This window comes from Primulina tabacum, chromosome 9 (assembly GCF_025594145.1).
Source record: "Primulina tabacum isolate GXHZ01 chromosome 9, ASM2559414v2, whole genome shotgun sequence".
Lineage (NCBI taxonomy): Eukaryota > Viridiplantae > Streptophyta > Magnoliopsida > Lamiales > Gesneriaceae > Primulina > Primulina tabacum.
Genome location: NC_134558.1, coordinates 30,714,030 through 30,786,118, shown reverse-complemented (window position 1 = coordinate 30,786,118; position 72,089 = coordinate 30,714,030). Strand labels below are relative to the sequence as shown.

The following is a 72,089-nucleotide window of genomic DNA, read 5'->3' as shown; positions in this document are numbered from 1 at the left end:
CACGTATTCACAGAAACACATAAGGCACGCCACAACTCATTACAAAGTACTTAACGTCATTTCACATCATATAGACGTCATAATAAAACAGTTCATGCGTACCTCAACTGACTTTAATTTACCACAAAATATCTTAAATCCTCAAGAAAGTCCGGTAAATGCCAACTCAGACAAATCACCTGAATATTAATTTAAATGGTCTTATCATCATATAAAAATTTCAGAACCATTTAAATTCACTAAAAATCCAATTTCAACAATTTAGGCATTTTAAATTTCTAAATTCTCAATATTCGACTAAAATACCTAAAATCAATTATTTCTATTTTATCGTCGCAAAATATTCTTTTTAGCTTTAAATGACGCTAAACTAATATTTAAGCGACTGCGATAAATTCTAGGTTCACCACACTATACCTCCAACTTGCACAATTCTGGAACCAACAACAATAACCCAATAATTAATCAATAATGATACATTATTTGAGTCGAAATTGAATTAAATTCACGTTGGCAACAATTCGCACCGAGGTAGCTTGTAATCCGAACAACAGTGGCTAATATCAAGCCTACGGGTTGTTCTCGAAAATTTGCAAAAGTGGTATTAAAAGGAAGTTTACGACATAAGGAACAAAACCCCTCAATCAATTTTTAGTTTTGAGCGGCGGAATACGACGATTTTAACGGCGAAGCCGGCGGCGTTTTTCGTCGGGTTTTCGGAAATCACGATTTCACCTAGCAAGAGTGGTATCAATGGATAGCTCTCGTCGAGAGGATTTCAAATATATATTTACTTTAACTTTTTGATCGCCGGTGTGGCCACAATCGACGGAAGAAGATTTGAAATTGAAAAAGAAGAAGTATACAGTGTTCGGTCGATGGAGAGAGAAGAAGATTCAGGATTTTCATTTCATTTTTTTTTAATTTAAAATATTCCTAAATGGGCTGGGCTTTGGGGTTTCGTTTGGGCTGGACTCTCACATGATTGGCTTATGTGGAAAACCAGAAATAAGTCCTGCTTCAAGCTTTCAAACATGTATAGTATATATTTCGTCTGGTCCTCATTAAAACTTACAAAAATTAACATTGTATCATAATCTGTTCAAGGGTTGGAACATGGTACTCAATTTGAGGTCCAGATTGATGCCCAATGTAGAAAACAGCCGGAAAAATACCTAAATATATGAATGGAGGCACCGTGCAAGTCTACAATCTAAGCCATACAAAATATTATAGGACACACGGTACGTATATATATTTGATACGTTAATGATTTTTTGGCCGAAAAAATTGTATATTTTGACAACTCTACATCGTTTTGAGGTTCAACCCGAAAGTTTTTAGACGGTCTTATGTCCTCTTTGATCGTCTCAAAGAAGTAAATACAGTTTGTTGGGAAATGTTTGGTGCGATGACTTGTCTTGTTAAGCTCTTAAATCATTTTCTTGAAAGATATGTAGAGTTTCAACGTTCTATTGAGCTTGTAATATTCCATGAATACAGTACAGATTCTGAGTGGTTAGCTATGGGTAAAAGATGATTTATAACTCGAATCTTGGCTTGAAATCGATGTATACTATGATTCTTTTGACGATATATGGTCAGATTGATGGGCTATTCTTAGTAAAATTCAAGAAAAAAAATTTCACTTCACAACGTGAAAAGTAATGTCAAGTGGCATATCTAAATCAACCTTTTTAACCTTTATGTGTGAATCTCTATGGGTAAAAAGATCATCATCCAAATAAAATTGTAGAAATTGTTGTATAAATAAAAATTCTATAGTTATATAATGACAGATTTGGGTGCATACTGGATAAGTTTGTGGGTAATTAATTAACAAATATCCCATCCAAAGTTACAAAACCCTAGTTTAGACATCTCATGACAAGTCAAAAAATTTAATTGATTTTTTTATTTTATGTTTAATATTTTCCAAAACTCTTGAAGGCAAATTGCCTCCGAAACCTGCATTAATTATCTCTTTGACAGGATCTTATATATAGTGATTCACCTCTGGTGGTTAATGGTTAGGGTTATAAATATCGATGTTTGATGATTTCATATAGTAATAAATTGAATTTTCGTTTAAACCGGAACATGTAATTTTTGATTGCACGAAAATTAGACATAAAATTTTAAACAGCAGAAAAGACAACTGTCTTGCTTCAAAATTTTAGTTTCACACGAAAGTTCAAGCTATTGCAGCCCCTGCTTTTCTTGAAATCTCTGGCATCTGCATGTGTCACAAAAACTGCCCATTTTAATGTTTGAATTCTCTCTCTCTTTCTCTCTCTCCATGTATATATATAATCCCACGCATGAGTACACAATATTTCATGCAAACCTGGTTACATTTTTATGCATGCAACAATGGAAATGGAACCAGGAAACACGAAAAATCCAAGCTTTTTCCAGATTGGATGCCCATGGATCAAGGGTTTTTCAGGGAAACCATCGGTACAAATTGAAAAGTTTTTGGCGAAAGCGAAAGAGATAGCCAACGAAGATCCAAGAAAAGTGATCCATTCAATGAAAGTTGGCTTGACAATCACTTTGGTTTCTTTGTTTTGCTATTTTCAGCCTTTTTATAGCAAAGATTTTGAAGTACTTTCTTCAATGTGGACTTTGATGACTGTTGTTGCCGTTTTTGAATTCTCTGTTGGTAAGTTGGCTATTTGCTAATATGGCATATTCAAGATTAGTGATTCATTACATGTACCTCATATTGATTTTTATTTTTATTTTTGGAAATCTTAACAATTGAGCTTTTGACATTCAGACTTGAGCTTGACTGATACTTCCAGACCATGCAAGTCTATCCATTTTCTCGACTTCTTCCTTCCTTGATTTTTTTTCAGTTCCCTAAACCAAATTAGAACTACGTAAGTACCGCCGAAGCTACGAGTTGCCTTGGTGATTGAAGATTTTGGTGAAGTTCGAGTTGCTGGGTCTTGCGAGGGAATTACTGGCCTTTATTTACCTTTATGGATGAAGTTTTTTCTTCCTCCATTGGTTGCTCTGACACCACCACCCCAAGCTAAAACGTCGAAACCTTGGATATCCACTGGTGGTGGCCGAGATACGGCCCTTAGCCAACTCTTTCCGGTTAAGCTAGTTATATAACTCATTAAATTCAGTAAATTTGATAATGAGATGAGCTGAACATGAGGCACTACATCTTGATTAATATTCTGCTTGTGTTAATCTCCCGACGTTCTTGAAGTTGATTTGCATTGTATTGATGAGCTTGACTTCGATTTTTTTTAAAAACATTCGGAATTTACAGACAATTTGCAAACACTAAACCTTTTTAGGTACTAGTAAAATAAAAATAGTTAACTATTAATGGAAAAATTCAAAGATATGATAGCAATTTATGTAACACAAGAAAGTAAAAATAAATGTAACCTTAGCTTTTCTTAAGAGCTCGACGAGATCATGACTTTGAAGCATATTCCTCAAGTTCAACTCCGAAAATTAGAGATAAGATAGCTTGAAAACAGCTCAAACTTGATCTTAATCAAGCTCGTGAAGCCAAGCTTTTTATCTACCTATAAGTACAGCTCACTTCCTTAACTTTGCACCGTGAAAAAGGATATATTAACCATTGTGTATTCATATATGTGTGTGTGTGTGTAACTGAATCACCCTAATAATTTCAGGGGCAACACTTGGAAAAATTTTAAACAGAGGTTTAGGTACACTAATAGCATGTGGGCTAGGTGTTGCAGCACATCACTTGGCTGACTTTACTGGAAAAACATATGAGCCCATAACTATTGGAACCCTAGTCTTCATACAAGGTACATTTTTGCATCAAGCAAGTGTCATTACCGATACATTTTCACGTTCGATTAACAGAATTAGCTCTAGGTTTCATGTATATCTTTCCTAAATTTTACACTATTTTATAATAGAACCAACAGTAATCAGCATAAAATTTTAGCTACTCCTACATTCTTCAATCTCATACAGTATACTCATAGATATATACGTTTTGTACATAACATGACAGCTGTAGCAACTACGTATGTACGGTTTTTTCCAGAAGTGAAGGCTAGATACGATTATGGGGCGACGATATTTATGGCGACGTTTTGTCTAGTATCTGTATCTGGTTTCGAGAAGGATGAGATGGTTAAATGGGTTCAAGATAGGCTATTTAGTGTGGTCATAGGTGCAACCATTTGTGTGTCGGTGTCTATAATTGTGTTTCCTGTCTGGGCTGGTGAAGATCTTCACAGACTTGTTGCTCGAGATATGGAAAATCTTGGAAATTTCATGGAAGGTATATATATATTCATTTTCCTTAATGTTTGTGTACACCTTCTGTATAGCTCATGAATATTAGTATATTATACTTCGGTATTTTAATTGTATTCTTGATAAATCTTTAATAAAAATATCAACACGTACTGATTTATATTCCTCATAATTTCGTTATATACATTTTTTTTCTATAAATTCTATCGGTCGGTCTTTTTTGACTTTTGATCATGTTAGTTATCAAAGTTTGGTCTTATTGCAAAAATCGTCTTCTTTTGCGCTTCAACATAACCCCATTGTGGGAGTGCGTGTATATATGATGCCGGATATTATATGTCGATCACTAGATCAGTGATGACATCGTGTCAAAACAGTGATAATCGTATGAAAGAAGCCAACTTATTGTAATCAAGAGAATTAAATTTTGATAGTGTTATCAAGCTCCCCTAGAAATCTTTATTGTTATGGGAAAAAGCTACACTATATAAGAAAGAAATGCTTTTGAGCTGGTTTAAATGACTTCGTATGCAGTCAGACACTCAAAAATGTTTTAGTGGGGGCTAAAATGACTTACAAGTACTGCAGAACTGGGTAAAAGCTCATTTGTATAGAAGCACTCCTGTACTCAAGAAGAAAAGCCTTTATATATCAGGCGCTATGTATGCATATAACACGCCGAGTTCATAATTAACGACCTCGTGCCAGATCTAATGGGCGACATCGACTAGCTATATTTGGTCCACATGAAATGGTGAAGGCGCCAACAAGATCAAAACTATGTATAAGTATATAAGTTACTGAATGTAACCTAAAAGTAATGTCCTCACGATTCTCATTAACCATCACGCATCAAAGCTGCGGTAGATAGCATTAAAAGCGGTTCATGACAGCTTCAAAAGTTGAAACAAGTTCTCCAGTGACACTGTCAAATTATTATTCTTAATTGCTTGCATTGCATTACATTGCATTCGAGTGAATCCTAATGATAAAAGGTAAGTGTAGTCGGGTCACAATCATCGGTAGCAACAGATTCTGTTCTACTTGTGATGCTGATCAGTTCCAGTTTTTCACAGATTTTGAAGCCAAGTGTTTCACAATATCAAAGGAGGGAGATACAACAAAAGAAGAATCACTTTATGCTGGCCTGAGCAATGTTCTTGATTCGAAAACCAATTTAGAAACCCTGGTAGCTCAAAATCCTTTGTGCTTTCTTTTTTTTCAATGAACTACGAATAAATTCGATATTTAATTAGTAGTAGTATATTAATCCTCATTTCATATATTTTGCTATAATTTGCATTTTTTCTAGTTTTAGTCCTACTAACGATGAATCTGCAATATATATATATATATATATATATATATATATATATATATTCATTTTGATCTGTTTTTGGAGGGAAATGCACGATAGTCTCGGGTCAAAAGAGGATCAAAAATGAAAAAATACAAGTTACATGACTGAAAAAGTAAAATCATCTTAATACGACCAAAAATAAAATAAAAAACAAGTTACATGACTAAAAATGCAAATTTTTTATTAACATAATCAAAATTGAAAAAATACAGATTACTTGGCCAAAAATATAATTTTCTACTTTTTCTATTGTAAGGAAAATTTTGCTAGGTGGGAGCCAAGTCATGGTAAATTCAGGTATTTTCATCCATGGAAACAATACCTGAAGATTGGAAAGTTGACGAGCCAATGTGCCTGCAAAGTTGAAGTACTCGTCCTCAATGCCTACCTAAACCCCAAAACTCACGTAAGTTATTAACCATATATATATTCCATTCCACACAAATTATAGATATGATAAATAATTTTTTAATTAATTTTATATATTACTCTAAATAGGCATGCTTATCTCTTCCATTGAACCAGTTTCCTACCGGTTCTGGGTCCGATGAGTTCGAAACCGATTACGAACCGGTTCCGGTTCCAAGTTGAAATACTTGGAACCAATCCAAACTCAAGACCGGTTTCCGACTGTTAATAAACCGGTTCTGATTCGGATTGAACCGGTTCCGAACTCTAATTTATTAAATTTTAATATATAATTAAAATTAGTAATATTCCCACCACTTTCGTTGGGAAGTTCCGCAACATGTTCTTCCTCGTGACTTGGTTCAAAGTCTTCAAAATGGGGAATGTAGGCAAAATCTTCACCAAAATCTAAATTGCGGTTTGAAAACCACGCCATTGAAAATAGATTTTGTAAATATGTATAATGAATAATATCAAATAACAATTGTGTTGAAAATATTAACATTCGAGATTGAGTGCAAAGAAATAAAATGAGATTGTTGAGTGAATTAGGGATGAAAAACAAGCACATATATATAGGGATGGAAAAAAATTACAATTTTACCCCAAAAATAATTGCTATTTGGGCCAAATTGCAATTATTTTAAAAAAATCTGTTGGGCAAACGTTGCCCAACGGATATGTCAATATTTTATTTTTTTCATTTTTTTTATTTTTTTAGCCAACAGATATAACATTTTTCATTTTTTTTCTTTTTTTTATTGTTTTTTTAAAAAATTCGAACCAAAACCGGATCCGAATCCGGTTGGTCCACTCCATTTATATGCGGTTTTGGATCGGTTCTGGAACCGGTTCGTACAAACTGAATCCGGTTCCTTTTTTTTTCGGATTGGTTCCCGGTCGAACCGATCCAATAAGCATGCCTAACTCTAGACATACAAAATCATAATTAAACCAAATAATTGAGAAAATCCTTTTTCTTTTCTTTTTTTATAAAGCATAACTAAACTAATTATTGAAAAATAAAAATTTATTATTTATATAGAGCATATAATAATAATAATAATAATAATAATAATAATAATAATAAAATAATAATAATAATAATAATAATAATAATATTATTATTATTATTATTATTATTATTTTATACACACGTATCGTATGTGTGCGCACTTACGCTAGTATATATATTTGTGTGTATGTCACCCTTTAATTAAATTTTTGGTAATATTTTCTGATTTTAAGCTCAAATTTCTATTTTTTTCATCGAGAAGCAATAATTTTAAATATTTATTTCACTTAATTATCTACTAAAAAAATGAATTTATCATCACTAGTCAAATATAGATTTCCAATCTAAAAGTTCTTTAGATTGCCAAATCAGAATTATTAATCTTGTTTCCCTGGCCATAAGAATGTCAAGTTGTTGTCAATAGTGTCAAGTGGTTGTCAATAGTGTTCAATTTTCAAATAAAGTTAGTTAATTAAATTTACTACATCAAGAGTTGAATTTGGTTAATGGTTCCCATGTGTTTCTTTTTTTTTAAATAGTGACATAAATATATGGTTAGAAACCATGTGTTTATAAAACTTTTTTAGTTTTAAATATTTTACTACGCTTAAAACTATACGTTTTTGGTTAAGTTTTTTGTTAACGAAAAATGTTACAAATGTCGACAAGGCGAACTCGAAAAAATCGACATTGAGTTTCAATTAATATACTTTTAGCTTAATATTACTACAGGATACACAAGAAGTACGAGCTACCTTTCAAGAGGCATTTTCATTTCTATATTTAGAATGTGGAAAGGCTCTAAAAGAACTAGCATGGAGCATTGATGCAATGACCAAATCACCCTCTCCCAACCACCATGTCGCAAACCTAATAATCGCGTCCGAGAACATGAAATACTTACTAAAATCCGATTCTTGGGAGGGATGGGCGAATTCGCCGCAAATGATACTGATTGTCGGAGTGGCATCGTTGCTGACAGATATCGTTTCAAGCGTGAAAACTATCGACGAGGCTGTCAGCAAGCTTGGCTCGCTAGCAACAATCGAGGGGAAGGGCATAAATGGAAATTCAAATATGAAAGATTGCGAATGTCTGAAGCATGGTCATGAAATCCCACATTATGTAGTTTCAATTAATTCGAAGCAAGAAGGCTGATTTCTTTAATAAAGTGGAAACATTTTATGTTATACATGTGGTCATCGGTCACAAAGAACTATACTTACCCTAAACAAAATTTATTTTACACACTTAATTAAGATCCAAGAACTCTAGCAAATGTTCTTCCATTTTATTCATAACTCCATATAATTCCATAACATGAATATTGTTTTTGGGAAAACGGCTTTTTTTATATATGTATATATGTTTTTTTTTAGATTTTGGTCATTTATATTATCAAATTTCAGTTGTAGTATGAAATCTTCATTTATTTGGTAATTTTAGTTCTTTTTCAGATTTAGTGCCGATGTTGCACCGATTCAACGCTGATGTAGCACAGATATGTGTAGTGTCATATCAACATTCTCGACTAAAAGACTAAAATGGCCAAAAATCAGAAGATGGATGACTAATTGATATTTGATAATATAGATGATCAAAATTACATAGTAACAAAATCATATTATAAGAACAAAAATGCAGTTTTCACTAATCTTTTTCTTCCATTAACTTTTTTTTTCTATTTAAATGCATTAAAAATTACATAGTAACAAAATTGTTTCTATTAGCTCTTTGAGCCAAACTTTCTCTAGTTAAATTCGAATATTTGCAAATACACACAAACATATATTTAGATTTTAGAGATATCATATATATGTATGTATACAAACACAAACACTATAAATTTTAGAGTTAGCTTGAAATTTTAGAGTTAGTACCAAGCTATATATATATATATATATATATATATATATATATATATATATACATGCTATTGTTAGGGTTAAATTTAAACCACAAAAATTAAGTCTTACTTTAAAGTCGCATTAGTACTGGCCAAAGTCTTACCTACACTGAAATTAAGTAAGTTAAAAAGTGCATAGCCTATATATTAGAAGTGGAAATCTCTTTCTTTTAAAACGCACAACATAGAATCTAAGAGGCATTTAAGCATGGCAACACTCTTTCTCATATAAAAAGTATCAATAAATATTAAATAAAATACACATACTTGATGAATATTATAATTAATAAATATTTTTTCGAAATTTTAAAATTTTATTATAACGTGCATAAAATAACTAAGTGTACTTTTTGCACAAAACAAAAATTATGGTACATCAAAGATTTTTTCTACATGTATTCTTATTGATAACATATGGTATTTGAGGATATTTTTTCTATATGTATGTTGTGACATGGCATCTGACATATTCGACGTCATCTCAACGCTAAGAAGAAAAAAATGTTTAATGTAAAAAAGAAACAAATTACTTAATTTGTTTTAATAATGTTTTCAAGCCCTTGAATTAGTCAAACTTAATCTGACCTTAGTAAAAAAAATTTTAAAGAAAATTATGGTTAATAAACCCGCTGGGTGTTTTGTTTTTTTTTTGAAAAAATAGTTCTCCCTGTTGAACTGAAATACATACATAGGAGGAGAACGATGGACTACAAAAAAAAAAAAAAAAAATACACACACGAAGCGACCTTTTAAAATTAACTGCCTCAATCTTTTTTATTTCTTGTAAATTTGGTCCAATTTTTTTTAGAAGGGGGGAGAGGATTTTTGTTTGACTGATTTCGATCTCTAAAAAACATGATTAAGACAACTAAGAAGATAAACTTTTGTTTCCTTTATACATTTACCTTTTTTCTTCTTAATATTGAAATTACGTGAAATATGTCAGAAGTCATGTCAGCACTATGGAGAAAAAAGAACTAAAAAGACGCCGTGATGGAAATATTTACCGATGTATCGGTACTATGGCGAAAAATGTATCAGAAGAGCAATTTCAGACATTATATTAGTATTTTCAATGAAAATATATTAAATAATAAAAATTTTAAGATAAAATTGGACTTAAATTTTGGTGATATAAATTGATCTGATTTAACTGAATTGATAAACGTAGATCCCTCAAGGAACTTATGTGATATGAAGTATTATAACAGGGTATTCTAAACTACACTGATCCATATCAATAAATAATATGATAAACTTATAACACAATGGTACCGATACGATCTTATTCGGTTGTCAAGTATATATTAAGACTAAATCGGATAAATAAGAAAAGAGCAATCACGTTGATCCGAAAGAACTGATATGATGAGCTTACAACAGAACGATACTAATCTGAACTGTGCTGCATTTCTCCGAGATGGTCGTCAATTGATTTGAAGACTTTCTCTGAGTACAACAGACATTTATTTATTCAATCAGCAAGGACAGGTATTATCTCTATGTAACAGAATAAAAGACATGTTGATTGCTTTATTCCGCTAGTGTCCAAAAGAATTTAATTACCCCGTACTATATTTGAAAAGACAAAAAGAACACATGGAATTCTCTGCAAGGTTAATTGGCATCTGGTACGATTGTGAGTACCATCCATATTTATAAACGTTGGATCATCATATATAAAAGAGGAATGCATCAGAAACATTTACAACAACTGCTATGAATCTCGACCATTCTAAATCATTTCTAAATTCTCAGCATCGCTTAAAGTCTTATTTTATTCTGAATTGAACACATTGAAAAGTTATTTCAGATCTTTTAAAGATCATTCAGTAATTTTTTTTATTCTAACTTATTATTTATTTACACGAGCTATATTGTACAAACAGTTAAAAATCAAATCTTCTAGTGGAATCATTCTGAAAACAGAAAAAAAGGAGATGTAGAAGCTTTCCTTCAAACTTTCATAAAAAACTCTCGTCTCTATTTGCTTTCAGCAATTTAGTTACCCTATCTTGTCAATTTTGCGTATAACTTATTCACTTTGTATATTGAGCTATTTCCACACATATATGTTAGTTGCTCTACTTACTTAGTTTGATTGAAAAATTCATTTGAGCTGCTCACACGGATTAAGTTTGCAAAATCTGTCTGTTTATATTTAAAAATTTTTCACCCCCTCTAAACTACTTTTCAATCCTAACAAGTGGTATTATAGCAGGTTTTTATGATATTTGAGTATATAAAATTATGGTTTCTTTCTATAATATTTTCATATTTTTCAAAGAAGAATATGATGACTGAAAAATTCGAATGGAGGTACACTTATTGTGTGAGGCCCGGGGCCGAAGAGGGCCGGGGGTGATCGTCGGTGCCCTGAGGTTGCACGGACAATGAGCGGCTCCTGGCAGGCTTCTAGGTGGAGAAAACATGAATGAACCGATCCCACACCGGAATGAGAGGGATTCCGAGACTGTTCAATGTAATGGACTGTACAGTTGAAGAGGACTTAAAAGATTTGATTTGTACTACTCATATCACGAAAGTGCATTTTCTTTTTGGTAGCTCATCACATAAGAACTCCAAAGTTAAGCGTGCTTGAGTTGGGGCAATTTTGGGATGGGTGACCTCCTGGGAAGTTTCCCAGGGTGCGTGTGAGTGAGGACATAAGCACGCTGGAAAGACTCGTCTTGATACAGTGAGGACAGTCGTCGAATCTGGGGCGTTTCATATCGGCTAAATACGATGACATGTGTTTTGTCATAATTGATGGACCCATGCAGATCTTAAAAGTCAACACTCTTGTAGCCATATCATACGAAGCTCAGAAACGAAGAATGGAGTGGACTATAGAGGATAAGAAGAAAGACAATGTGGCCATAGATATCTTTTATAAAACTTTAGATAAAATATTTTTCAATAAAATTAAATTATGTTCTATAGCGAACGAGATCTAGAGAAACTAACTCAACTTTGCGAAGGAATGAGCAGAACAAAGAAAACAAGTTGATGTTGGCTATTCAGAAGTTGAAAATATCAAAACGATAGATGAAGAAATCATGAATGAGTTTGATGAAAAATTCAGTGGCATTGTAATCGAGTTGGATACTCATAGGAAGGAATACATCAAGCGAGAAGTTGCATTGAAAGTTATGTAAGCCCATCCAAGATAATGAGATGTGAAGACCATATTCATGTGAGGATCAAAATATCTAATATTGGAAAGTGCATAAGTCTATATGGGACTATCTACACCACTTCATGTTCAGAAAGTGCTCAATGAAAAGTTCATTGTCGCATACAAGGCCAATAACATTATTTCGTGAGAAGATTTGGTGCAAGTGAAAAAGTAAATCTTGGAAAAGAATATATATATAAAGTCCCCATGCGAAGGACCAGTTAAGAGGAATTTAGTCATGGAAGATTCTGAGTTAGAAGAGACTGACATAGTTCAAGAGAAGCTTCCCCTGACTCAAGTGTTCTCTCCTGCTCAACAATCAATGGCTGATCTTGCTCGAGCACAATAAGAAGAACTCTCTTTAGAACAACAAAATTGTTAGACTTAATTTAATTGTGGTGATGAGAGTCAAAACCAGTAGACCGTGATAGTAAAATCAGAACTTGAACAATCTACTGCTCCAGTAGAAACTTCTGCAGAACCAGCAACATCTCCCCCTTCTGCTCAACCAAAAGCTGTTCCTTCTACTGCACTGATTGTCCCTCCATCTGGGTCTGCTGCTCACATTGCTCATATTGCAGATATCAGGCAGCGTCTTCAAGAAAAATTCCCCTCCCCAGAAGAAGAGTTTGACCTTGAATTTGAGATAGATGTTCTGAAAAGAAATCTTGACAATCTATCGGAGTTAGTGCTACCAAATTCTTCCGTGACCGCTTCTCTAAAGAAATCACTCGCACGACAGAATCTTTGGCTAAGCTGAATGTTGAAACCAGTATCTTCAGACAGTTTGTTTTCGCAAGTCAAAGCAACATCTTGCTCGGTCAAGCTGAGATAACTAAAGCAGGCTCTGATCATGATTCATCTATTCTCTCAGTCTCCAACAACGTTGCAGCTATAGATTCGAAGCTCGAACTTATTGATGCCGAGATTGAGTCTCAATCTCAATCTCTTCATGCTCTTAATGAACGAGTTTCCAATCAAGCACCATATCTGAAGATGCTGAATAATGGAATTCATACTCTTACTGGTCGGGTGGATGACTTGCTCTCTCGAATTCTGGCTAGTGATGCCAAAAAAAGGGAATCAGAAGACAGAATTGGAGATGACAGACCTTCAGAAGGCAGAACAGGAGATGACAGACATCATGCAGAGTCATCTTTCAGAAATGAAGATCCTCAAAACGAGGAAACTGTTTTCAGAGATTGGCACTGGCGATTAAACTCTTTTGTTTAAATTGCTTATCAATTATCTTGTTATATACTCTATCTGCTTTCGTTAAAATTGTTTTACTAACATCTAGGTTTTGGCATCACCACAAAAGAGAAAATTGTTAGACTTAATTTAATTGTGGTGATGAGAGTCAAAACCAGCAGGCCGTTATAGTAAAAATAGAAGACAACATAAATAGCAGAAGCATCCGTATCGCTAAAATAAAAGCAGTACTTATCGAATACTGAACGGCTTGTAAAAGCAGAAGCAGAACTTAACATCTTTCGTTTTATCGTTACAAGTCTTAAATGTTACCGTTACTTTACCTAGTACTAGTATTAATTACACCATTTAATGTTGTACGAAGTCATTTAACACGCCTTACTAGTTTTGGTATAAAACAAAGACTGATTATTCTGAAGCTTTCCGCAGGACCCTTTTTCGGTGATCAAGCTGATTCACTCAGAGTCAAAGAAGTCATTTTGTTTATAGACGTTGGATTCAAGGTTTCTATATATAAAAAGGATCGATCCAATATAGATAGTAACGATCATTATTATCAAGGAACACGTTTTTCTATCCAACGTTGTTTTGAGCAATGAAGAACTACTCTTTATCTTCAAGCTCAAATATACAGAAAAGCAGCACACTCTTTATAACAAATATATGATCTTCTGAGATCATCTTGTGTTGCTGTTCCGTTATCTCTTCACAAGATATTCGCTTCATTATATCTTATTGAGAAGAGTTTGTAATCTGGAAAAGAGTCTTTTCCAGAACCTTGTTGTGTTCATTATTTTGTGTTGTGAAACTAAGAGTTTCAGTAGGCGAGGGGTAAGTCCTACTGAAGTGGGTGTGTACAAGAGTTGTACTGTAAAAACCAAACTCTTTTAGTGATACCTTCTTATTAAGAAGAAGGGGAGACGTAGAAGATTTCATCTTCGAACTTTCAGAAACAACTACTGTCTACTGCCTACTGTTTTATTGATTTCACCTCAAACCATCATATCGTTTCCGCACAAGTTATTGTGATATGCTCGAAATATATTCGAACAAGATAAAATATAATCTCCAACAAGATTCTAGCACCTTTGCAAAAACGTCCAAGAAAGAAACGAGTTTATTCACCTCCCTCTAAACTCTATATCAATTTCCAACATTTGATATTTATTCTCGTTTTACGAAAATAATCAAGTCAAATTACTATATGAGTCCATTTTAACTTAACGTCAACCAGTCCAAAGCATAATTTTCTAACACATATGAGATACACAGGACATCACAATGTCGGTTCAATTCATGAAAAGACACTTTTTTCCATAAATGTACGAAATAAAACCACATGTAGTTAAGTCATGCATGCTTAATTTGTGGTTCCCTTAAAGCAATCAATGTGCTGTGAATCCACTAATTGAGTGGCGCATTACTGCACTCCACAAAAGACAACTGATTTGAAATGCTTCAAAATAATTGATTCCAACTCTCTGTCTCCGTTGTCGACAACCGTGTACGTGTGATCTTCCATGTGAATGTATATATAACTTTTTCACACATATTAAAAAACTATTTGAAAAAAATAAGATAAAAAATTCTTACATTACTCATATTTAATCCATTTATAAAAATTATTATACTTTTCAACGTTTCTAATACTTGATAGAGGTAATATTAGTAAAAAAAAATATTAAATATAGAAACGTGATTATATAATTGAGAAAACCAAAAAAGAATAAAATATATATGAGTAGGTCTCTTGTGAGATGGTCTCACGAATCTTTATCTGTAAGACGGGTTAACCCTACCGATATTCATAATAAAAAGTAATACTCTTAGCATAAAAAATAATACTTTTTAATGGATGACCCAAATAAGATATCCGTCTCACAGAATATGACCTGACACAAACTTTTGCCAATATTATATATATAACTGAGACGGGAGAGTATAAGTTATGACTATAATGGTCGCTATCATTTTTCATTTATTTAATACATTATACATGACATAATCCTTCACTCAATGAGTCGATGCATCTTGTTATTAGTGTTCTCTACGGAGCAAACTAAGGAACGATTAAGCAAGATTAAATGTAAAAGGCAAGTAAAACATGATGATTTTATCATAAAACTGTTATAGACAAACTTAATATGGAAAAAAAATAAAACGTGTCTTCCCAAGGCAAAAATATTAGCGCATTCATATTTCCCAGTATAAAATTTATGGGTTAGTCTTAAATTTATTATGTTTGTTTATTAATTTTTCTATTATGTGATACGAGATAATTCAAATTATATTTGTCTAATAGTTATACAATCTACTGTGTTTAACCAATGGATCAAAGACCATGTAACAATCAATATGGACTTATATGTTCGTGATGCTCCGGAAAGAACTCGCGTCATCCTCGGACTCGGACATATAAAAGAAATCGGGAGCATGGAGCTACCAGGGGGAGAACCAGTCTGGATAAAGAAAGTGTTCTTATATAAACCATCCATGTGTATGCTACAACTAGGGAAGCCGATTAGACCAGCACATACTCATACAATCCTGGGCTAGCTTCCAGAATAGTACGAGCAGTGTAAGGAGGCTATGATAATGAATCTGGGACCCCTGTACCCTCACATCATGACTGATGCCCAAGTATCTCGGGACATGCATCGACTTTGGGCTCACAAGTATGGATCGATATGCCTCGAAATCAGTAATATATCAAACAATGTGACAAGACTAGAAGCAATATGAGTTGTCAGTCACAACAGTGTCAAAGGGCATGACGTGGGAAACCGTCTGATCATGAGGAATAGTAGGGCACACAAAACAATGTCATCATTACTTTTTCTCCAATAAATACTCAGGTTTGCTCGATAATTTAGGATATATATTTGTTCACTCAACATTTTTTACAAGCGCTCACTATATACTCCCTATATCACACATTCCTATATATGAATATTTGACTGACTTGAGTTTCGGAGTGGCTATGACGAAAAATATTCTGGTGTCCCACTAACGTTCTTTGCTTTCCAAGTGTTCAGAACACTCGGCCCGGGAACCCTCTGTCAGATTTCCAGCACTCCCAGGAAAGGAACATAACCCAACCCGATAAATTATCTACCCAGCTCACCCAATTTACCATGATTTATTATTGACGTTGTCTGTGGGAAATAAGATCTATAGACGTAGATATGGTTTTCATTCAAAAATCAACTTGAAGGGATGATTCCCGAAGGGAGACCATGGAGTCAGAGGTCCCCCGAGGAAATTCGCCCACAACAAAATTTTATCATCAATTTAGAGCAGCTGACCTAGTGTAGAGTACTGGCCATAGTATAAAACCATGGGGTACCTGGGGTCTCGATCTTTGTTTTGGAGGGAGCACGAACTTTGCCCTTACCCTTCTCCTGGGCATTAGAAATCTCGACAGCCTAGTGGAAAATTTTGAATTTTCGGGACTTCTTGGAAAAAAGGGCGATTGCTGATTTCTTAGAGGTAATGGGGGATAAAGGAGCATGAGACCTAGTGGGGGTAGAGTCTAAGTGAAACGTGGTAGACTCTAGGTCCGAGGAGCCAAGAGCTTTGGCACCCGAAGTGGAGGAGGTAGAGTTTGACATGTTTAGAAGGAAAAAGACTTAAGAGAACGAAGAAGAGGAATATGTAGCCGGAATTTAGGAAACAGATTCGCCGGAATCACGTGAGCAAGAGAACAAGAACGCGAGAATGGAAAAATGTGAAATGAGTTAAGAAGATTAGTATTTATAAGCTGGAGAAGAGCGATCCTAGCCGTTGTTCTCGAAGAAAATGGACGGGCAAGATACACCTCGGAAATTGAGCTGGGTCACCCGAGAAGACGAAAATTTGGGTAATGAATACAAAGCAGTGTCTGTGACATTTCTGTTTTTTCGACCATTAGGGCTTACGTCATATTTCCATCAGCCCTAACCTGCCTAAAATTCAAAAAATAATTGATTGCCCACTCATGTCTAATCTGACCATTCGGGCTCGCAAGCAGGATTCTAACTAAAATATATAAGGTGGGAGTGGTGATGCCCCAGAAAGAGCCTGGGTAATCCTCGGACTCAGGCGGAGTAAAGAGATCGGGGGCCTTGAGCTATAGGGGGAGAAACAGCCTGGGTAAAGAAATTGATCTTATGTAAACCATCTCCGATAATGCAACAACTAGGGAAGTCGATTAGACCACCACATACTCATAAAGCTTGGGCTCCCAGATTATTCTGTGCTGTGTAAAGAGGCTATGATAATGAATTTGGGACCCTGTCTGAATATTCACATAATGACCACTGCCTGAGACTTTGGGACTAAAAGTATGGATCACCATGCCTCAAAATCATTACTATATCAATCAACACACGTGGGACGATGTAACAAGAGTAGAAGCAGTATGAGTTGTCAGTCGCAACAATGTCAGAGGGTAGGGTGTGGGTAACTGTCTGATCATGAGGAGTAGCTGGGCACTGGAAACAAGGTCATCATTATCTCTTCTCTATGAATATTCAGGTTTACTTGATCATTTAGGATATATATTTTTTCACTCAACAGTTTTTCACAAGCACTCACTATACTATCTATATCACACTTTCTTCTGTGTGAATATCTGACTGATTTGAGCGTCGGAGTGGCTACGCTAAAAAATCTTCCGGTGCCCCGCTAACGTTATGTGCTTTCCAAGTGTGCAGACACTCAACTTGGGAACCAGCTTCCGGATTTCCAACAGTACCAGGAAATGAACACATCCCCGACCCTTTAAATTGTTCACCCAACTCACCCAATCTATATGGGCTTATTATGTGTATTTGCAAATATGAATGCAGAACTTAATCCATAACAATCAAGAACTCAGAGGCACGAAGGATTATGTGGTTCAGCCTTAAGGCCTACATCCACGAGAGAACATCAACTTATTTTTTATTGATGACAAGTTTACAAGAAAAAAATCATTTACACAGATGAATCGATACACCTCGAGAAACTCTTATTTACAAGTTTCTCTCATATTTCTAGCTTTGTTCTTTCAATCTTTCTTCTGGCGTATTTTTGGAGTCTTGTAAAAAACAAACGTAAGCTTTCCTCTCTGTCCAGGAGCTTTTAGACTCTCACTTGTATTGTGAGTAACTAGTCTTTTTTCCTTCATATCCACATAGCCATCTTTTTTGTCAATCTAGTTGGAACTACCATTGACTCACTTGTCATGTCACTTGCTGCTTCAACTCGTATAACCCACAGATTTGCTATGTCCATAAGTGTTCTTTTCTTTGGTAGACACTAGACAACAACCTCCATCTTTTCTTCCAAAGATAGCTTATTTTCCAATCCTTCTTTTGGGCTACTCTAACTCCACTACATTAACTAAGTTCAAGAAAATGCTTAATCTTAGCTTGAGGTAGTGCTTTTTTTCATTATATCCACATGATTCTCATGTATTGAAATTTTTACACCTTAATCTGTCATTTTGATATCATATATTTCACAAAGTGTAACTTGATATCAATGTGCTTACATCTTTCATGAAAAACTTGGTGCTTTGCTAGATGTGTAACACCTTGACTGTCACAATGAACTACAACTTGTTCTTGCACAATCCCAAATTTTTCCAGAACTCTTTTGAACCACATTGCTTCCTTAACTCCTTCGATGAGAGCTATGTACTCTGCCTCTGTTGTAAACAAGGCCACCATATATTTTTGAGATGCTTTCCTGCTAATAGAAGTTCCATAGAGAGTAAATATAAAAACAGTTAGTGATTTCCAAGTGTCTAGATTACCAGAATAATTCGAGTCCACGAAGCCATCCAACGGTTGATCCCTCTCATCCTGTCTTCTGAACATTAGTCCCAGATTTGATGACCCTTTCCAATACATCACCATCAACTTCAATGCTTCCCAGTGTAACTCTCTTGGATTGGCTATGAACCTTGACTCTACACTCATAGAATATACAAGATATAGTCCGCTACACACCATGATATACATAATACTTCCCACACCATTAGCATATGGTCTAGTCTTCATGATTTCTTTCTCAGACTTACTTGTTGGTGATTGATCAATTGAAAATCTTTGCCCTATTGGAGTATTCACTTCTTTTGATTCATGAATTCTAGACCTTTGAAGCACCGTTATGATATATTTGACTTGAGTTGGAATAAGGTCCCTTAAATCCTGTTCATTTTAATATTCATCCCAAGTATTCTCATTGTTTCTCCTAGTTTCTTCATCTCAAATTATGAGCTTAACTTTCTTTTGAGAGCTAGCACGTCAGTTGTAATTTTTCTTAAACTAGCATACCACCAACATATAGGAATATGAAGATCTTGGGTTGTTCTCTGTCATTTCTCAAGTATTCAGAGATGTCAAAATCGCTCATTTTACAATGGATTTGTGTCATAAATCATCAAATCTCTTATACCATTGTCTAGGACTTTGTTAGAATATATAGATTTCTTCAACAAAAACATTTTATCTTTATTGTTAGTTGTTATGAAACCTCAAGTTGATCCATGAATATGGTTTCTTTTAAGTTTTCGTGGAGGAATTTGGTTTTAACATTAAGTTGCTCCAACTCTAGTTTCAACTAAGTGACTAAGGCCAACATTAATTTGATAGATTCATGTTTAACAACAGAAAATAGATTTAATTGAAATCAACATCTTCTATTTGTGTAAATCTCTTGGCCACTTGCCTGGCTTTGTATTTCACCTCACACTGCTATGATCCAATGTCTTTGAGCTTGAATATCAATTTACATCCCACCACTCTTTGACCTTTTGGTTTAGTAACCAGTTCGCAGGTGTTAGTTTTCCTTAATGAACTCATTTATTCATTTATGGCTTCCAGCCATTTGTTCTTTTGTTTGTTTACTCTTCATAACTTTTTTATATGATGCTGGTTCAGGAGACTATAAGTTCAGCTATTGTTAGAACAAAAAAATCATTTCAGCTTGTATAAATAGTCGTGATAGTCTTATTTCTCTATCTTTTTTGTCCCTGGTTAGCATATAGGAGCTAACATAATCTCTTGAGATTGTTTCTTGTTCACCACGACTCATGTCCTGTTCAGTTTCAGTGAACTTGAGAGTTTCATCTTTGATATACCTTGAGTTGTCTGCCCAACTTGTGTTTATTTGCAGTGATTTTCTAGCACCTGTGAGGTGCCCATATATAGTGAATTTCCCATCATCAGTTCATCAAAGGTGATATCTTCGGAAGGCCAACATTCAACAACACGGATCTAACTCTTTCAAATAAAGTTCGATTCATGCGTTCTGATAGCCCATTTTGTTGAGGCATTCCAAAAATAGTCATGTGCCTAGAGATGCGTTTCTGTTTTGCAAAGTTGATTGAACATCTCAGGACAATATTCCAGTCCATTGTCTGTTTAGAGATGCTTGAGTTTCATATCCAACTGATTTTTATACAAGACCAACCATTACTTAAACTTGGTAAAAGCTCCATCCTTTGTTTTCAGTACATAGACGAAAACTCTCCTTGAGTAGTCATCCTCAATGGTCGTGAAATAATTTCCACCTCTGTGTGTGGTTGTTCTTGAGGGACCCCAAATTTCTAAGTGAACATACTCAAAGGGACTTGAAGCAGTGTGTTTTCAATATCCAAATTTTACTCTCTTTGACTTTCCTAATATGCAATATTCACATGTGTCCATCCCTTCAGTGCTATCTCCACACAACAACTTCTGGTTGGATAACTCCATCAATCCTCTTTCACTTAAATGACGAAGTCTTAGGTGTCAAAACTAGGTCTTATTGGCTTTGTGTTTTGCAGTAGCAGATCCTCCCATCACTATGCTTCCAAGTAAAATGCACATGAAGTTCTTTATCACAACTTTCATTATCAACAATGATCCTTTGAGCACTTTCAATTTTCCATTTTCACATTTAAATGAGTGGCCAATCAATTCCAGAGTGCCTAGTTAGATTAATTTTCTTTTAAGATCATGTACATATCTAACATGTTGTAAGATTTTGTAGGAGGTATCATCCATCCTCAGTCTGATAGAGTCTAATCCTCTCGCTTTTTAAGATTTGGCATTGCCTAGTATAACAAGTCTCTGGTCTGATTCATGGAAGGATTCAAACCATGATCTTGTGGGACATATATGAAATGTGAATCCACAATCTAAAATTCATTCATTTGAAGTCTCATGGTCTGATATGGTCAGTTATTCTATTGAGTCATATCTATCTGATGCCACAAAGGCTTCTCCATCATCTTTATCTCTATCTTGATATTTCTTTCTTCTTTCAGGGCAATACTTTTTGAAGTTACCTTCATTTTTGCACAAGAAACACTTGTATTTTGTTTGACACTTGAATCTTAATCGCTTCTTGGTTCTTTTCTCTTGCCTTTATCATATTTCCCTCTTGTATTGAAACTTTCACCATGTGTTTGGCCATTCGAGTGCATGCATTTTGTGACTCTTTGGCCCTTATTGCAGATTAATGTAGTTCCTCTAAAGAGATCGATTGATCTCTATCATAGAGTAGTGCATCTATGAAATTGTTGTATGATCTTGGGAGTGATTTTACCAAGATCAATGCCTAATCCACTTCTTCCAATTTAACTTCAATATTTTCCAAGTCATCTAAGATTTTAATAAAATAATCAATAGCTCGGTGATGCTCCTTTCATCAATAATCTTGAATGAGTATAGGTTCTGTTACATATAGAGTCGATTGGCTAATTATTTTGTCATATATAGAGACTCAAGTTTAGTCCACATAGCTGCTGCTGATGTCTCTCTGGAAACTTCACGTCGAGGTATATCACCAAGACAATATAATTGCGATTTGTGCCTTTGCTAGATTCTGAATCTTTTATTTTGAATCTTCTATCATGGTTTATATTTACCTTTCAATGCTACCACCAGACCTCGTCGTATAAATATTGCACGCATTTTTATTCTCCATTGAACAAAATCATTCTTCACAAGGAAATTTTCAGTGTCTAATTTCATTGATCTCGCTTTCTTGATCGAGATTGGATCATGGCTTCGATTCCCACGGACGACGTCAATTTTTAAATAGTTATACAATCTATTCTAATTAACCAGATGGATAAAGACCATGCTACAATCAATGTGCACTAATAAATATTTGCCAATATGAATGTAAAATTTAATCAATAAATTATGAACTCAGAGGCACGAAGAATTACGTGGTTCATCCGTAATGCCTACATCTACGGGAGAACAACCACTTATCTTTTATTGATCACAAGTTTACAAGAAAGAATCCTTTAAACAAATGAATCGATACACCTCCAAAAACTCTGATTTACAAGTTTCTCTCATATCTCTCATTTTGTTCTTACATTCTTTCTTCTAGTGTATTTTGGACTCTTGTTGTGAAAAAACACCGCGGTCATTCCTCTCAGTCTAGTAGCTTTTATACTCTAACTTGTATTGCTAGTAGCAAGCTTCTTTCCTTCCTTCCTTCCACATAGCCATTTTTTAGTTCAATCCGATTGTAACTGCTATTGACTCACTTGTCAAGTCGCTTTTAACTCATGTAATCCACGGATTTGCTATGTCCAAAAGTGTTCCTCTCTATGGTAGACATTCAACAACAATCTTCACCTTGTCTTCCAAAGATAGGTTGTTCTCCAATCCCCCTTTCGGGCTACTCTGACTCCACTACATTAACTAAGTTGAAGCAATGTTTAATAATTAACTTCGATTCTTAATCATATTTTGTACTTTTTATTAAGATCATGGACTTGGACTTAACTCTACCCCAAAACCTAGTTCAAGGAAGAAAATAATTCAAGTTCATATATACAAATATCAAGAACTTAATCTAACCGATATGAACATCAAACACACCTCCTTACGCCCAGTAATGAAACTATTGGAGTGTAAAGTTTACAAAACAATAGCCATGAGTGGCCTATAAGAGCAGTCCAATACATAATAGTGAACATGGGTTAGTCCAAACATAATAATAGTTACCAAAGCAGTAGTGGAATGGCACCATACGAAGCTCTGTATGGACGAAAGTGTCGATCACCACTGTATTGGGATGAAGTAGGGGAAAAAGCCATCGTTGGACCCGAACTAATCCAAGAAACAGTGGATAAAGTTGCTGTGATTAAGGAGAGATTGAAAACTGCACAAGATCGATAGAAAAGCTGGGCTGACTTGAAAAGAAGACCAGTGGAATTTGAAGTTGGAGAAAAGGCATATGTGAAAGTGTTACCCATGAAGGGTGTAATCCGATTCAATAAGGCTGGAAAACTGAATCCCAGATATGTCGGACCATTTGAAATTCTTGAGAAAGTGGGAACACTTGCTTATAGATTAGCACTTCCACCCGACATGTCAAGAATTCACAATGTATTCCACGTCTCGCAGCTGAGGAGATATATTTCTAATCCAAAGTCACATTCTGGAAGCTGGACCACTTCTGGTCGAGGGAAATCTAAATGAAGAACTGGAGTATGAAAAAATTCCGATTCGAATTGTGGATAACAAAGACCAAGTACTGAGGCGACGAACTATCCCATATGCCAAAGTACAATGGTCCAACCACACCGAAAGAGAAGCTACTTGGGAGTTGAAAGAAAGGATGCGAACACAATACCCTTATCTCTTTGAGGACCATGTATAACCAAGTTTCGAGGACGAAACTTTTCATAAGAAGGGAGGGATGTGAGAACCTGAATTTCCAGCAGATGCTAATATTTCAGAAGTTGATATTTTTCAAGCAGACATGTATTTTTCCAGCAGACAGGTATTGTTCAGCATACAGAATCCAGCAGCAGAAGAGTTCAGTAGCGAGATTCCAGCAGATAGCTACTGATTCTGCTTATGACTTGTAACTGAAGCATTTATCATGTATTATAGGCTGTAATGACACATAATGGCAGATTATGGCCATTTATTTGGGAGGATAACAGTCGAAAATTTACCTATAAATAACACCCTTAAATCTCTGAATTGGTGTTACACAAATCTTGAGTATCACTTGAAAATTCGAGTTAAGAGAGCACCTTTGTTAAAGCAGAAAAATCCAGTAGCAAGAACAACCAGATTTCAGACTTCCACCAAAATTCCTAGCAAATTACTGTAAGTGGGCTTATGTATAAATATCTTGAATCCAATTTAATGATTTATGTTTTAATGAAAAGTTTCTGTATGTTCGATTTCTTATATATGATTTTTGAAGCACTGAAACTTAGTGAACTAATGGTAGGAATATATATTCTGAACATTACTGATTACCGATTATTGGCCTCACCCCTTAGAGGAGAGAACATATAGGGGACTGATATCAGTTTAGCCATGAAATTCACGAACGTGCTCAGTGCTTACTTGTTAAATTTCTAATTACTGATTACTGAATACTGATTACTGATTTCGGAATACTGAATACTGATTTTTGTTATGAAAATAAGAATTTCTGTATATTATTCATATTACTGTGTTCTGTTTGAAAATGATTTCGAAAAGTGGGAGTTATTCCCGTCTCCGCTTACTGAGTGACAACCATATCACTCACCCACCAAATCCATCTCAGATAAGAGCGAGGAAGAATTGTTAGAAGAAGAAGAACAACATCAGTTCTGGGGCTGGTGAAGAAGACTGTTATTTTTCTCAGTTCTGATTTATGTAATAAGATTACGCTGCATCTGTTAAGACAGTATTATGTTCGATTTTACATTTCCGCTGTAAAACATTTGAGTTTGTAGCAGACATTGAGTTATTCAGTATTATGAATAAAAGACTGGTTTCTGAATTTTGTACTTCTGAGGCTTGTTGTTTTCGAATGTAAATTTGAGAGCAACGTCGGTGTCAACCAACCCCCGTCCCGAGACGTGACACTCTATCCCAAAATCTAGTTCAAGGAAGAAAATAATTCAAGTTCATATATACAAATATAAAGAACTTAATCTAACCGATGTGGACATCAAACACACCTCCTTACGCCTAGTAATGAAACTATTGGAGTGTAAAGTTTACCAAACAATAGTCATGAGTGGCCTATAAGAGCAGTCCAATACATAATAATGAACATGGGTTAGTCCAAACATAATGGTGAATCTGGGCTCTTATGAGTCACTCATTAATCTCTTGTAAACTTTATGTCTCAGTTGTTCATTTCTGGGTTGGAAGGTGGGTTTGTTAGATGTCTCACGTCGGTTGAATTAAGTTCTTGGGAATTGTATATATGAACTCGAACTCTCATCCCTCTTGAACTAGCTTTTGTACGTAGTGGAGTTAAACTCAAGTCTATGATTTTTAACACTTTTTAGTATTTTGTTTGTATTATATTTTATGTTTTGATAAACAATGATCTGTTATATATTACATGCATTTAGTTTATTTAGATAGATGGATGGAACATTGGATCGGGGATATTATGGAGCAGCTAACTTTGTGCACAGGACATGTGAAGTTATACATTATCTAGATCCAATAATAGTTTTAGAAAATTATATAAGTATTTTCAATTTCAAAATCACATTTAATTGTGAACCATATTGCCCCAACTGGTCAAAAGTCGGTAGGCAGCCATGTCCAGCTGCCATCTTCATTGTACACAGATGGTTCGCATAATCCCATCGTTCTAATGCAAAACCGTGTATGGCTATTTTTCTAAAACTAAAATCGAGTTCCTACGTACGGTTCGGTTTTTGGTTTTTAAAATACGAAATTATATGGATGTGGAACCATAACCACAACCATAGAATAATTTTAAATTTTAAGTTCTTGTAAATCACAGACAACAAAGTTAATTTAGATATATATTTTAAAGTTGACCCTTATTGTTTTTTTTAATAAAAAACCAAATATTCATAATATTTTGTAACACAACTATCAAATAGAATTATAATTAAACAAAATTTGTATAGTCATTAATTTTTTCTTGACAACTTAAAATTTATTCCATAAATTTTAATTCAATTCGATTCAGACCATATCCAAACATAAACCAAAACAATCAAAAACCGGAATAAGGTGTTCAGTTTTGGTTCCATCTTTTATTGGGTTGATTCCATCCTACATGTAAAGGCACTATCCCGATGATAGAATCAAGGGCCCAAATTTAGCCACACATACATGTGGTCCACTAATTTTTTTAAAATCACATATGTGTGTGAATCTTGTCCATCCAAACCATGTGGAGTCAATACCCCACATGTAGCATCGAAGCTACCCTTTTATTGAAATGGGAACAGTTGGTTCTACAGACATGTTCAGGAGTGAACTTAGTTACCATAATTCCCATATGCTTACACGGCTAATTGAGAAACATTTAATATGTTTTAGTATAAAGTTTTCATGCGGCGAAAAGTTGCACTAAATTTATATATCAATATTATTTTAAAAATACAAAAACAATCAATATATATATGTATATATATATACAAAAAGCCTTATTTATGGTAGTGAATTTTCCAGGTAGCACGACGACATAGGGCCAACGTATCAAAAGAAAAAAAAAAGCTGTGATTTTGCGCCTTTTCCCACTTATAAATATCCCAAGGATCTTCCATCCCACTCGCTTCCAGCTGGGGTTTAGGCAAACATTAAACAAGAAATTTTCCATGAAAATGGTGTCTGAAAATCAAGAAAACGCTGGATTTATAAAAAATAAATGGAATTTGGTAAAGGGTTTGATAAATAAGCTCGTTAATGCGGTGATCTATGCCGCGAAAGAAGCCAAGAAACTGGCGGAGGACGATCCCAGAAGGGTCGTTCACTCATTTAAAGTGGGATTGGCAATAATTTTAGTATCTTTATTTTATTATTTTGATGATCCAATATACGATGGCTTCGGTGTTTCTGCAATGTGGGCAGTCATAACTGTTGTTGTTGTCTTCGAATTTTCAGTGGGTAAGTTTTTAAAACTCATATCATATTCAATCAACTTTTTACGTATAATCTTTGTTCTGTATAGTTTTGAACAACATTAGTTGTTGGCTTCCTGAATTTGCTCTTGTTTTTTTTATTGAAATCTTGTTCTTGCTTACGCATTTGATATCTGGCAAACTTTTGTGTGATTGAATATCAGGTGCAACACTTGGAAAAGTGGTGAACAGAGGGATTGCAACACTTCTAGGTGGTTCATTAGGGGTGGGAGCACATAGATTAGCATGTTTTTCAGGGGACAAAGTAGAGCCTATTCTCCTAGGTCTCTCTGTCTTATTGATAGGTAAATCGGCCCCCGAAATCTAGCGACTTTCGAGTTTTTGAATCTGAATATTCATTTCATGAATTTGTTTGTTTATTGTGCAGCTGCTGTGGTGACATTTATGAGATTTCATCCTAAGTTGAAGCCAAGATATGATTACGGGTTAATGATTTTCATCCTCACAGTCAGTCTGATATGCGTTTCGGGATACCGGGACGATGAAGTATTAGATATAGCATATATTAGGCTATCCACGGTGTTGATTGGTGGTGCTGCTTCAGTTTTTATTTGTGCATTTATTAGGCCAATTTGGGCTGGTGAAGAACTCCATAATCTCACTGCTGCTAATATCGAAAAGCTTGGGATTTTCTTGGAAGGTGCCTTTTTTTCCTTCTCTTTTCTTTTTTCAATTTTCTTTTCTTCACAATCTGTTTGTCTATTGATATCATTGTTTCATCCTTGTTTTGGAGCTGGAATGATTGATCTTTGAACCTGAATGGAATCACAGGGTTTGCAGGTGAATACTTCAAGTCGTTGGAAAGAAAGGATCAAGAGAAGACATCACTTGCTGAGTATAAGTCTGTTCTGAATTCTAAAGGCACCGAGGAATCATTGGTGAGTTATACAGGTTGATTTAACACAAGAATCAAGATTGTTCTTAATACAAATGGGATTTTTATGCTCTATTTATATCTGAATTCTATCGAAGGAAACGATAGAAAAAGTCGATCCTTTTTGAATTTTGGATGAAACCATAGAGTGATCACTGGTTAACTTTAGTGAGTTTCTGTAACTGCAGGTGAATTTTGCAAAATGGGAGCCGAGGCATGGTAAATTTAGATACCGCCAACCATGGGGTCAATACCTGAAGATTGGTGCAGTTACACGAGAATGTGCATATCGAATCGAAGCACTAAGTGGGTATCTGAACTCAGAGATGCAGGTAAACTAACCTTTTTGTGATTTTCTTTAATCAGCATATAAAGCAACATGATTTATGTGGTTCAGCCATAGAATATATGGATATTTTTCTTCATAATATCAAATCTTATTCTAGATATACTCTTTATTTTTTTAAAGAAGGTGTTGTTTGCTGCAGACGCCAATGGAAATCCGAGCAAAGATACAGGAATTGTGCACGAAAATGAGCACAGAATGTAGTAGTGCTCTAATAGAACTATCAGCTGCAATCAAGAAAATGACTCGGGCAACTCCAGCTGATGCACACATATCTAATGCGAAAAACGCGTCCAAGAATTTGAAATCTTTATTCAAAACCAGCCTTTGGCCTGACTCAGATCTTGTTGACATAATCCCTGCAGTAACTGTTGCTTCACTACTCATAGAAATCGTCTGTTGCACGTCCCAGATCGCGGATTCGGTGCACGAGCTTGCTTCTTTGTCAAAATACAAGTGCCCTGATGATGCAATGAGGCAGAGTCACATTGGGAAGGAGAAAATTTTACCAACTAATGGTATGGAAGTATCCCATAATTTTAGCATTACAGTTGAGTGACTATGAATGGCGAGCCAATGATACTAAAACAAATAATAATTTCTACTACGTAAGAGGCGACATTGTGTATAAAAATGTGAGATTTATTTCAGTTGAGAGAGGATTCATATTTCTTAGTCCCGGTTCATATTTTTTCTCTCAATGAACAGGAACATTACTGAGCCTTGCGCATTTGCTTCTATAAAAAGTTCAATATAATTTGTGGTGTTATTCTATACAAAAAATCAACAATATTTTTATACATTACAGACTCGGTTTTAAAAAAAATCTTACAAAAATAATAATAAAAGGTCAGAAACCGTTCTCTTTGGGGTAATGCTGGGAAGTGAATCGGGTCAAATTTGTAGATAAAACTAAGATTATGAGTTAGAAAATTTACAAGAATTGCATAAAGGTGTTTGCTGAATCAACTGAGTTTTGATGATTTAACAAATTGATAATGAGCTAAACTGAACGTGAGTTAAACTGAAAGTTTTGTAAGTTAAATCCGTTTGAAACTTAACTGATATCTAAGTATACCGAACTGATAGCTGAAGACCAATTGGTCGTAAAATATAATTGAGTTAACCCAAGAAACATTCTCTGAAGAATCAATTAGACTACTCAGAGTTACAAAGCTCAATTATTGGATAAAGTCTTCCGCACAAATAATATCTGAATTGTCAGAAATCTGCGAGCACTGCCTACAATATACGAATTGTCAGTAGGGCCAGTGTAGAACCCGTAAATTAGACTACGTATAAGCCATGCATAATTCTAGTATTTTAAATTAAAATGATTTTATTGCATGAGTATTTAAATGCTTTTCTTTAAAGTTAATTATTTTATGCAGTAGTTTAAATTTTTATCTTTTCAGTGAGGCCGGGCTTGAGTTGGAGTTTTGAGATAAAATTTAAAATTAAGAAAACATTCCCAGAGTTTATTTTAGCTAACTAGTAAGTTAATTTAAGTTATAAGGAGGTTTAAGGAATTATTTAAGTAACTTGAGGTAAGTAGGAAATAAGTTCATTTAGGTTCCATAATTAATGTGTTAATTCACTAAATTATTTAAAGGATATGTAAGGCTCTAAAGGTTTAAAATACACTAACTAAGCAATATTTCCCCTCCATTTATTAACCAAATTTCGGCCACCCCCTTAGTGATGTAGCAATTCTTTGACAACTCACAACCTTTGACCCTTTCCTTGTTATTTATTAGTAGGATAATCCTTTCATTTTGATCACCATTTAGTTAATAATCAACCTATATCTAGCCATGAAGAATCGGTCATTTGCACCCCATCTATCCCTCCAACAATCATTTTTGAATATCCAACCATTTCAAATTCAAAGAGAGCAAGACTTGGTCTTGCCATCCCTTTTATATTGCAACCCCTCCCCTCACTCTCCTAACCATCTCCTCCTCTCCCTCCTCACCGAAATTTGAGAGCAATTCAGTGTACAAACCGTGAGAAAGTTAGAGAAAGCAAGAGGAAAGTTGAAGGAAAACTAGGTAGAAAAGTGCACTCCGTCTCCTCCGCGCCGTGTCGTCGATTCGTTCGTTTTCCATTCAAAACGAACCAAGGAATGTTTATATTTCATTTCACTCTTCAATCAAGTTATATTAATATTTTAAAACATATCACGTGCATGATTTAATAGGCATAAACCTAAATATTGTCAAATCATTTTCAAAAAAGTAGTGCAGATTTGGCTTCACTCTATGCCTCACGGTTTTTGTTGTTTTTGTTGAGTTACAGGTTGGCTCGTGTCCAGTCTCCCAAGGCTGCATCTAGACATGTACTAGGGTGTGTCAAGACCATGTTGGTCCATTCGTTCAGTCCCATACATGCTGGAAATTCGCATGCTGGAAATTCGCATGTGACAGCAACACCCCAAATGTGTCCCTTTGAGTCTCGATTGGTATAGTTGCTGTCGAGGGAGGGAGTTTCTGATCTTGGCTGCCCTAGGGGCCTATAGCCATGGTTAGAACACTTCCCTATCATGTCTAAGACGTGATTAAGTCACCTTTTTAAGGCTTGGTCCATGGCGGAATCAGTTTTTAAATCTAAACACATGCACAGCCCCTTCGCCCTTTTCGAATTCTGCTTGTGTAACTTTCGAGTTTGGTGGTGGTGAGAATATTGTTTGGCCTCTGGCCCATAGCCACGGTTCACACCATACCCCTTGATGTCTAGATCGTGTCATGGTCAACCAAATGGCCACTGGAATGGTCCATGACAGCAAGAAGCGTCGCAACACCCCACACGCAGAATTAAGTGCTCGGGTGGATTTTTCGATTGGTTTCGGGTGCGGTGCGAATTGTGGCTGGCCTAGGGCCCTTAGCCATGGTTCAAACCATACCTTAGGATGTTGGTAAGAGCCTCTGGTCGGTGGTTCAAGCCCCAATGGCCGGTAGTCTCGAAAACGACACAAGGAAGCAAAGACACGGCTGCTGTATTTTGTGGACAGCAAGTGGTGCGTTGGTTCGGAGGCTCGTTTGAGTTCTTGGTTGGCTTCTAGCCTATGGCCTTGGACTGGACAGTGCCTCATGGAGTTAGAAGGTCATGTTTTTGGCCATTTGTGATTCGGATCAGTTTTGAGGTCGTACGAGAATTTACAGTGCAAGGTGCCAAAATAACTCTCGAAAGAGCGTTTCATGTTTTTGGCCTCCCTTTACTAAATTTCGAGTACTGTAAATTTAGGAGCATTATTTCATCATTTTAGGCATATTTTAATCATGATTATATGATGGTTCGGTGTCGGTTCGGGTTGGCACGAAGTCATGATTAAATACGAAGTCGTTAGGCGTAATGGTGCCATTTTTTGAGATTTAATTACATAGTTTGGTCAAGTTAAATCATTTGCATATTTTCACGTTATATTTTAGGTCGCAGCGAGCCTGAAAACGATCCAATCCAGGTTGTAAAATAATACAGGATATTTAATTATGCCATTTAATTATATTACGTGCATAAAAATATAAAATATTCATTTTTGAGATTTATACGATATTGCTTGTGGTTATTTCAGTATCATGGGATTATTGTATCACCCGGTCGTCAGTTACTGGTCAGTTCAGTTCAGTTCCACCCAGTATACTGTGGCATTAGTCTGATCAGACGATTATTATTTACCCGGTCGCCAGTTACCGGTCAGTTCAGTGCAGGGGCTACTTGTGTAGAACATAATCTCAACAGAAAATTTATGACATGCTATTTCATTACAGGGCTCTATGGAGCAAACATTTCACTTATGATTTTCAGTCAGTTATGCACGTATTATAATTGCTCATGATAAGTTATTTTCACGTTATGCCTCATGACATGATATTTTATCTCATGCAATTTTATTATATTATTTACTCGTTATTTACAATATATGCATGCTGAGTCTTTAGACTCACTAAAATTTATTGTTGTAGGTACTTATGAGGTCGAGACCGAGGGCGGGGACCAATGAGCCAGCTTGGGTCGGCAGTAGTGGAACCCGAGGACCTCATTTACAACATTTGCCATTTTTATGCTCAAACATTTTTATCAGTTGGTGGATTACTTTAACTTGTTATTTTGTGAGCAATAATTTCTTCCGCTGCTATTTTGAACATTAAACTTGAATTATCAGTTTATTTCGTGAATGAGGCATTTTAATTATTTTAAAAAGAAAATTTTAAATTTTTCCGCAAATTTTCAAACACGAATTTTCGGGCCATTATAGCTGGTATCAGAGCAATGGTTCTGTAAAGGGTTGTGCTACTACTGACCACGAGAAGCTCATGAAGTCACGTCTTCGGTCTGTAAGTTTTACATTTATGCATTTTATTCAAAGCATGAATTATTTAACAACATGTTTTCATGAAATATTTTACGTCCAGATTTATTTTATTGTTCAGTATTTAAATTTAAATAAATTATGGAATTATGCATGTTAGTTACGTATAGATTATGTATGGAACAGTATGCCCCCTAGACGCATTCTCGAGTGCACTAGAAATGATGAGCCTCGCAAAGAGGACAGGGAGGAGCAGAGGCAGGAGAGAGAGTTACCACCACCTCCACCTCCACCGGACATGAATGCCCAGATGCTAGTTGGGATGACTCAGTTCTTCGCACATTTTGCGGGGAACCATGCTGTGGCGACCAGGCCGACAGGGCCCGAGGCTGTCTATGAGAGATTCATGAAGATGCGTCCTAAGGAGTTTTCAGGGACGACGGACCCCATGATTGCCGAGGGTTGGATCAAGTCCCTCGAGGTTATCTTCGAGTTCATGGAGCTTGGAGATGCAGATAGAGTTCAATGTGCCACATATTTATTCGGAGGAGATGCCCGTTTATGGTGGGAAGGAGCATCAGTAGCCCTGAACTTGGCTACACTGAGTTGGGCGCGCTTCACGGAGGTATTCTACTCCAAATATTTTACTGAGGAAGTGCGCACCAGGTTGACCACTGAGTTCATGAACCTGAGGCAGGGAGATATGACTGTTACGGAGTACATCCGTAAGTTTGAGAGGGGTTGTCATTTTGTGCCCCTGATCGCGAATGATGCTAAAGCCAAGTTGATGCATTTCTTGGTGGGTCTACGGCTGATCTTGCGCCGTGATGTTAGGGTGTCTGACCCTACTGCTTATGAGGTCGCTGTCTCCAAAGCTCTAGCCGCAGAGCAGGATCAGCGTGATATCGAGAGAGATCGCCAGGGCAAGCGCCCAGTCCCGGTACCACACTGTCTTCCTCCTCAGCAGCATCAGCAGCAGAACAAGAGGCCTTTTCACGGGCCGCCTAGAAACAGAGGTCAGCAGCTGCAGCTGCAGCAGCGGGGATGCCCGGTCCCAAGGACCCTCGAGCATCCAGTCTGTCCCAAGTGCTCACGCCGCCATCCTGGAGCATGTATGTATGGCTCAGGGAAGTGTTATAAGTGTGGTAGTCCAGACCACTTACTTCTGCAGTTCCCTCAGAGGAATCTGCCTACCCAAGGCAGAGTTTTTGCCTTGCATGCGACAGAGACAAACCCGGAGACCATGCTTATGACAGGTATCTTATAGCTTTAAGTTTATATTTGAATTTCAATGTTTTGGGAATCGGGATTGAGATTTTGAACTTAGAATTGCGATGGGATTGCATGCTCTACTCAGTATTATTTTGGGGAATTAGGTTAGAAGAACTCTGGCCTTTGCATGTCTATAAGTTTAGTTCTTGTAACTATTGGGTTCAACTTAGAGTTCCGATCTTTCAAGGAGAATTTTTATATCTGGTTCCGCTACGAAGGCCTTGATAGATTCAGGGGCCACTCACTCATTTATTTTGGAGGTCTTTGCTAACTTTCTCAAAGTTAAGACCATCGGGCTAGATGTAGCCTATTCAGTAGTATTGCCTTCTGGTGAGGAGATGGCAGCTACCAATGTGATCCGAGACATAGATCTTGAGCTCCATGGCAACCTCGTTTATGCGGATCTGATCGTGTTGCCGATGCCAGAGTTTGACATCATTCTATGGATGGACTGGCTATTGCGGAACAGAGTTTTGATTGACTTCCAGTGGAGATCTGTTTTAGTCTGACCTCCTGGAATGACGCAGTTCTTATTTGAGCCAGACATGTACTTTCCTTTACCGCGCATTATTCCTTATGTCCAGACTAGGAAGCTCATGCATAGAGGGTGTCGGGCGTTTTTAGCAACTTTTATATCTGTCCCCGAGGCACCCAGTCAGTCAGACGCAGATGTTCCGATTGTTAGAGACTTCTTAGACGTTTTTCCTGAGGACGTTTCTGGTATGCCACCCGAGAGAGAGGTGGAGTTTTATATTGAGCTTATGCCAGGTACGGCTTCGATCTCCAAAGTACCGTACCGACTAGCACCGACAGAGATGGCAGAGCTTAAGAAGCAGATTCAGGAACTTCTAGATAAGGAGTTCATTCGCCCGAGTTTTTCACCATGGGGTGCGCCAGTCTTATTTGTGAAGAAGAAGGATGGCACGATGAGACTTTGCATTGATTACCGGGAATTGAACAGGGTTACATTGAAGAACAAGTACCCACTTCCGCGGATTGAGGATCTATTTGATCAGTTGCAGGGAGCTTCGGTATTCTCCAAGATAGATCTGTGTTCCGGTTATCACCAGTTGAGGGTGAAAGATGATGATGTTTCCAAGACTGCTTTTAGGACTCGTTATAGCCACTATGAGTTCCTTGTTATGCCGTTCGGTCTGACGAATACGCCAGCGATCTTCATGGATCTCATGAATCGCGTATTTCAGCCGTTGCTTGACCAGTTTGTGATAGTATTCATAAACGACATTCTCGTCTATTCCAAGAATCAGGAGGATCACAGCAGACATCTAACCACAGTGCTACAGACCTTGCAGAAGCACAAGTTATTCGCAAAGTTCAGTAAGTGCGAATTTTGGTTAGAGAAGGTGGCGTTCTTAGGCCACATTGTTTCTAGCAGTGGTATTGAGGTAGACCCAGCGAAAGTTGCCGCACTCAGAGATTGGGTTGTGCTGCAGAATGCATTAGAGATCCACAGTTTTCTTGGGCTAGCAGGATATTATCGGAAGTTCATTAAGGGATTCTCCTCTATTGCCGTTCCACTCACATCATTGATCAAGAAGAATGCTAAATTTGTGTGGAGCGATGAATGTCAGAATAGCTTCGATACTTTGAAGCAAGCTCTTATCTCAGCACCAGTTTTGGCCATGCCGTCAGGGCCCGGAGATTTTGTTTTGTATACCGATGCTTCGAAGCTCGGTTTAGGCGCGGTGTTGATGCAGCATGGGAAAGTGATAGCATATGCTTCTCGACAGCTGAAAATCCATGAGAAGAACTACCCTACCCATGATCTAGAGTTGGCAGCCGTAGTATTTGCCCTGAAGATTTGGAGGCATTATTGTATGCAGAGAAGTGCCAGATCTTTACCGACCACTAGAGCCTCAAGTATTTCTTTACGCAGAAGGAGTTGAACATGCGTCAGAGGCGTTGGTTGGAGCTTGTGAATGATTATGACTGTGACATTAGCTACCACCCGGGTAAAGCTAATGTAGTTGCGGATGCATTGAGCAGAAAAGTCGCAGTGATGGCTCATTTGACAGTTTCGAGACTTCTTCAGCTTGAGATGCAGAGGTTTGATCTAGAGTCATATCCTCAAGGTAGAGTTCCTCGTCTATCTACTTTGATGATCCAGTCTTCCCTTATTGACCGTATTCGCAGTGGTCAGGCAGCAGATGAACAGTTAGCAAAGTGGAAGCAGAGAGATGAGGCCAAGGGCAGTGTCTTGTATTCAGTCAGCGACGATATTGTGAGATACCGAGACACGATGTGGGTTCCTAGCAGTGGTTCTATTCGAGCAGATATTCTATCAGAGGCCCACATGTCCCCGTACTCCATTCACCCTGGGAGTACGAAGATGTACAAAGATCTGCAGTTGTTGTATTGGTGGCCAGGGATGAAGAAGGATATCAGACGTTTTGTATCCGAGTGTCTGACTTGTCAGTTAGTGAAGGCAGAGCATCAGAGACCAGCAGGTTTGCTCAAGCCTCTTCCCATTCCCAAGTGGAAGTGGGAGAATGTTACCATAGACTTCGTGACCGGATTGCCGAAGTCAGTCAGAGGATCAAATGCTATCTGGGTGATTGTAGATCGTCTTATCAAATCAGCGCACTTCTTGTCTATTAAGACGACTTTCACCATGATTCAGTATGCAGAGTTGTACATCCGGGAGATAGTCCGACTTCATGGTATTCCAGTTTCTATCGTATCTGACAGAGATCCCAGATTCACTTCCTCATTTTGGAAGAGTTTGCATTCGACTATGGGTACAAAGTTGCTGTTTAGCACAGCTTTCCATCCTCAGACAGATGGGCAGTCAGAGCGAGTTATTCATATTTTGGAGGATCTTCTCCGTGCTTGCATCATTGATTTCTCCGGGAGTTGGGAGTCGAACTTGCCATTGGTAGAGTTCACCTATAACAACAGTTTTCAGTCGTCTATTGGTATGGCTCCGTATGAAGCACTATATGGCCGCAAGTGCAGATCTCCTGTTCATTGAGACGAAGTAGGGGAGAGATCAGAGTTGGGTCTGGAGATTATTCAGCAGGCTACCGGTGTAGTAGTCAAGATCCGTGATAGGATGAGGACTGCTCAGAGTCGACAGAAAAGTTATGCAGATCAGAGGAGGAGAGACCTAGAGTTTTCCGTTGGCGACCATGTCTTCGTGAAGATAGCACCTATGAAGGGTGTCATGCGATTTGGGAAGAAGGAAAGCTCAGTCCGAGATTCATTGGACCATTTGAGATTCTCGACTAGAGTTGGGACGTTAGCTTATCGTGTGGCTCTTCCGCCGAATCTGGCCGGAGTACACAATGTGTTCCATGTCTCCATGCTGAGGAAGTACATGGCGAATCCTTCGCATGTCTTGAACTTTGAGCCGTTGCAGCTTACTCCGAACCTGTCTTATGAGGAGAGACCAGTGCAGATCTTAGACAGACAGGAGAAGAAGCTTCGGAACAAGCTAGTTAAGCGAGTGAAAGTCAAATGGCTCAACCATTCAGAGGAGGAAGCTACGTGGGAGTCTGAGCCAGAGATGAGGAGTCGGTACCCCGAGTTATTCGGTAAGTTTTAATTTCGAGGACGAAATTTCTTTTAAGTGGGGGAGAGTTGTAGAACCCGTAAATTAGACTACGTATAACTCATGTATAATTCTAGTATTTTAAATTAAAATGATTTTATTGCATGAGTATTTAAATGCTTTTCTTTAAAGTTAATTATTTTATGCAGTAGTTTAAATTTTTATCATTTCAGTAAGGCCGGACTGGAGTTGGAGTTTTGAGATAAAATTTAAAATTAAGAAAACATTCCCAGAGTTTATTTTAGTTAACTAGTAAGTTAATTTAAGTTATATGGAGGTTTAAGGAATTATTAAAGTAACTTGAGGTATGTAGGAAATAAGTTCATTTAGGTTCCATAATTAATGTGTTAATTCACTAAATTATTTAAAGGATAGATAAGGCTCTAAAGGTTTAAAATACACTAACTAAGCAATATTTCCCCTCCATTTATTAACCAAATTTCGGCCACCCCCTTAGTGATGTAGATATTCTTTAACAACTCATCACCTTTGACCCTTTCCTTGTTATTTATTAGTAGGATAATCCTTTCATTTTGATCACCATTTAGTTAATAATCAACCTATATCTAGCCATGAAGATCGATCATTTGCACCGCATCTATCCCTCCAACAATCATTTTTGAATATCCAACCATTTCAAATTCAAAGAGAGCAAGACTTGGTCTTGCCATCCCTTTTATATTGCAACCCCTCCCCTCACTCTCCTAACCATCTCCCCCTCTCCCTCCTCACCGAAATCTGAGAGCAATTCAGTGTACAAACCGTGAGAAAGTTAGAGAAAGCAAGAGGAAAGTCGAAGGAAAACTAGGTAGAAAAAGTGCACTCCGTCTTCTCCGCGCCGCGTCGTCGATTCGTTCGTTTTCCATTCAAAACGAACCAAGGCATGTTTATATTTCCTTTCACTCTTCAATCAAGTAATATTAATATTTTAAAACTTATCACGTGCATGATTTAATAGGCAGAAACCTAAATATTGTCAAATCATTTTCAAAAAAGTAGTGCAGATTTTGTTGGCTTCACTCTATGCCTCACGGTTTTTGCTGTTTTTGTTGAGTTACAGGTTGGCTCGTGTCCAGGCTCCCAAGGCTGCATCTAGACATGTACTAGGGTGTGTCAAGACCATGTTGGTCCATTCGTTCAGTCCCATACACGCTGGAAATTCGCATGTGACAGCAACACCCCAAATGTGTCCCTTTGAGTCTCGATTTGTATAGTTGCTGTCAAGGGAGGGAGTTTCTGATCTTGGCTACCCTAGGGGCCTTTAGCAATGGTTAGAACACTTCCCTATCATGTCTAAGACGTGACCAAGTCGCCTTTTTAAGGCTTGGTCCATGGCGGAATCAGTTTTTAAATCAAAACACATGCACAGCCCCTTCGCCCCTTTCGAATTCTGCTTGTGTAACTTTCGAGTTTGGTGGTGGTGAGAATCTTGGTAGTCTCGAAACCGACACAAGGAAGCAAAGACACGGCTGCTGTATTTTGTGGACAGCAAGTGGTGGTTTGGTTTGGAGGCTCGTTTGAGTTCTTGGTTGGCTTCTAGCCTATGGCCTTGGACTGGACAGTGCCTCATCGAGTTAGAAGGTCATGTTTTTGGCCGTTTGTGATTCGGATCAGTTTGAGGTCGTACGAGAATTTACGGTGCAAGGTGCCAAAATGACTCTCGAAAAAGCGTTTCATGTTTTTGGCATCCCTTCACTAAATTTCGAGTACTGTAAATTTAGGAGCATTATTTCATCATTTTAGGCGTATTTTAATCATGATTATATGATGGTTCGGTGTCGGTTCGGGTTGGCACAGAGTCATGCTTAAATACTAAGTCGTTAGGCGTAATGGTGCCATTTTTTGAGATTTAATTACATGGTTTGGTCAAGTTAAATCATTTGCATATTTTCACGTTATATTTTAGGTCGCAGCGAGCCTAGGAAACGATACAATCCATGTGGTAAAATAATACAGGATATTTAATTATGCCATTTAATTATATTACGTGCATAAAAATATAAAATATTTATTTTTGAGATTTATGCGATATTGCTTGTGGCCATTTCACTATCATGGGATTATTGTATCACCCGGTCGTCAGTTACCGGTCAGTTCAGTTCAGTTCCATCCAGTATATTGTGGCATTAGTCTGATCAGACGATTATTATTTCACCCGATCTCCAGTTACCGGTCAGTTCAGTGCAGTTCAGTTTCGTGCAGTGGCCACTTGCGTAGAACATAATCTCAACAGAAAATTTATGACATGCTATTTCATTACAGGGCTCTATGGAGCAAACATTTCACTTATGATTTTCAGTCAGTTATGCACGTATTATAATTGCTCATGATAAGTTATTTTCACGTTATGCCTCATGACATGATATTTTATCCCATGCAATTTTATTATATTATTTACTCGTTATTTACAATATATGCATGCTGAGTCTTTAGACTCACTAAACTTTATTGTTGTAGGTACTTATGAGGTCGAGACCGAGGGCGGGGACCAGTGAGCCAGCTTGGGTCGGCAGTAGTGGAACCCGAGGACCTCATTTACAGCATTTGCCATTTTTATGCTCAAACATTTTTATCAGTTGTTGGATTACTTTAACTTGTTATTTTGGGAGCAATAATTTCTTCCGCTGCTATTTTGAACATTAAACTTGAATTATCAGTTTATTTCGTGAATGAGGCATTTTAATTATTTTAAAAAGAAAATTTTAAATTTTTCCGCAAATTTTCAAACACGAATTTTCGGGCCATTATAGCCAGTGACATGAAAAAGATGAGATTAACGACTATCATATTTGAAACATATATAGTATTTAATTTTACTGAGCATTGGATCCAAATCTATAAATAGAAGAGCTTGTAAATCAGTTTGGCTCCCTAGAATCATCGCATAAGTTCAAATATCCAGGCTTTAAATACCCCAACTATTTTCAAGATTTCTTAACACACACTTAAATATTATATCAGATCATTAAAGATCGCTTTGTGCTTAATATTTTTCATTTCAAAATACTTGTAAACTGACAGTTAGTGTACTGTTCAGTGTTGTTTAAGTAAGTAAGCTAAATTAAGAGTTTCAGTTAGACAGTGACAAAGCCTTACTGAATCTGGTTGTTACAAAAGTTGTAATTTCTAAAGTCTTCTAGTGAACATTCATCCCACAAAGAAGGAGGGGTGACGTAATAGTTATTCAAATATCCGAACATACAGAAACTTCTTTGTGTTTTTTATATTTCAGTTAGCCTACTCTTGATAACCTAACTGTTTTTCTTACTTAGCCATTTTTGAGTGTTCAATCTGCAGTCTAACTTCATTCCACACAGAACTTATTTGATTAGCCAATTGACATTGACTTGGCGAATTACAAAATTCAAAGCTGTTAATCGAACCAAATTTCGGACAAACTAGTGTAATTTTTTTTATTTATCCCCCCTTCTAACCAATCACCCGACCCTAATAAGTGATATCAGAGCGAGGCTAATTCTCATTTCTTAATACTGTATATATAATGACTTCACTCAGTAAGATTCTCATGTTCTCCAAAGAGGATTTTGATTATTGGAAAATCAGAATGTAGGCTCACCTAGCTGCACAATGACTATAATGAAGGATAATACAACTATTGCGGTTATTGATGGTGCATCTCAGATGATTGGAAAGCTCAAAGCTGAATGGACGAGTGAGGATAAAAAATAAGCAAACTTGGACAATATGGCTAAAGACATACTGTACAAAAATTTGGACAAAAATACATTAAGAAAGATCAAGATGTGCAAATCTGCCAAAGAAATATGGGATAAATCGATTCAACTATGTAAGGGCAATAGTTCAAACTAAAGAGAATAAATTATCTATCGCGATACAAAAGTTTGATAACATCAAGATGAAGTCTGGAGAGTCTATGTCAGACTTGAAAGAGTCAGTAGCATTGTGAGTGAGCTAAGTGCGCTTGGAAAATTATACAACAATCGAGAACTTGTTTTGAAAGTGATGAGAGGACTTCCAAGGGAATGAGATTTCAAAACCATGGCAATAGAGAATCTAAAGATCTAAACAAATTGGAACTACATGATCTATTCGCTGATATCAAGATTTATGAGTTTGAATTAGAATCAAGAAATGGTGAACAGTCTACACCCAACTGACAAAATCCTTGGCTGCTACAAAAATGGGGCCATCAGTTTTTAAGTACAAATAAACTGAACAGTTTAGTGAAGATGTCTTCTCACTAATTGTGAAGAAGTTTGACAAATTTCAGAGGAAAAATCAAGGAAAATTTCAAAGCTCTCGCAAAATATCGCATCACAAAAGAGAATCTTCTAATGGAGACAGCTGATGTTTCAATTGTGGAAATGTTGGTCGTTTCATAGCTGACTGCCCAAAGATCCAGAGAGATGATAATAGATCACATGATAAGGATATACGGTCCTTTGTCAAAAAGAAAAGATCTAAAGATGACAAGCGATCATTCAAGAAAAAACATAACAAGAAAGATCTAGAGGTCGATAACAGTATGGCCAAGTAGGCAGATTCTGATTCTAATTCATCTGAGCCAGAGAGTTCAATCAGTAAGAGTGATGTAGAAGAATTTTAGTGCCTCATGACTGATGTTTAGCAAGAATCTACCAGTGAAGAGGTATTCGATTTTAGTTGATTTTACACAAGATGATTTAATCATAACATTACACGTATGATAAATGTGTAAAAAAGACTTTTTCAATCATTCGAGGAAATCAAGGCTAATAAATCAGTAATGCTTGACAAGAATACTGAGCCTAACTGGGAACAATCAAGCTCTAGAACAAGTCATCAGTCAGTCTAGTGAAAAAGCAAGAGTTACTAAAATATCAGGAGACAAGACTAGGTCTCGATTTAAATAAACATTAAAGCACTACATAACAAAGTACCAAACCAAAAATTAACGTACAAAGGGAAATACATTCAATTTCTTAAGTCCGATACGGTATATGAATATCAGGAGCCTATCCATCAAATTGAAAAACCTGTTGAACAGACGAATTGAAACGTCCACTACTCGTTTTTTTTTAAAAAAATGTTCTAGAAATTTTTTTTTCTTCTTAAAACTTGCGTCGGACGAAATGAATACATACATATATATACCTTTAAATTTTTTTACACCATTTAAAATAAACTCACCAACTAATTATTTGAAAATCCAAAACTGCAATTTCAAACATAAAATCGTAAATCATCAACCAAACCTAAAAGTAGCAATTTTCAAAATAGAGTATAAGCTCTTAAATTTCTCAAAACCACTCAAAGCATAAAGTCATAAAATCTTTAAAATAATCTTAATCATATAAATGCGGAAAATTAGCAAAGGTCTTCGGGTTATGTGCACCATCAGTCCAGCTAGTTCAACCATCAAGTCCTCCATCATTAACAACATCATGCTCACCTGCATCGATCACACCTAGTGAATCTATTAACTTAGTAATCCTTAACCATGATAACAAGTAATACATATACATTCACAAGCAACAGTAAAATATACTTTTAATAAAATAACTTTTCATGAACATGCATAACTTTAAACATTTTTCTTTCATCATATACGTATACGTTTTCCTTTTTATTGAATTCAGCTCGTTAATTATGACTTCGTTTCAGCTGTAGGTCGATGGATCCATCTACGTATAACCATGGTACAGGGTGGCGGGGGCATCAGCGACACTCTTAGCCGTCAACTGAGCTTTGACCTTACATATCATCATATCATTTTGATGGAAATACGATCGTCGGGCTCCCTCTGAGGCTTTTTCCCTCACGATATCCCCAATCATATCTTTTTATATCACAATCAAGTCACCTCCTTCAATCTTTCATTATTTTCATCGCTTATAAAAATCCATGCATATATATACATATATATTTCTTTTTAAATCAAGCATGCAACACGTCTTTTAACATTAACATTTCATTATAAAATTTCATAAACATTTTATCATTTATTACAACATCAATGCCAGGACGTCTAACATTTTTCAGGTGTAAAATGACCGCTTTGGCCCTGAAACCTCAACTTTCCCAATTTATCCTTATATCTTAAAACGACGATCTGAATCCATCCAAGCTTAACATAACACCTTAAAATACAATCATAAATATTTCTTAGATGTAGACTTACGTTCCTCGATTAATTTTCCAATTTGTTTTAATAGCATAATCGCATGTCTCGGTTTTAACCCGAATCGACTCGAAACTTAACCTAACTTGAACCATAACTTATTAACACCTAACCACTATACAACCCAAATAAAGCCAATTAAAATCTTTGAACAAGCCTAGATAAGCCGTTGAATTTTTGTACTATCTTATTCGAAACCGTAGCTTGCACCAACCATTAGTTCCTTCGACCTTAGCCCATGGCCGACCCAACCAGACTCTAGCTCACCATCCTAGGACCATGACCAAATCCTTTGGACCTTGCTGGATCAAACTTAAAAAGCTATACCCTCGCAGGCCTCAAACCGTGACCTAACCTTGCGCGTCTCATCCATAATCGTGTTTCAGCCCTAGCCTTCGAATTAGCCCTCATGCATAGCCTCTCTTAGGACCCTTGAACATGTCCCTACAGCAGGTAAGAGCCGTGCCCTCCTAGGAAGCAAAGTTTAAAACCCTAGTTCCATGCAAACCCAATTTTCGTTCATCATGTCACCCCATCTTGTCCATCCCTTAAACATGCATCTAAGGACTCTTAAACATGTGGAAAAACTTCTCTTCTAGTAACCCTACCATGACAGTCCCTTTGTGCATCATAAGCAAGAGTTTTAAAATATGAAAGCTCTAGTTTTGTCAAACGATTTGCGATGCGAGGAACGTTGACAGGAGAGATGACCTTGCTGAATTCCTTCAAAACTTACGTGAATTGATCTCAAAAAAATGTGTGATGTGTGTGTTTGTGTGCTGATGGAGAAATCCTAGGTCTCTTGAAGAGTGGGCGTGAGTTTCATGGGGTTTTGGGGCCTTGTTTGATATAAAATAGTTGATACAAGTTTAGGCCCATTAATTATATTATAATAGGCTCATTATACTTATTAGATAGTAATTAAAATATTTTGTTTACGATACTTTTCAAAAATATTAACCGAGTTCCGAAAAAGTCCTTATTTTGGCTCAAAAATTGAATACCGATCTAAAATACGACTCAGCGCGTAAAAACACATAAAAAGTTCATTTTTGAAAGTACCGTTTAAACTATACCATATATTAAATAATAATAAACAATTATTTTTCCCTTCGTGGTCCCCGGTCTCTGTTCCTCGATCGCGTCTCGAATAGCCTTTAAAACACAGTTTTATGCATTCTAGTAGAAAACCACTTTTTACTCGTGTAAACATGCCTACCATAATTACTTCATGCAATTAAAATAATTTAATTAGCCATTTTTCATTTTCTCTAAATTTGCATGCAGTTGGATTACATTATCGCATTTTGAACCTTACATGAATAAAGACAAAAAATTTTGTATTGGTTACAAACCCGAGATTCTAATGCAAAGCCTAACTATTTTGATAACAGATTCGGTTCAGTAAGGCATAATTCAGTGAATAGTAAGTCCTACCGATACCATAACCGCAAGCCTGTTCAGAAGAGTTTACAAGTTGACTAGTGAAGATAGAAAAGGTAAAAAACATGTTTTTAATTCACACATAGCAATATACACACATGTTTATGCACAACCCTTTCAGAACAAACAAAGAGGTCGGTCTGTCAAACTGATCCAAGTGTGGATTTCTGAGGGACTAATGTCGTTTGGACCCAAGTAGGATTGGGTACCAGTGGAATTTTACTTGTGATTGTAGATTAAAGGAGAAGAATCACTGAAGAAATCACTTTGTTACTTGAACAATGGATATTAAAGGCACATGATTGATAAAACCCAACTGTTAACACTACTGATCAAATATGAAGGTCCCATAATCAATTTTGGTGGCAATGAAAATGGTAAAACCGTGGGTAAGAAATTACTCATGAAAACATTATCATTAATGATGTTTTACTTGTTGAAAATTTGTGCTACAATCTAATTAATACCAGTCAACTCTGTGGTAATGACTATTTGGTTGAATTTGATAAAAAAAATATCTTTTTGATTAAGGATTCCAACAACAAAACTCTACTGTCAAGAATTAGAAATGACAAAACCTATAAGATTGACTAGGATAATAACTATATAGCCCCATCGACATGTTTTATGACTGTTAATCAGGATAACAGAAGTTATGTCATAAAAGGCTAAATTGTCTTAATTTTAGATCTATCAACAACTTGCGTAAACTGAGTTTGGTCGATGGCTTTCTTGGCTTAAAATTTGTCAAGAATCATGTCTATTATACAAGTTAGTTAGGTAAGCAGATGAGATCTAGTTTCAAAAACAAATCTAACAAACTAACAACTAGATGCTTAGAATTCTTGCACATATATTTATTTAGTCCAATTCCTATGACGAGCTTAGGGAGACTGAAATGTAATCTTGTTATTATTGATGATTTTTCTCAATTTAGTTATATTTTTAAGTTGTAAATATTGCAGTAGTACCCAACTGATTAAATTTCTTAAGTGCATAAAAAATGAGAAATCAAGTTAAATAATCAAGATCAGAAGTGATCGAGAAACTGAATTTATCAACAAAACTCTTGATTCCTATTTGTCAGAATAGGTAATTTGTCATGAATACTCAGCTTCTCGATTTCCTTAACAAAATGGAGTAGCCAAAATAAGGAACAGAACCTTGAAAGAAGCTCCTAGAACTATGCTTGCTGATTCAAGAATCTTAAAAAGATTTGGGCAGAAGCTATCAACATTTCATACTACACTAAGAATAGAACAATGATCAATAAGAAATATGGTAAAACTCCATATGAGATATTGAACGAGTGTATTTTAATCTATTATATTTTCACATTTTTGGATGCACATGTTACATGCATAATAATAGTGAAAATCATTTGACTATGTTGATGCTAAATCAAATGTTGGTATTTTTCTTGGATATTTTGTAGTAAGACCTTTAAAGTTTTTAACAAAATAACTTTAAATGTTGAAGAAACTGTGCATGTTGTTTTTGATGAAAATAGAGTTGACAGACAAGCAAACCGACCCAACTGATATGAGAAATTAGATTGAAGATATCAACCATTTTTATGACCGGACTGATCGTAACCAAGTCGATTTGAACCAAACTGATGATATCAAAATTTTGACAACCAGACTCATGAGAGCCCAACTGAGGTAAATCAACTTGATCCTACTCCAAACAATATTAATAATTACCCTTCGGGTCCATAATATAGATGGAGTAAGAAGCATCCACCCTCACTGGTAATTGGAAACCCCTCTGCCCTGCTAATGATAATAAAACATATGTTAAATGATTTCTTACATGTTGGTTTTATCTCACATCTGAAGCCTAAGAGAATTAATGACGCACTGATGGACAATAGTTGGATAGAAGCAATGCAAGAAGAAGTAAGTTTGACAAAAACAAAGTATGACATTTGGTTCCAAGACCAACACATCCACCAGTCATCAAAATTCGATGGATATATAGAAACAAATTGAATGAAGATGGAATGAAGATGTGTCTATGATCATAAACAAGGCTAGATTAGTTACTCAAGGCTTTAGACATGAAGAAGACATAGATTTGATGTGACCTTTGCACCAGTAACAAGACTGGAAACAATCAGAATTTTTCTTGCATATGATGCCTACAAGAACTTCGAAGTTCACAAAATGGATATAAATAGTGCATCTCTAAATGCTCAATAGCAAGAAAAAGTGTATGACACTTTTATAATTTTTATTGATCATGGTTTTATAACAGGTTCAATCGATAAGTCCTTATTCATTTTTTGTAAAAAAGATCATATATTGTCAATTCATATTTATGTTGAATATATTATTTTATGTTCCATTAATTCAAACTCTACGAAAATTTTGCTAAAACAATGCATGACAAATTCGATATGACCATGATAGGAGAATTGACATTCTTTCTTGGTTTGCAAGTCAAACAATTAGACAATATAATTTCATTAGTCATACTAATTACACCAAAGAATTGTTGAAACGATTTGGCATAGAAACATGTTCTGCTGCATCAACCCCCATGAGTTCATCAATTAAGTCTGATAAAGACGAAGGGAAAATATCAATTTAAGTAAAAATGTATCGAGATTTGATAGGTTCACTATTGTATCTAAGTTCCAGTCGACCTGATATAATGTTTGTTATATGTATGTGTGCTAGATTTTAGTTTGATCATAAACAGTCTCATTTCTTAGCCTCCAAACGTATTATAAAATATCTTAAGAGAAGTCAGAATGTTGGATTATGGTATGCTAAGGATTCATCTTTCAATTTAGTTGGATTCTCTGATGCAGACTATGTAGGATATAAACTTGATCGAAAAAGTACCAGTGGATCTTTTCAGTTTTTTGGAGACGGGATGATTTATTGGTTTCAAAAAAAGTAAACATCTATCACAATATCAACTACAGAGGCTGAATACTTAGCCGATGGAGGTTGTTGTGCCCAACTGCTATGGATTCAACAATAATTAAGAGACTAGGAGATCAATGCTCGAGAGTCACTAATTTTCTGTGACAACACGAATGCAATTGCTATCACATACATTCCAGTTTTACACTATCAAACTAAGCATATTGACATTCGTCATCGTTACATTCCGATCATGTGTTGAAGGACATCAGACTTGAATATATCTCAACCGAGCAACAAGCTGCAGACATCTTCAAAAAACAATGGCAGAGAATAATTTTTCCTGCTTTAGAAATTTTTTTGGACTCGTTGACTTATCTTAAATGTGTTATTATTTCACTCAGGGAAAGTAATTCTCAAAGCCTTATTGATAAGAGAATAATCAGTTACTCTATGAGTCTTGCTAATTTTCAGTTTATTTATATAGTCAAATCGACAAACACACTCTTAGTCTACTTGATATATCGTATAATAATTATCTTTAACGATTTATTATATTCCTCATTAAATCTTTTCAGAGTGACCTAACTACTTGATTTAAAAAATTGTTCATAGGCAGATTATCACATGTACTGTATGTGAATTACAAAAGTTCACACAATATAACTACCAGTTAATATCTTGCTCTTTCTTTACCATTTTCAAACTCTATTAAAATCTATTTGCATCTCTTGCGTTCTTTTCGACTTTCAAATCTCTAACTATTTTCTTTCGTCGAAGATTATATAACAAAATAGATGCTTCTACTCCTGCTTATATCATGAATGCCCTAGCCATTGATTTTGAGTGGATTTACTCAAAAAAGACATTGATATCTATTAATTTTTCAAGTCAATCGAGTCATCTAGACTATGAGTCTTTCTAATATCTTCTCTAGAAATTTACGTTCCAGAACTAAAGAATTTATATGGTAGATGTGTCGTCACTGATGATGGAAAGATCGTCATGCCTCTAGGAGATTAGACTCTCCTTATTGACCAAGGTTTTTTCTCTATTCTATTTCAGTTACCCTCTGAAGAGATTTCTACCTTTTCTCAAGAAAGATATGAAGTTACAATATCAGTTGCTTGTTGAGGTAGTGGTTAAGTGTCAGTTAGCCAAGATATATTCATTTGCTGCCATTAATATTAAGAATTTATGTTCATGACAGAAATTAAAATCAGAATGAGAGTCATCTGGTCAACCATTCTTTTCCAGACTCTGAAAGCTATGATTCAATCAGAGAAGCAGCCTCCTGGGTTTGCATTTCTACTCTCAAGATTATTTGAAGATGTTGTAGTAAATCTCAGTGACCCAGTCACCCTCCATAAGTTCAAGGCCCTCAATGCCTCCAATATTATGTCTCTCAGGCTGAAAGAACAAGCCCTGAACATCGCTACAGCTGGCTGTTGGTTTTTAAGAAAGAAATAATATAGGAACTAGTTGAAACTAAAAAAGGCATCATAGAATAAAGTCAGGCAGACCGACCAAAAACGAAAATAAAACTGGTCCCGATGACCAGTGATTCTGAAACTCACACCTCTACTCCTCTTCCAAAGAATTCAAAGACTCTGAAAACCAGACCTGAACTACTCCACTCAAGAGCCTTGCTGCGTCCCAAGAACAAGTGGTTATGAGAAAACTGATGACAAGACAATTGAAAAGTCTGCAGAGAAGCTAATAGCTGTGGTTGTCCCTCCAAGGGTTATTCCAATGCTATCTGCTCTCCACCTCTTAATCCACGCAAATGAGTTTTGATTAAGGAACCGATTGAGTACACCAAGTCAGACTGGATTCCACCTTTAACACAAAACCAATTTCTTGGAAAGGAAAGTAAAAAGTGATTGATGCCCCAAAAAATGAGTCTACATCTCCAATTCATACTCAAATTGACTTATTAATGGATGAAGTAAATGAGTATGCTGAAACCAAGATTGAATTCTTTGATGAATGTGTTGAGTTCAGAACTGATCACATTTGCCAAGAATCTGAAGAAGAAAACTACACTGAATATGATTATTTCTCTTGAAAAGGCAGTTCCTGAAACAAGTAAAAAATGTTGTAATTGTAGAAGAACTTCAACAAAGAGACTATCTGATGAATTTCTTGCGAATTAAGAAGCTCATTGCAATCTGTGGAGAAATCAGAGCCAACTATGATCCAATCAGTCCAACAACAGAGTAAGGATGTGCACGAAGAAGAAGTCGAAGAACAAGCCCTAGTCCGTTGAAGTTTTCAACATTGCTGGATCAACTAATGAAACTAGTGCAGAATTACAAGAACAAGTTGGAGATGTGGCCTTAGTTGAACACGTCAACAAGGTTGAAATATTGATGAGTGAAGCGCACACTACTGGCTGGGATTGTTCAAGAGTTAGTAAATCAGATAGAGATTGAAGATGTAATCACTCAGTATGATTTGCAAAATGAACAAGTTTTTCAAGCTCAAATGATTCAGGTGACTGAACAAGGACCTTCCTCTAGTTCGAATCCAAATATTTCCGTGGTTGTATTTCAACCTATAGTAGTTAAGGACATTCCAAGTGTTGCTCTGTCTCTAGAACTGGACATCACTGAAGACTACATTTTGGATAATATCACTGCTAGTCTTGCTTCCATCACCTTTAGTCTCACTAATCTGCGGAGAAATCAGCTCAACATCGCAAACTATCTAAATAGCTTTTGAGAAAAACTTCTAACAAAAGTGGCACACTTATCCAAGAAGTTTATTAGCATTTTTAGCTCTCTGGACAAACTGAAAAGGATCAAGTTCTTACTAATCATACTTTCTCTGGAAAAATTTCTACCTCTAATCATGAGCTAGCAGTTAAGATATACAAAGTTCATGAAGATCTCTCCTCGAAAATTGATACAATATCTACTCGACTGAGTTCAATTCCAGAAATTTTGAAGAACTCTAGTGTTGACTAAAATAGAAAAGTTAGTCAGAGAGGATAAGTGAGTCAGAAGAAAGAAGATAGCAAAGAATAATTTTCCAATAGGTCAACTGAGTCAAGAAAACACTCATACAATCACAGAGATTTCATAAAAGATAGTGCCAGTTTATCAGTTTACCTACAATTATCGTATATTACGATTATCTAATATTTATAATTCATATTTTGTTAAACAACAAAAATAAATAATTGTTAAATTGATTAAATTTTGGTGATTTAATAAACTGAGCCAAACTAAATTGATAATGAGCTAAAAATATGAGCTAAACTGAAAGTTTTGTTTGAAGCTTAACTGATATCTATATCTACCAATCTGACAGCTGGAGATCAACTGAAATAAAAGATAGTTTAGCTAAAATGATGTAATATGCTTTGAAGAATCAATTAGACTACTCAAAGTTACAAAGCTGAATTATTTGATAAAGTATTTCGTACAAACAGTCTCTGAATTGTCAGAAATCCTCGAGCACTACCAACAATATATGAATTGTCAGAAGGAGAAGTGACATGAAAAAACAGAATTAACGACTATTATATTTAGAATGAATATAATATTTTATTTTACTTGCAGTTGGATCTATGTCTATAAATAGAGAAACTTGTAAATAAGTTAGGCTCTATAGAACATCACATAAGTTCAAATATACAGTTTTCAATAGTCCAATTGCTTTCATGATTTCTTAGCTCACACTTAAGTATTATATCAGAGCATTAAATATCAATTTGTGCGTAATATCTTTCATTTCGATATACTTGTAAACTAACAGTTAGTGTACTGTTCAGTGTTGTTTAAATAAGTAAGCATAACTAAGAGTTTCAGTAGACAATGATAAAGCCTTACTGAATCGGGTTGTTACAAAAGTTTTAATTTTCAAAGCCTTCTAGAGAATATTCTTCCCACAAGGAAGAAGGAATGACGTAGCAGATACTCAAATCTCTGAAAATTAAGAAATATCTTTGTGTTATTTACAATTCAGTAAGCCTACTATTGATAACACAACTGTTTTTCTTACTTATTCATTTTTGTGATGCGTCGAGACCGAGACGTGGAACATCCGACGTCAATAATCACATGAATATTAACAACAAACCTCTTAGTAATCAAATATCCAAAACCAATTTATTTCATAAATCATATCAATGTCTTTACAAAACTTGAACGAATTACATATAAGTATAGTATCTCAACTATTCTAGAATTCCCCTTCTACTAGGATTATGTGTTTTTCCATTGTAAAAACTCGTATGTTGTATTTTCAACTTTTGACTTTACGTGATATAATTAAATAATCATTATTTAATTAATTGACTCTAAATCTTTCTAGAATATTCCTTGAGCAATTTGACTAGATTTTCCATGTTTGTTAATCAAACATTTTAGGATGACTGATTCATCATATTTCCAATCAATGAACAAAAAAAGCCGATGGGATGAGGGTACGAAACTCATTAATATAATGAAAAGTAAAATTTTGAAGGTCAAAATTTACACTGTTCAATTTGGCAGTTGCTTATTTTGGAACTTCTTCAAAAAATTAGACAGTTGCACTCTCCTCATTTAATTAGCATCTAAGCCAACTTCCACAACTTACAAATATGGAACAATTATAAATTCTTTCATAAGAAATATGTTTAATATACATCAAATTTAGTCATCAAATTCAACTCCTTTAATTTGACTATTCACATAATTCAGTATTTTTGTCAGTCTCAATGGTTCAGAGATACAAATAGCTGTGGATTTACAACTTCATGTAATTCAGTACAATATTTATCCTTATTCGGGCTTACCTTAATTAGCCCAATTATTTTCATTCAACTCGTTGATCAAGAATGTCAAAATTCAAATCTTATTGCACTCATCTGATCATGGTAAAAGCACTAAGTAGCATAGCCCCATGATCCCTAGGTATCCTTGATACTATCTGCAAAAACCAATAAGTTATGGTTAGTGTACAATACAGTTCTTTTATCTCAGATATCTCGATCAAATCTGCAACCATTTGTATATTGAGAGTCGTACATGAATTCGATAACGATATGATGTATCTTTGGGTGATTATAGTGGAATCGTGTGTGCAACAAAGAAAACATTTTTCATTAAAGCACAACTCATATTCTGACCATATATTTCTTGCACTATTAACTCATCAGATCATATAGGATAATCATACCCGTATGTGAGAGGTGAATCCACCACTACAATGCATCGGCTCTTACTTATGTCGAACAACACCCGACCTTGCCACATGACAACCCTCGTGTTGTCGGTAAATGAATAAAAGTACAGTGCTAGTACGTATAACCTCTATGTTATCCCGAATCAAAAGACTAATGGTGTATAATTATAATTGTGGGCTTACTCCACTCGATAACTGATAACCACTTAAAAAGTTTAAATAAGGGTTGTTCAGTGCAATCATCATATGATCACCCATATGTATGTTTGAACATCCTCATGCTTATACAAATGAACATTGGTGTTAACAACATAAATACTAGTCTCGAGCTCGAACGACCTTGATCCTTATTTTAGGCAGCTGAATCGACTAAAAACGAATTTAGAATATACAATACACGTCTTAATGAATTCTATGGGTTGCAAGATAGACCTTATGGTACTATAGTATATTTAAGGACTTTATCTAACTTGCATAAATATATAAATAAATTAAATGTCACAGTTGGATAAAATTGTAAAATCTTACTACAAGTTGGCTCGCTAGATATCTACCCCTTCTTCCGAGCTTTCTGATTCATCAAAAACCTACCCCAAAGCGTAAAGCCCTAATTTCAGTACCTAAATATGAAAAATCAAATGAATTCGATGGTAACGAAAAGAAGAAGAAAACGATTAACCTCTGTTGGCTCAACTCGGTGGTTTATTGGTGATTCTATACAGTTTCGTGGCACAGAGGACCACAGTGCTGAAAGATTTTTTAAGCACCGTGATGGGGAAAACCGGTCCTTCGGATATTGGAGAAGCTCTCCTAGACTGAATCCTCGAAGTCTAAGGTTTTGTTTCTCTTCAAGACTGGCATTACCTTCCGCTGTATGGCAAACTATAACCTTCACTTCCGAATGACACAAATAATCTAGGTTTCTGTGTTGGATAACTTTGAGAGTATTTGGATTTAAAAACATTATGCTTAAAGAATTGTTTTTAAGTTTGCTTTTTAATTAAATTTTTTTTAGTAGTTTTGTGTTTGATATATAGATTAAAAACACTTTAGTATGTATGACTTATTTAAAAGAGAAGATATCTTGTGAGACGGTCTCACGGATCTTTATCTGTAAGACGGGTCAACCCTATTGATATTCACAATAAAAAATAATACTTTTAGCATAAAAAGTATTACTTTTTCATGGATGACTCAAATAAGAGATCCGTCTCACAAATACGATCAGTTAGACCGTCTCACAAAAGTTTTTGCCTATTTAAGAAATCACTTAAAAGCTATAAATTTTGGTTTTTGAAAAAGACTTATTTTAGTTTAATTAAGTACTTTTAAAAGTACTATAATACTTATCCACTCATATATCAAAATATAAAAAAAAATTAAAAATATTTTTTAAATAAAAAGCTATTAAATCCAAACGGACTCTTTGAAGCCCAAAGTCCATCGGTTATTTTCCTTCTCCTCAACACTTTGAAGCCCGAAATCTCATCAATGGGATTGAGAACCAATGTCACAAAATCGCATTGGTTATTTTTTCCAATTAATTAGCAACTTAAAAATTCAAAAAATACAAGCCAATAGAAAACCGTTGTCCTATAAAATAAATGATCACAGATAATGATTTACAAAAACCGATGTCTTTAATAAAAGAAAACATTAAAGATAACGATTTTTAAAATCTGCATGTCTTTGATCGTGGGAAAAATTAATAGACAAGGGTTTTTGAGAAACTGATGTCTTTGTTAAAAACAAACGCTCAAAGACAACCGTTTAATAATTAAACCGTTGTCTTTTATATATACTATTTATTAGTATTTTTTTTTATTGATGTTTTGTGGTGTTTTGCTGGAGTGTTTGGGTGTAAAGAAATATAGTGATTTTTCAAGGAAACTTTTTCTTACTGCCGCGTGCTATACATCCAGCCACCAGATTAGCTTTGATCATTCAAAAGTGGCTGCCAGGCTTCATAAAGAAAAATGTGGATGTTTCCCCCAAAGAATCTAAGGATTACTTCAGTGTGGGCATGGTTTGTAGGATCGATCACGTGGGGTGGGATTTGTTTTCATCGCTTTTGGAAAATGTATATCCGGATGTTTCTTCCATTACCTCGAGGAAATGATGGCAATCAAGGAGGCCCTTTCACTCGTAACTCACGTTGGATGGACTCGTTGGTTGATTGAATCAGATGCAATCTGTAGTGGTTCGAGTAATTCCTTCACCATCACCGTTAATGTTAGATTATTTTATTAAAGTACTTAAATTTATTTAGTTGTGGTCAATATTTTCATCAAGATAAATGTGGGAGACGTCAAGATAAATCAAGAATACTATCTGGATTAAGATAATAAATATTTAAGAGAAATATAAAATTGCATAAAGGTTTTGAAGATCTATGTTTTCTTGTTGTTCGTGGGTTCTCTCTCCGGTTCTTGTCTCAAATTCAACATTAATGGCTAGATGTTAGAATTCGTTCATGTTTATATTTATACATATCGATATTTATGTGTTATGTTAGTGCGTATGTAGATCAAATTTAGTTCAATATAATGCTAAAGATTTCTAACAATTGGTATCAGAGTGGTTTTGTCTCCAATCAATTAATTTTGATTATTGAGAATTTCAACTTTTAAAATTAGTTGATAGCCAAATTATTAATTTGAGAATTTTGTTCTCAATTTTCAGTTTAAGTTATTTTCAAATAAAGAATTTTGAAATTTTTGGAATTTTGACTTGTAGTTATGTTGTATTGTTAATTTATGTGAATTATGAAAATTCTAAAATTTTGTTTTAAAATATTGGCCTTCCAAGATTATGATATTACCTTATTTTGAATTTATTTTCATGAAATATATTATGCAAAAATTATGTGTAATTATTGCTTGGTTATTATGAAATTTCAATATTATGATTGGCATAATCATACATGCAAATAAAATCTAAGAATGCATATTGAGATTCACATCTTGTTCATATTAAATTATTTATTTTGTTTTCACATAAATTTATATGTACAAATTAAGTTAAAATGTGAATAATAAGGTCACCAAATAAATAAAATTATGGCTTATAAAGATTCATAATATGGATAATTAAGTAATAATAATTATGAAATACTCATGTAAACATAAGCCGGGGAGTTATTCATAGACAAGTTTAAATTGCCTTGAGTTGTCATTGATCTCCCTGAGGAACGTTGCTTTGTCTAGGAATTAAATACTTAAAGGGTTTTAACCTTATCTATCTTTCCTGTGAACACTTTTGTAAGTTTGTTGTGTTATTAAATAATTATTATATAAATAATTAAGTAATGTCTAAATTATATGAAGTTAACCCATATAATTTTAAATAATTAAGGTTTGTCACAAAACTCTTAATTATGAAAATTATATATTAAGTGGTTGAGAATCATATTAAGGACATTTATGATGGTAAATTATTAAGAGCATAAATATTTATAGGTTTTTAATTTTATGTCTTAGTGAATCCTATACTTTTAATTCATTAAAGAATAATCACAACATCTTTAATTGAATTAAAATTACACATTAATTTTTAATCATGTTTAGTTGTAAAAGACAAAAAATTATTTATCATTTTGGTAATATGGAGATGAATAATTATGAAAAATAAATATTTTAACCATAAAGAATTAAATATCCTAGTGATTCATATGATTTTAATTAATTGAAGAATAGCCAAAACATTTTCGAATGAACTAAAATTATACATAAATGATTAAAAATCACATTTGGTCATAAGATATATAAGTTATAATTAATTATATTTAAATAGTAAAATTTATCCCATAGAAAATTTTACTGTGTTAAATATAATTAATTAAGATATAATATTGAATTATTTTCTAATTTACCCACATAGATTAATAATGGATATAATTCAATACTTACATCATTAAATTATATGAATCTACTCGAATTAAAAATTTAGCCAAAGAGAAATCTTTATGTCAGTAATTCATATTTATAACATGATTTACATAGATAAAACATGAAATATGTTTTATTGATTAAGTTGGTGACATTGGCATGTATTTTATTTATTATGCAGTGTTTTTCTAATTAATTACTCTGATATTAATTGTGAAATTTCCAAAACTCAAGATTTTAATAATAAGGTATGGAAAAAGAAGATTATTTTATGCTATTAGGAAATTTCAACCACATATCATTTAAAAATCAGTTATTAATGTGATGATCTTTATGAAAACTGAAAGATATTTAATATTTTCTTATGTGATTTCATTAAGGTCAATATTTCTGCTGAGATCACAGGTTCAATAAAACAGTATGTTAGTGTCCACACAATCACAAGCACCATATTATATATTTTTCTTTTTTTAAAATCTCAACAATATTATTTGAGTTCATGACCGTTTCATGCACATAATTACGATATATAACAACTCGAACTATAACTATTGAGGTTGAAATCTTGGAAATAATTCTAGTTCACGATATTTTGAATGCTCTCGCTCAACATTATTACACATTTAAAATCTTCTATAAAACACACATATGGTTAAATGGTAAATAAATGAGATTTTGACCATATGTGCTTAAGAAGATGGAGGACTTTTGTGCAAGAGAGAGAATATGTAAACATGACTACTCAACTCTTATCAGTTATGATCCAATATGGTTAATATTAGTTATAACATTTGGTGGATTAATTATATATATGATTTGTATTCCATGTTATCAATATTGTGCAAAGATTACAACACTCAAAAGAAGCCATTAGGAAGTGATTCATATTTCATCTATTCAGTAAATTAGATGATCTCATGCGTGGAGGCTTTTGAGACTTGCATTGTGCTTTTATATTTGTAGTTGAAAAAATTATTTTGTTCCAAATTTCTCTAGAAATTTTATTTCAGTTTCAAGACTATCAAATAGATATTCTTTATTTTTCATATTTTTCATTTATTTTATTGTATAAATTTGATATTTTTGAAGTGTTACTTTGTCTGATGGGATTTTCGCATTAATTTACAAAATTATATCCATTATTACATGTTCAAGAAAATATTGGTATTAAGAAATGTGTTATAAATTAATATTACTCTATTATCTGACATCTTGGCTTTGACTAGTTTCGACACTTATTTGGACTACATTAAAAGTAGGTGGTCCAATATGTTAAAGAAAGATGCTAAGAGAGATTTAAACATATTAAAGATTATTCATACGCTAATTATTTATCGATTTATATGATCATAAATACTTTATTATATTTATTTATGATTATGCACGACATACCTATTTCTACTTAATTCATAATAACTATGAATTGTTGGATGTTTGACAAAAACATACAAGGTGGAAGTACATAAATGATGTGAGATGAGGTAGAGAAAAAAACTCTGGCTAGATACATTAAGGATGGACATTGTGTGAAGTGTGATTAACCGCTCCAAACTTTTTAATTTCTTCTGAACTGAAAATCTTAGGATAATTGTGCATATGTTAAATCAGATTCCAATTGAGGTTGTTCATAAGACGGAATTTGAATTATGGAAAGGTTGGAAACCGAATTCGGGACATATACATGTTTGACTATGCTTTTCTAATGTAAGAGTTGATTATCTACAAGATAAAAAGTTAGACCCGATGAACATTAATTGGTATTTCATTGGATATTCCAAAAGGTCATATTCTACTATCCATCACAAATCATAAGGTTGTGAAAATCAAAAGATGTAAACTTTCTTGATAATGATTTGATTAGCAGGAGTGATCAAATTCAGAATATTGAGCATTATGATTTTCATTCATCAACACAAGTTATATATTGATTGCTATTCATAATACCCTTCAAGTTAAAAAGTGTGTTGTGAGACCAATCATACAAATTCCACAAATTATTGATCTTGATCATGTGGATCTTAATACACATCAAGATATTGAGCATTCGGTTAAACAACACGATATAGCTTCACTAGAAAGTTTTGATGCAACCTTAAAAATATTTAATGGAATTAAGATATCAATAATTTCAAGTGATTATATTGTGAATCTTGAATTTGCTATTTATTTTGGAGCCGAAAATGATCCTGGTATGTTTTTACAAACCTCAAGCAGTAAGAAATCTAGTTTCTAGTATAATGTCATGAATAATAAAGAATTCAATAGCAAATAATGGAGTCTAAAAGTTGGTTCAGTCGTTTTTTGTTGTAAATAATTCTTTTAGATTGATAAAGTTTCATTATGCAACATTGAACAATATAAGGATATACTCGTTGCTAAAATATCCATTCAAGACAAGATAATTAACTACATGAAATTAAATTTTTTATTATGTATTTAAAAAATTTTGTACATGTGGTCATGACATTAATAGCCCATTTGTTTTAGATTTGCATTACACGGATGTGGAAACAATATTTCTTAATTGTGATATTGAGTAAGAATGTTATATGAAATATCATTAAGGATTTTTCTCTAGTGATGTGAGCATTTAATATTCAAGATTAAGAAAGCTATATACATATATTGAAACAAGTCTCACATTAGTGGTTTTAAGATTTTACAATTTTATCTCTTCATTAATTTTTGTTGAGTACATTGTGGGTTCGTTATCTATACCATAAGATTAATAAGAGCCGAATTATTCACGAAATTATCATAGTAATATAAGTATTGACAGCTAGACTTCAAAATGTTATGAGATACCTTCATGGTACTAAAGATTACATGCTTTTTGAAGTAATTTATTAGTCCACTATGGAGTCTAAATTTGTCTCATATTTTGAATCATTATTTTATGATGTATGTTAAAAAGTTTCATTTTTGGAATTAAAATTGTGAATTTATGTTTAAGCCATTAAGACTATACTACAACAATTCAATTGTAGTCTTTATTACTAAAGCGGCAGTCGAATTAAATATATCGACATAAAGTATTATAGCCGTTGGAGAACGCATCAAGCAAAATAAAGTTGTCATTGAACACGTGAGCATTGAATTGATGATTCTTCTATGTAAAAACATGCAACTTAAAATGTTTAACGATCATGTGGTAATTAATGATTGACTTGGTTCCTAAACAATTTTTGGTATATACATTTGGTTTTGATTATGAAACTCATTTAATTATGATATTTCTTGTATTAAGTTATCTACATATTCAGTTATCTTGAGAAAATATTAATTACGTTATACATATAATAAATAATTTGTTTTATTCATTAAGTTATAATAAAGAACATGATACTTGTAATCAGTGTTCTAAAAATCCCAGCCTAGGACCGCCTAGGCGCTTGGACCGCCCCGATTTTAGGCTAGTCGAAACTTCTAGGCACCACCATATTAATCGGCCGCCTAGGCGGCGTCCGGACCGCCTGGCGCGAAAGCCGCCTAGGCGATTTTACAATTAAAAATCCGCCTAGGCGGTTTACACTTAAAAAAAAACAAATTATGAAGAAGCAACTATGGCACAAGGATGGATTGTTGATGGTGGAGATGAAGATGTTGAGACAAATGTTGAAGATGTAAGGGAACTTCACGAAGAAGAATTTGTATCGGATGAAGAGGAGGAAGAAGCCATGGATTTTGAGTTTGAATCCGATACAGAAGAAGTATTGGAAAAATATGGAGATGAACTAGAAGAGTTAGATGTTTATGTTTAATATCAATATATTATGTTGAAAAAATGTTGAACAAATTTAATTTTCATTGTACAACGGTTGTAGTAAAGTAGTAAACTGATGTGGATGATTCATATATAAAAATTTATTAATATATATTTATTATTACAATTTTAAATTTTATAATAATATATATTTCATATACAAACATAATACTTATGAACCACTTAATGAATTTAAACTTTAAAAAAAACCTCCTAGACAACCGCCTAGGCCCCGACTAGTCGCCTAGGCGCTAGGCGGTAGGTAACCGCCCGACTACCGCCTATCGCTTTTTAGAACACTGCTTGTAATACATGAAAAATAAAACTCAGTATAAGAGGACATATTGCCATGATCTGTGTATTTGTTTCTTAACTCTTGATGATGATTGATTTCTTGAGTATTCAGTAATTTGAAATATGTAGAAAAAGTGCAAGAATGTTATATTACTTTATTAAAGTACTTAAAATAATTTAATTGTGGTCAACATATTTAATTGAAATAAATGTGGGAGACATATCATAATTAAAAGAAGATAATATCATAATTAAAAGAAGATAAATTAAGAAAATTATATAGGCTAAGATGATGAATTTCTTAAGATAAATACAGAATATTGTCTGGATTAAGATGATAAATATTTTAAGATTTGATTTATCATATCTGGATATATATCATCGAGATAAGTCGCATTCAATTTAAACATACTCGATGATAGCAAGAGTTATCTATAAATAGTGGCATACAAGCTAATGTTCTTTAACCTATGCAGTTATTCAGAAATGCATCATCTATACAACCGCATAAAGGTTTAGAAGATCTCTGTTTTCTCATGTTCGTAAGATCTCTCCAGCTTCGGTCTCAAATTTAACATCAATGACCACATGTTAAAATTTGTTCATGTTTATATTTCCGTATATCGATCTTTTTTATGTGTTATGTTTGTATGTATGTAGATTAAATTTAGTTCACTATAATGTTAAATATTTCTAACACATTTGCCGTGGATGAACCATTAGCAAATGAACTTCGTCGTCCCTTCTATCCAGCGACTACGACTACGACTACGACTACGACTTCTATTTCTCATTGCCCATGACTCGCCAACCATGCAGCTCATATACCTGCTGGCACAAGCTTTAAACATTGATATGATTTTAAATTCCAAGACTATGTTCCTTTATTTTTTAATTATATTGTACGAACTGAAATATTATCCGTTAATATTATCTAGCTTTAACATTTAAAAAAATACATATATATATATATACAAAATTATATAAATAATAAATAATAATATATATAATACAAAAACAATGTCGGTTCAATTTATAAAGATACTTTTTTCTGAAACGCATGCTTCATTTGTTGTGCACGTAAAGTAGTTAATGCGCTGCTATTCCATTAATGTAAGTGGCGCACTATTGTATACACCACAAAAAGCATAAGAAGCGCAGCGAATGTCATTAACATAAATAGTAGCTCTCTTATCGATTTGGTTCATACCTGTGCGGAAAAGTAATATTTTCCATGGGTCAGGTCGTGTCGGGTCAGAAATTCATATCACAAAGTTGATCCGTTAGATAGTCTCTCAAAGGTTTTTGTGTTTTATAAACTATCGAGAAAATAACAAACTTAATATATAAGTTCAAATGGTTTTGAAATCATGTGTTTAAAAAAGTTAGATACATTTGCCTCATTTGTATGAGATTTTACATCTAATTTTTATAAACATTGTTTTGAACATTTACTTCTCGTTCATCCAATACTGAATTTGAGATAGTAAACATGATATGATATCCGGCTGACCACCATCTCAAAAGACTTATCTAGGGAGTGGTGTAACATCTTGAATTTATAAGTGATTTTTTATTAGCTTAACATATCAATGTGAGACAATTGTAATACTTTGATACGCTACGCATAAAAGCAATTCAGATTATTTTCCCGGAATGGGTGTTATAACTACCATTCTTACCATATTTTTCATGTGCAATTCCTATCCATAATTCATTGTATTATATCTGTTTATAGTTTATCTTCTTTTACGTCTAACATGCTGTTTCTGATATGCATTTCGACTAATTAGATGCATGGAACATCGGATCGGAATATTTTGGATTTGATCATTTGTAAACAAGACACGTCATATTATATGCACTATCTTGGGTAAAAAAATATGGATCCATTAACTATGTAAATATAGTATATAAATCAACTCAAATATATATATATAAGAAAACTGTATTTTTTGTCATTCATGTCTGCCTCATTGCGATAATAATTCTTTATGTTGTCAAATTTAAATTTTAGTTTTATACTTTTTAATTATTGACAATCATAATCATTTTTTAGTAAAAAAAATATTGATGTAATATTACGTATGTTAACATCACATCAGTGCAGTATTAATGACACATCAACATCACGTGGAAAAAAACTAAAATTGCCATAAAATTTGATCAATCATGAAATTTGATTAAATAGAGAACAAAATCGAAAAATAAACAAATATATAGAACAAAAAATACGAATTTCTCAAATATATATTTTTCTATGTAAGAAAAAAATAATATAATTCAAATGCAAAATCCACTATACTAGCTCGTGTAATTTGTTTGATATTTTTTTTCAAAAATTAATATTTTATTTCTATAATGTTAAATATTTTTACTAGTTTGGTATTTCTTGTCAAATTTGTGAACATATTGCCCTAAACAAAAAGAATAGGTCTCTTGTGAGACGGTTTCACGAATCTTTATCTGTAAGGCCCGAGAAATTTATCATGTTAATCTGAAATGATTTAGTGATTAATTGATGTGATTATAGACGGAATGAATCATATCGGGAAAGACGAGAAAAGACGCGAAATATGTGCGAGAGAGATGCCATCCGCGCACATGCGCGATCTGGTGCGCACACATGCGCGGGTTTGGTAGAAGACCCCGCGCATATGCGCGGCGTGAGGGCGCGCATATGCGCGAGGTGTCAAGTAACCAAAATAAATGTCCAGAGAAGTTGGCGCATATGCGTCGGATGGAGGCGCGCATATGCGCGAGTTGCATTGCACGAGACAGTAGGTCTCGCGCATATGCGCGGCGAGGAGCTGCGCATATGCGCGAGCTGTCGAGACACGCGCTGAGAAATTGTGTCTCGCGCATATGCGCCGAGTGATGTCACGCATATGCGCGAGACATGTTGCACCAAAAATAAGCCACTTGCCCTTGCATGCAACGTGTGTATATGCATATCTATACATATCAATCCTTAGCCTTAAGAATGAAAAAGGAAGAGAAACGAGTTGCCGAGGAAAGCTCAAGTTCTAATCTACGATCTGGTCATCTGATTTGAAATCTGACTTCAGTACCGAGTTCCTAGCGACGACAGCTACAACGGGACGTAAGTTTTATCGAATTCTGATATCGTTTGAAATTATGATATTGGGGGAATTGTGATTTGACTGATATTATGTGTTCTGGGTATACTGATCAGTATATAATTGAAGTCAGATTGAAGAACATACTGTTTATGTAATTGTTATGATTTTCTGAAATGATATGACTGAGATTGTACAGATTTGAGATTATGATCTGTTATTGCTAGAATTATGAGTTGTATCGATATCGATTATGTCTCGTGATATTTTATCTGTGATATTGAAATTGACGGGATTATCGAGACTGTATTACTATGCCGTTGAAACATCGGTAGAGTGGTATCGATCAGATTCAGTATTGATTATGATTGTATCGTTCGATCGTGACATTGATCAGAATATGTTTTGAGTTGAGTATCGATCAGAACAGGTTTTGATTTGAGTTATACCTTGATACAGTATATTGATATTGTTGTTGCTAGATGGATATTGATAGGCAGTGAGTTCGAGACTTCGACAGAGCCCGATCGACAGAACGAAATGAAAGATATAAATTCATGTTGAGTTTGGATTGCACAACTCGAGTGAGGTTTGACTCGAGTTTCCCTAAATCACATATCTTAGTTTATTGCAGTGATATTTGCAATTAATGATATTGATGTGTGTGGTCTATTGATTCATAGACAATGTATGTATTGAGTCATAGACTAATTCGTCTAGCTATCGGCTGATTCGCCTAGTCATTGGCTGACTCGCCAATTCTGTGGCTGATTCGCCCAGACACTGGATATATAAATTATATCGATGTCGTTTAGGAGTTGATTCATTCCTATCGACTGAGATTTGATATATTTTTCAATATCCAGACACCGGGATCCCTAGATTAGGATGAGTCGAGTCAGAGTCCAGGAGTCACTGAGTGTGATTCAGAGTTTGTGTCGATTCATGTGTCGGATTTGATACATGTTATATTCAGAGTTTATATTGATTCATGTTTCTGATTTTGATACATGTTATGAATGTTTATTTCATGCCTTTGTATTGTTTATATGAAATGCATGTATACATGATTTATACTGGGAATATAATTCTCACCGGAGTTATCCGGCTGTTGTCTTGTTTGTATGTGTGCATGACAACAGGTGGGACAGGATCACGGTCAAGACAAGAAGAGAGAGAGATCATGATTAGAGTGGAGACTACGGACTTGGATTAAAGATAGGGTTTGGAACACTTGATAATTAGTTGTTAAACCTTAGTTTTATTGAATGTAGACTGTACAGGACTTGTACTTTATTTTATACGAATATGTATATTAGTTCATTCCATTACGTTCCGCATTTAAAGAAATTTTTTTATGACCCAAATTACTTGATTAGTAAATTGATCCTAATGATGATTAAGAATTGGATTAGCGTCCGGGACCCCACAACAGGTGGTATCAGAGCAATAGGTCCAGAACTGTAGGTTTTTGAGACTGAGATAGAAGCTAGTGAGCGGGGTAGAATGAATTTTCTTTCCTTGCATGTGATTGCTAGCATGTGATTTATTATAATGTTGAAATTACATTGTGTGTGCTAGCATGATATTATGTTTTACTGCTTTTAAATACATGTTACCTGAGTATCCGAGATGATTTGGTAATATGTATTATTTGAAACTGGATCAGAACCAATTCTTGATCAGAGGTAAGCTGATCAGGAAGCGACTGAGACGGATTTGTCTCATGTGATTGATAATTCTGGTAATTATCAGATATACCTCCTCGAAGAATTCAAGAACGAGGTATTACTTTGACTGATCAGATGGATGTGTCAAAAACTCTGATGGAAACACGGTTGATGAGGTTTCAGTCATTTCAACTGCCGATTCTGAAGGGTACTGATACGCCAGTCGATTGTGAGAATTGGTTAGAAGATATAAAAATGCTATTTGAATTTCTTAGTTTCACAGATGGTTGTAGAGTTAAACAGATTGGGCATCAGTTACGGGAAGTCGCAAGGAGTTGGTGGCTGGTAACCAAAGAAGCCTTAGAACAGCGTGGTCCAACGATTACGTGGAAAATTTTTAAAATTGAATTCTATCAAAGATTTTTCCCGGTATCATACAGACAGGATAAAGGTGCAGAGTTTGTAAATTTAAGACAGGGTCAGTTAAATATTGATGAGTATTTGGCCCAGTTCTTCACCTTGCTACGTTTTGCACCTCACGTGGCTGAGAATGATGAGGCTGTGACCGATCAGTTTGGTTAAGGGATTGAATCTTGAGATATTGACATTAGTAAATACAGGTCGACCCTATAGTTTTGTTGATGCTCTGAGTAGGGCCAAGAGAGCCGAAGCCAGTCTGACAAGACAGAAAGGAGCTTCGTTTGCGCCTCTAGCATCGAGACCACAGCAACCACCTCTCGGACCTGAGACTGGTAGTAGTAGTGGTGAAAAGAAAGATTATTTGAAAGCTCGAAAGAAGCAGTTTAAAAAGTTAGGCAACAGTCTTTCTAGCTCCAGTAGTTCGAGTCAGAGTTATACCGAAGAGTATTGCAGTGCTTGCGGAGGGAGACATCCCATTGAGCAATGCCAGGGAGTATTTGGTAGTTGCCGTATCTGCAAACGACCAGGACATTTTGCGAGAGTATATCCACAGAAAGGTTCCCGAAGATTCCAGGGAGCAGAGGCATCTGGAGATAGTGACCGAGGAACAGATCCAGGATGCACTTGATGAGGTAGTGACATATATCTGTTCTTTTATGATTTTGTTTCATATGTATTGGGAGACTTTTGTACATCCTAGACATGATTCTGTATGAATTGCATTGACATATGCTTTATTCTGTTGGGTCTGTATGTACTGTAGTATTGATTTCTTTATCTTTTGGGGGAAAGATTGATATCAGTGAATTCTGTAAATATTGTATACTGCAGTAAAATGAGAATGAGATGGAGTTATACTATGTTGTACTTGTTTTGTCTGATTTGACTGCATTATGGATATTAATGTGTTGACAAGTACAGAACTATTGTAAACTCTTGCCAGGAGATGGTAAGATTCGGACCTGAAATGGTCGAAAAATGAATAATATACGGTAAGGATTTTCGATTTAAAATTCCTTTGATATCTGTATTATTTATGACTAGATGATTATTGAAAGGAAGGGAGTAATTCCTTATGTATTCAATTGATTACTGAAACTGAGCGTATCATGGACTGATTTGCCAATAGCAGGAGAATTGCTAAAGTCTTCTTAGATGAGATTTCGGGTTTGTCTTATATCAGAGAGAGTGATTTCAGCCTTGATTTGATATCAGGTATTGTTCCTACTGTTAGAATTCCATACAGAATGATGTTGATTGTATCGGAAGAATTGAAATATCAGTTAGAAGATTTACTGCCTGAGAATGAGATTTACATCTAATTGTATGTTTCTCTGTAAAATACTTCAGTCCTATTTATCAGTTCCGGTATGGGGGAATGAAGCCGGTGTTCAGAGGCATTCTAATGATTTTATGCTCGGTATATTTATGATATTTTAATTTCTTACAGCATATGACCGACTGAATCGAATATTTTGTATTGAATACTCTAAGAATTGAGATATGGTATACAGAAACTGTTGCGATGTGAATCTGGACTGAGACAGATTGTATTCAGAGTATGTGACATCGGAAGACGATATATCTGTTGATCTGAGTATATTGAGGCCGTGATTAGTTGGCAGAGATTGATATCAGTGTCAGATATTTACAGTTCTACGAGTTTAGCAGGCTATTATCTATGACTGATGTTGTGAATTTAATTTGAAATTTCAGTTGTTTTGAATGAATATTTGAAACAGATAGTGAATCGTTGAAACTTGTTACTGGGCCGATGGAATCAAAACTGATTTTGAGAATTAAAGTAGCTCAGAAAGTCGATCAGAAGGTTCAGAGTTTGATATCGATAGTCAGAACAATGTGTCAATCAGAATATCAGGTAGGTAATACTGTCTTGTATGTTAATAACTGATTTGTTTGTGCCAGATATTTCGAATTGAAATGACAAAAATTGTCAGAAACGTACAATAGTCGATTCAGTATTTATTCGGGTGACAGAATTTGTACTGAAATGTTTGAATCGTCGACAGATGAAGACAGAAAGATAGAAACCAGGAAGATTGGTTATATAAATTATTGATTCCTGAATAGAAATGGGAGTACATTTCTATGGATTTTGTGATGGAACTATTACAATATTTTCAAGATTGTGATGTGATATGATTGTGATTGACAGATTGCACTGAATGCCAAAATGGATTTTATCATACCACGATTTTCGGTTGATTTTGTACTTTTGGCTGAATATACAATAAAATCTTTCACTTATCGTTTATAGATCAACGGATGGTCGGAGCGAACTATCCTGATACTGGAGAATATCCAGGAACTGTAGTGCTGGATTTTAGCACTAGTTGACATGATTTATTGTCACTTGTAAATTATCATATAACGATAGTTATCAGATAAATATCGAGATAGCATCATGCGAGGCATTGTACAGTAAAAACTGCGAATTTTCTTTGTATGGGGATTATATCTCGGTGATATCTAAGATTGGATTTGATAGGATCAGAAATATGACGTGAAGTTGATTTAAAAGAGAATAAAGACATCTCGGAATAAATAGACTGAATATGTCAATGTCGGATGATGACTGTTGATATTTGAGGTTGAAGATTGAATATAACCCTGATTAAAATTACCAGATTGATAGGAGATGATAGTATTGATTTGTTATAAGTTGTTAATTGGTATATACGGATGTTGTATAGCCAGTATTGTAAGATTGATTCTATCATCAGTTATTCGAATGGTATTATGAGATTATACTTCTTGAAGCATTATTCCAGATTGAAATCAGAATCAGCAGAAGAAAGATGATTCAGGATAAAACTATTCCGTTGTTGGAAGTTCAAAGAAATGGGTAGGATATTGAAGAAGCTATTTGCTGAATGGAATCTGAAATGAAATAAAGATTCTGGAAGTAGTTCATTAAAGTGAGTTTTTTGATTAACTTCCGGTATACATTTCTTCCAGGTTGATATGATTACCTGTGATATGATCTGATTTCCTATGATTTCGAGGAAGAAATCGAATCTTAGGGGGGAGAGAAATGTAAGGCCCGAGAAATTTATCCTGTTAATCTGAAATGATTTAGTGATTAATTGATGTGATTATAGACGGAATGAATCAGATCGGGAAAGACGAGAAAAGATGCGAAATATGTGCGAGGGAGATGCCATCCGCGCACATGCGCGATCTGGTGCGCACACATGCGCGGGTTTGGCAGAAGACCCCGCGCATATGCGCGGTGTGAGGGCGCGCATATGCGCGAGGTGTCAAGTAACCAAAATAAATGTCCAGAGAAGTTGGCGCATATGCCCGGATGGAGGCGCGCATATGCGCGAGTTGCATTGCACGAGACAGTAGGTCTCAGCGCATATGCGCGGCGAGGAGGCGCGCATATGCGCGAGCTGCCGAGACACGCGCTGAGAAATTGTGTCTCGCGCATATGCGCCGTGTGATGTCACGCATATGCGCGAGACGTGTTGCACCAAAAATAAGCCACTTGCCCTTGCATGCAACGTGTGTATATGCATATCTATACATATCAATCCTTAGCCTTAAGAATGAAAAAGGAAGAGAAACGAGCTGCCGAGGAAAGCTCAAGGTCTAATCTACGATCTGGTCATCTGATTTGAAATCTGACTTCAGTACCGAGTTACTAGCGACGACAGCTACAACGGGACGTAAGTTTTATTGAATTCTGATATCGTTTGAAATTATGATATTGGGGGAATTGTGATTTGACTGATATTATGTGTTCTGGGTATACTGATCAGTATATAATTGAAGTCAGATCGAAGAACATACTGTTTATGTAATTGTTATGATTTTCTGAAATGATATGACTGAGATTGTACAGATTTGAGATTATGATCTGTTATTGCTAGAATTATGAGTTGTATCGATATCGATTATGTCTCGTGATATTTTATCTGTGATATTGAAATTGACGGGATTATCGAGACTGTATTACTATGCCGTTGAAACATCAGTAGAGTGGTATCGATCAGATTCAGTATTGATTATGATTGTATCGTTCGATCGTGACATTGATCAGAATATGTTTTGAGTTGAGTATCGATCAGAACAGGTTTTGATTTGAGTTATACCTTGATACAGTATATTGATATTGTTGTTGCTAGATGGATATTGATAGGCAGTGAGTTCGAGACTTCGACAAAGCCCGATCGACAGAACGAAATGAAAGGTATAAATCAATGTTGAGTTTGGATTGCACAACTCGAGTGAGATTTGACTCGAGTTTCCCTAAATCACATATCTTAGTTTATTGCAGTGACATTTGCAATTAATGATATTGATGTGTGTGGTCTATTGATTCATAGACAATGTATGTATTGAGTCATAGACTGATTCGTCTAGCTATCGGCTGATTCGCCTAGGCACTGGCTGATTCGCCTAGTCATTGGCTGACTCGCCAATTATGTGGCTTATTCGCCCCGACACTGGATATATAAATTATATCGATGTCGTTTAGGAGTTGATTCATTCCTATCGACTGAGACTCGATATATTTTTCAATATCCAGACACCAGGATCCCTAGATTAGGATGAGTCGAGTCAGAGTCCAGGAGTCACTGAGTGTGATTCAGAGTTTGTGTCGATTCATGTGTCGGATTTGATACATGTTATATTCAGAGTTTATATTGATTCATGTTTCTGATTTTGATACATGTTATGAATGTTTATTTCATGCCTTTGTATTGTTTATATGAAATGCATGTATACATGATTTATACTGGGAATATAATTCTCACCGGAGTTATCCGGCTGTTATCTTGTTTGTATGTGTGCATGACAACAGGTGAGACAGGATCAATGTCAAGACAAGAAAAGAGAGAGATCATGATTAGAGTGGAGACTACGGACTTGGATTAAAGATAGGGTTTGAACACTTGATAATTAGTTGTTAAACCTTAGTTTTATTGAATGTAGACTGTACAGGACTTGTACTTTATTTTATACGAATATGTATATTAGTTCATTCCATTACGTTCCGTATTTAAAGAAATTTTTTTTTATGACCCAAATTACTTGATTAGTAAATTTATCATAATGATGATTAAGAATTGGATTAGCGTCCGGGTCCCCACATTATCTGTGAGATGGGTCAACCCTATCGATATTCACAATAAGATGCAATTCTCTTGACATAAAAAGTTATATTTTTTCATGGATGACCCAAATAAGATATCCGTTTTATAAAATATGACCCGAAAGACCGTCTCACAGAGGTTTTTGCCAAACTATAATTAAAATATCTTAACTTTATTTATAATTTCAACTATGGTTTTTGACAATAAATAATAAAGTTCACAATAATTAATCAAGCGTTAATTAGAAGAAAATTCAATGATAGACAAATTCTAAAAGTTCGATTTCACTCGACCGACAACTATGTTCAATTCCTTTCAACTTCTATATTCATAACTCTTCTAGTTTACTAGAAAAAAATTCTTAATTTTTTCTATCTTTCTCAAATGATAAATAAAGATTATTATCAAACTATTGAATTCAGTACTCCTACAAAAATTCAAACATCAAATAATGAAATTTACACAACAATTATTTCCTTGGCTTCAATGGAATTACAGGACTTTCGAACTCTACAAACACCCACGATGTATTTTCTTACGATCCTTTTCAAAGTGTTGTCTTACGAGTGATATATTCTAAATATTAAATCATTTAA

At 34.9% G+C, this 72,089-nt stretch overlaps 2 protein-coding genes and 1 long non-coding RNA gene across 3 annotated transcripts; 2 read left to right on the top strand and 1 right to left on the bottom strand.

Moving 5' to 3' along the window:
• The first annotated feature begins 2,353 nt into the window (after window positions 1–2,353).
• LOC142556548 (aluminum-activated malate transporter 2-like) lies at window positions 2,354–8,299 on the top strand. Its single transcript, XM_075668009.1, has 6 exons — window positions 2,354–2,665; window positions 3,666–3,806; window positions 4,019–4,291; window positions 5,343–5,455; window positions 5,883–6,032; window positions 7,782–8,299. Exons 1-6 carry the CDS (start codon window positions 2,362–2,364, stop codon window positions 8,205–8,207), a joined length of 1,407 nt encoding a protein of 468 aa, XP_075524124.1. The 5' UTR covers window positions 2,354–2,361; the 3' UTR covers window positions 8,208–8,299.
• Window positions 8,300–26,898: 18,599 nt separating this feature from the next.
• On the top strand, window positions 26,899–29,188 carry LOC142556530 (aluminum-activated malate transporter 2-like). Its single transcript, XM_075667988.1, has 6 exons — window positions 26,899–27,213; window positions 27,392–27,532; window positions 27,616–27,888; window positions 28,020–28,126; window positions 28,311–28,454; window positions 28,611–29,188. The coding sequence occupies exons 1-6, from the start codon at window positions 26,925–26,927 to the stop codon at window positions 29,025–29,027; spliced, it is 1,371 nt and encodes a 456-aa protein (XP_075524103.1). The 5' UTR covers window positions 26,899–26,924; the 3' UTR covers window positions 29,028–29,188.
• Window positions 29,189–52,750: 23,562 nt separating this feature from the next.
• LOC142556636 (uncharacterized) lies at window positions 52,751–54,201 on the bottom strand. The gene is made up of 3 exons (XR_012822663.1): window positions 53,936–54,201; window positions 53,785–53,843; window positions 52,751–53,001 (listed from the first exon to the last, which is right to left on the bottom strand). It is a non-coding gene; the product is annotated as an uncharacterized LOC142556636 (long non-coding RNA).
• Window positions 54,202–72,089: the final 17,888 nt, after the last annotated feature.

Coding starts and splice junctions, on each gene's coding strand:
- LOC142556530 (XM_075667988.1), top strand. CDS start 26,925: ATGAAAATGGTGTCTGAAAATCAAGAAAACGCTGGATTTATAAAAAAT. Junction 27,214..27,391: donor TGTCTTCGAATTTTCAGTGG/GTAAGTTTTTAA, acceptor ATTGAATATCAG/GTGCAACACTTGGAAAAGTG. Junction 28,127..28,310: donor AAGGCACCGAGGAATCATTG/GTGAGTTATACA, acceptor CTGTAACTGCAG/GTGAATTTTGCAAAATGGGA.
- LOC142556548 (XM_075668009.1), top strand. CDS start 2,362: ATGCATGCAACAATGGAAATGGAACCAGGAAACACGAAAAATCCAAGC. Junction 4,292..5,342: donor TCTTGGAAATTTCATGGAAG/GTATATATATAT, acceptor AGTTTTTCACAG/ATTTTGAAGCCAAGTGTTTC. Junction 5,456..5,882: donor AAACCAATTTAGAAACCCTG/GTAGCTCAAAAT, acceptor TTCTATTGTAAG/GAAAATTTTGCTAGGTGGGA.